Raw genomic sequence first — 72,089 nt, forward strand, 5'->3', positions numbered from 1 at the left:
TTTTACATATTGCACAGCATATTAGGGATGCAACACATAAACGAGAGAGTTAACGTTTTTAGATAGAAGATTGGCAAGATGAGCACATATGTCTATTTGTATCTGCTAAATGTAAATTGGGGGCTATGGGGGTCATTACGACCCTGGCGGCCGGTGGTAAGGTGGCGGTAACACCGCAAACAGGCTGGCGGTGTTCCGCCAGCAATTATGACCGTGGCGGAATAGCCACGGCCATACCGCCGGCCCCTCCAATTTACCGCCAGGTTTCCGCCTTGCGGTCATAATCCCCAGGGCAGCGGTGCAAGCACCGCTGCCCTGGGGATTATGAGTCCCCGACCGCCAGCCTGTCCGTGGCGGAAAACACCGCCATGGAAAGGCTGGCGGTAAGGGGACTTGGGGTGCCCCTGGGGGCCCCTGCACTGCCCATGAACTTGGCATGGGCAGTGCAGGGGCCCCCAGGCATAGCCCCGTCGCGCATTTCACTGCCCGAATTTCGGGCAGTGAAATGCGCAACGGGTGCTACTGCACCCGCTGCACATCAGCATTGCCGCCGGCTCTATTACGAGCCGGCAGCAATATTGATGTGACATTTCCGCTGGGCCAGCGGACGGTAACACTGTTAGATGAAAGTCTCTTGCTGCCATATTGCGACCTATGGGTTGGAATAGTGACAGTAAGTTTTACATAAATACATTTGACATATTATGAATAATGATGTCCTTGGTTGCCTACGTGGTATGCCACGGCCTTACACAGCTAGTTATTAATTTGCATGTCCAGTTGCTTATTAAAACTTTACATTGTTTGACAACTGGAATGGATATTTCACTTTGAAATAATCATCCTTCAGGTATTGTTTTCATCATGGCAAATTGTCCGGATGAACTTAGACTGACACATAGGAATAGAAAAGTGGCCCTTTTCTGTATGATACCTAATAAAGTTTGAAAGATTGACGTGGTCCAACAGACCTGTACAGTAAAGTTTATGTCAGAAAATGCATGTATGTGAAATGTCAATGTTGATGAATCAGTACTTACAGGCATTGAGTCTTACCCCATTTCTTGAGCATACGTTTGTAGATTTGTTTGTGGTAATTAAACTGTGATACATTTCCTTCATCACTATGTGACCTAGGTTTGTTCCTAGTGCATGAGTTGTGCATTGGCCTATGTAATCACTGTGTGACAATTACTTTGATTAAGTGGGTTGCAGCAAATGTAGGCAACTTGTGGCATGTATGTAATCTATTACATTGATGAAGAATGTCAATGTGCCTTGTAGGAATGTGTATTATTTGACTTTGAATGTTTTAATGGTGGGTGTATACCTGCCATTTGCTCTTTTAGTATGACTTATGTACCTATAGTTCATATTTGTTGCATTATTTGATCCAAAACGTTCAGTGCATGACAGTCATTGATATTTGATGGTCCTTTCACAATTGTGGTCCTAAGAAATTTAGTAGCCAACATATGTACTGCCATGTGTGAAACAGATACTTTGGACGTGAAGATTTTGCCTACAACATTTTGAAATCAAGAGAATTAACATAGCCATTACACACACACGCACACACATAACACACATTTTTGAGGTTGTTCTTTTAATGTTAGCTTCAAAACAATTGTGGGGCACAAGCTTTGCCATTTGCTATCATTGCAATTACATTACTTGTCACTTTGCCAGCTCATACAGTGTGACAGGTCACAACACCAAGCACTATGATTTTTTCCATCCTTCCATTTCTGAATCTGTGAGGTAATAACAGAATGGGACATCATTAACTACATTTGTGAATGACATGCTACCATTAAGTGCACGATCCAAACACAGAGATGGGTATCTAGTCATTCATTTCAAAATAGGCAAACTATTATTAATTATACTTTCCTTCCCAATGAGTAGGCCATTCCCATCATTGTCATTCTCAAACCGCTCATTAATGAGCCACTGGCAGAATATGTGAGTGTCATGGGCACTTTCAGGGTATTTAGCCAGAATGTTTATGAAAAGTCCCAGATGATCCACTATTGCCTGGACATTTATTGAATAATTAAGTTTCCGGATCCTGTAGAGATGTGCAGTGACTGCAGGGGGCACAAATTGCACATGTGTGCAATCTATGGCACTAAGCACACAGGGGAATCTTGCAATATTGTAGTACCCTTCCTTGGTATCCAATGGCTATTGATTAGCTTTGGAGAAGAGTAGGTACTGTGGGGTCAGTTTTATTATGGCATCCCACATAGATGGAAGAAATGCAGATAATACTCCCTGTGATATACCTGTCAATCTTGCCGCTGTAGTTTGGAATGATCCAGAGGCCAAGATGTGTAGCACAGACATCAATTTGACTTGTGCTGGAATGGTGTGGTCCTTGTAGTTGCTTTCCGGCGACATGGCCCTATATTCTCCAGCAATTTCATAATGGACTCCCTCTTCAACCCGTATAACTGTAAGATCTCTTCCTCCCTCAGATCAATGAGGGATACGTGTTGGCAGAAAACACATTCCGTTCTCCTTCACTGCCTACGTGGTGGTGGTTGTCTCCTAGATACTCCTAGTTGCAGTATGACAACCTCCATGGCGTAGTTGAGCTTGCCAAAATGTTCTGTGATGTTGAGCATTTTGCACTGTAGCCACTGTGTCATTTCTTCCACCTGGTTAGCAGACGTGCAGCGATCCAGCTCATTTCTAGCTATGTGTTGGGCTACTGCACGATGTGTGATGCAGTGCTAAAATCATAAATAATACTACGTTATGGCTGCACTGGATTTTGTGGGGAAATGCTTAAACTGTATATATTAATTCCTACATGACGCAGAGGATTTAGCCCTACGCAAACCTTAAAAAAGTATGTTTTTTTGCAGAAGTGTTGTTTTTTAAATATGACTTCCTGCTTGCACCAGTCTTGCATCACACAACATGACGCAAAATGGGCGCAAGCCCATCGTTAAATATGACCCTCTGTTTCTATTCTTTTGTAAACACAAGGGGGAACATTTATCAAAATGTGATGCAGCGGAGCTCAGCAAGCCACCTTGCTGCTCTGCGCTGTGTGACAGAGAATGGGCAACAATGTGCCATATATTAATATAATATGGCAGATTCCTGCCTTGTTCCAGCGCTGGTGCACAACGTGATTCCTAGCACTGATGCAGGCACTCTTGCACCATGGTGCAAGGGTGCCTGCACTGGTAGCAGGATTATTTTTGTGCAGGAAGGGGCACATGGCTGTACAAAAAATATCCCCTGAGGCATTTCCTCTTTCTATATGTGATGCAGAACTCAGCACACATAGAAAGAAGAAAAACCAAGGAGAAATAAACATATTTCTCCTCGTTATGCCTCAGTTGGAGAGGAGTAGCACTTTTGGTGCATTCCACTTATGGCAAGTCTGGGAATGCGTCAAAATCCATGGGTGTTGCATGGCAACACCCATGCACCACCCATGAATTGGCTCCCTGGGGGCAGAGAAACGCAATGCAGCAATTACTCTGGATTTATCAAGCCACTCAGGGCCATGCAAAGTGGCCTTGCGTGACTTGATAAATCACACTTAAGGGATGCATTGTGCTTGCACCCCGTTGCATAGTGCAAAAGCAACACAACCCTTTGACAAATCAGCCCTTATATACCTACCTTGTGAAATGGTGTGCAGGATAAGAAAGCGTTTTGGGGGATGTGGCTTGACACCAATGAAGTGAGACCAAAGCTTTGGCATTCCCAGCTAGCCGACTCCATCCCGTGACATCCTGCCATGACCCTGAGCCAAGGCAGCTGCTAGTAGGTGCTGAGGGCTTTAGTCCCACCCCTGCCCACTGGAATAACTATTTTGCATCCCTCACTGTTTATAATTGGGACTCTGGCAACCCGGGCCTAGAGAACTGCACAGTTGTGCTCCCAAGATGGCTGCAGCATGAAGGTAAATGAGCCCTGAGTTCAGGGTGTATGGTCCGAGGTGGTTGCCCTCTGTTGAGATCGGCTCTGCAGTGGGGCTGAGGCCCTGGTAGCAGCTAAATTTTGCACTTCAGAGCCCCGCAAAGCCAGTGGTGAATGGTAGCATGGAGAAATGCCATGGAAGCGGCAGCCCTTACCCGGGTTGTTCAGCCTTATGACCCTCTCAGGCACAGAAAGATGAGCCAAGTGGGGCTCTAGACTGGGATTATGGGGCGCCCTGACAGTGGGATATTTGCTGGACTCTGTGCAGGAAGAGGGCCTGGGGGCCCAGGGACATGGCCACAATTTGGTTCAGCTGATAATCGACTGTAGGTGGGGTATCGCCCCCACATCTGAGCTCTGTAGAGGAGGCCTTAGGCTGGAGATGCCTAATTTTACTGCCTTTGCTGGTTCCGGATATGTAGAGAACCAGAGGAGGCTATCGGGAAGATCGCCGGATTACTGTACAACCCCCAGAGGGCTCTGTTTCATGTTCCATGCTGGTGCGGAACTGCCCCCCTTCTGTTGTTTGGGATGTTTGCTGACTTTCTGATTTGACTGTTGAATTGCCCAACTCTGTGTGAGAGCCTGTGGAGGGCCCCCTCGTCCCTTTTGGCAGCAAACTCTATGGGTAAAGCTTCTGAGAAATTTGAGGGGGACGGTATCACACCTGCCCCATCTGAGAGCCAAAAGGGGGCCACATTTAGACGGTATCCTGCAGGGGATCACTGACTCCCAGGAAGCCCTAAAGCTGAAAATTGACACTTTGGTAGTGGATATGGAATTCTTCAAGATGACTGACTTATCTCTGGAAGTAGAGTGATTGCGGGGGTGTCTGGAGTCCAAGGATGGGGAGTTAAAACTCTAGAATACAGGGCTGAGGATGCCGAAAATAGGGACTGGAGAAACAATGTTATGGTGATTGGGCTGCTGAAACGAGGTGAAGGGCACAATATGATGAATTTCTTGGATACATGGTTGAAAGAGGAAGTGGCAGCAAAGGGCCTCTTCCCCATCTTTGCCCTGGAGAGAGAGCACCTTGTTTTGGTGCGGTCCCACCACTTGGTGTGGCCCCGAATCCTGTAGTGGCCAAATTACTTCATTACAAGGACCGTAATCATACTGTGTGCCAGGCCAGAGTGCGAAGGGACCTGATGGTTGATAATTATAGGATCATTTTGGTGTATTCTATTTGGTGCACAATGCTAAATTTAGAGTGACATGGCCGGTGCTCTGTGGTATTGTGCCAGATTCTAGAATGTGTCAGTTTCTGGAGTCCACATATTTGTTTTTAATTTGATTACACCCTCTTGTGGAAGACACCTCTGCCATGCAACATACATTGTGAAGGACACCTATGGTACATTATTTAAAGGTGAGACAGGCTCATCTTGATGCTACTTCATATGCCAGAGTCCTCATCTGGTGTCTTGTATAATATTACAATCATAAAAAAGATGCAGCACTGAAATTCCTGTGCAACTTGAGAATGAGTACACATGAAGAAAATCTTTCTGGTGTGATCATCAGAGTGGCTATCTTTCAAAGCAATAATCTTGAGGTGCTAGGGAAATGAGGGCCAGTGCTAGAGGTGGGGGATGCAGTGTGGTGCCAGGATGGACAATCTTCACATCATTTTATGTTATTCACTTTTTTCATGATGGTATTTTGCCAGTTCTGACCCCCTTGTGATGGATAGATATTTGTAAAACACCTAAATCTGCACATAGAAGGGGTCTGAAAGCCACCAAGACTGCTTGGCCATAAATATGAGAAAAGAAATAGGGTGGAATGCTGGACTACCCTGGTATCAGGCCCCAACCATGGCATCAGCCAGTATTTCGGCTCCCCACAGGGAGGAAGAATGGGATATTTATCCCTTCTTTACTGGCCCATTTGTCAACACTGTGCCCAAAGAAATCAGATTCCCTTGCATTTGCCATGATGAATGAATAAACCATTCAAGTTTTTAATCAGCCGGCAACCAGGCAACCTTACCAACCCTGGGCATTTCTGAAACCTAGAGACCCAGGGGAATTCAAGATGGTGAGGCTTTGTGAAGCCCAGCAGGTTTCCTGACCAAAAAAGCAAACCAAACATCAATGTATTGGTCATAAAGGCTATTTATTCCATATTACTTATGTCACACAAAGCTTGGGTGTTGAGCCAAGGTCATACCACCCTGTATTTTTACACTTCTAATGCCTCCCATGCAGCTGTAGACCTGAAGCACATCAAAGGAAGAAACCAAAACTGTAACCTTGTGAAGACCTCATTGGCACCACATAGACTTCACACAATCAAAGTTTTGATCAGTTCCTGTTGCAGGAACCTCGACCACATACGTGAGATACTGTTTTCGCAAGAAAAGTTTGGGAATTCTCTTTGGTATTCTATGGTTCCCCCTTAGATTCTGAAACTTTCCCTCGTGGAAATGGGAGGGAAATATGTGATTTTAACCAAATATTGAGATTTTCAGGGAATTCTGGGTAACTACCCTGTACCCCGGTGGGTGTCTACTATACAGAAATGCTGGGCTTGGTACATTTATGTGGGTGCCAGCTAAGCACAGGCCCAAATACTGCAGCTATCCAAATCGCAAAAATGAGTCAAATTGCATTCCGAAATGTTGATGTTTCCTTGTTGCGTTTTGGTTTTTTTTTTCTTGCAGAAGTGGGGTATTGTTTATAATGGGAGAAGTATTGGACTTCCTGGTGGTAGCAATCTAGTGGCTCCCACAGATTCCAGGACTTTCCCTCAAAGGAATGTGAGGACAAACTGTGATTTTAGCTAAAGTTTGAATGTTTGCAGGTCATACATGGCAAGAAAATGTAGTGGAATCTACAAAAGCCATACCACCCTGGACAACCTTTGGTGTCTACTTTTCAGAAATGTCTGGCTTTGATAGGTTTTCCTGGGTGCTGCCCAAGCCCGGGCCACAATACACAACTACCCACATCACCAGAATGTGTCAATTTGAAAGCCCAAAACTTGACGCTTTCTTGTATTGTTTGAAAGAAAATAATTTTGTTGGTGATAGGTCCAGCTACAGAACTGGGGTACTGTCTTTATCAGGAGAAGTGTGGGAACACACAAATTACAGAGCTTTCCCTCATAGAAATGAGAGGAAAATGTAATTCTAGCCAACATTTGGCATTTTCAGCGCATTCTGGGTAAGTTAACTGTCACACTACCGTGGGCTCACCCGGGTGTCTAGTTTTCAGAAATGTCTGGGTTTGCTAGATTGCCCTGGGCAGTGGTCGAGCCCCAATGGGTCAAATTGCAAAGTAAAATCTTCCTATTTCCTTGATGTGTTTTAAGGATTCCTCTATCCCGGGTAATATGCCACACAATTTGGAGCACATTTTTAATGGGACAAGTGTCCGAACACAGAATAGAAGAATATTTGTTTTTATCAATTGAATTTATCTCCATTTTGATTTCCAAATGTAAGCCAGAGTGCTAGAAAGAACACCTTTAGTAAAATGCTTCAGAATGACATAATAGTATTTGTAACTCCAAATTCAGTGTTGTAGAAAGAACCACTACTTCATTTTTCATGCATTAGATTTTACGATATGAATTGATGAATAGATGATACCCAATGAATAAACATTATAAGCTGTAGCTTATTAGTTGGTTCTGGGGGTGCACGTGTTTGGGGAACCAAAAAAGCAGAACAAAAGAGTATATCCCTGTCACCAGAAGAATCTGTAAGACTTAATGATATATTTTTGTAAATCAGCACAAAATTCCAGGTGACAATGTTGTTAATAATTTCTATTTTATTCTACTTCTTTCATTAGTTTTAGATTGTAAATGATTAGTGTCTTTAGCAGTGGCGTAACAAAACTTGAGGGGGCCCCCTTGCAAAGTACCTGGTGGGGGGGCCCTTCCACAGGACCCAGACAGGGGCCTGCCGCCCATGCACAGTGTACTGTGCTGAGGGGACCCAGTAGAGTTCAGGGGTCCCGCACCGCAGGGGCTGCAGGGATCTTTGTTACACCACTGGTCTTTAGGAAAACCAGGAATGATCTACACAAATGAACACTTACTGAATTTTGAATTTTGCCTACTTTTCAGAAAGATATAGCTTTCGAGGTTTACCCAGTAGGTAAAAAATAGAAAAAAATAATTATCACTTAAAAACTTACATTTTTTTTCCAACTCTGTATCTCTCTGAAAAGTGGGAAGAGAATGATCTTAGCACAGCAAACCTTTTGTTGATGCCAATCACATTCTTGGATAACACTTTTTTCAAATTTTTCTAAAAAAAAACCTTTTGGTATGTTTTTGCTATTTTCATGGTTCTCTCCAGGGGAATCCATAAACCCTACAGGGCAGATTTATCAAAGGATTGCGTTACCCTTGTGTCATGCAATGTAACGCAAAGGCAACACAATCCTTAAGCCAGATTTACCAAGCCACACAAGGCTACCTTACATGGCCCTGCGTTGCTTGGTAAATCTGGAGTAACAATGCCTTGTATTATTCTATGCTGGGAAGGCTTCAAATGGGTGGAGCATGGGTCAATCAAGGTTTTTGGTGCATTCCCAGATTCACTAAGACTGACAAATCTGGGAATGCATCAACATTGTACAACTTCCAGATAGAGGCACAACGAGGAGAAATATCTTAATTTCCACACCTTATGTCCTCTGTCTAAGTGTGCTGGATTCTGCAGCACACTTAGAAAGAGACAACTGCCTCTACAGATTGGTTTTGTGGAAGAAGGTGTCCCTTCCACACAAAAGCAATCCTGTCTGTGACACAGGCACCCTTGTGCGGGTGCCTGCATTGGCACTGGGCAACACACAGTGCACAAGTGCAAGGAGAGATCAGGAATGCACCATAGCATGATATATGTGGTGCATTCCTGCCATCTCCATTTGATGCAGTGCAGCACGATGTCTTGCTGCTTTGGGCTGCGTCAAATAATGATTAATCTGGACCCCAGTGCCTTTAGAATCACCAACAGCAATTAAGGGGTAAATGAACACATTCCCATGCGAGTACACACAATCACATTGTTTATGCATATAAACATGACGTTTCCACATTGCCTCATTATTCAGTGTACATATTAGTACAGCATCTTTTACTTGCCTTTATATGTAAGCTATCAATTAAAAGAAAAGCCAGCATGACATACAGGAGTGCAGTTAAAAAGAGGATAAATTTATTTTTATAAAAGAGCTGCGAATTGACACAATCTGGAATGCTGTGAAATTGCAGCTGTCAGATAAACAAAGGCCAACCCAAAAGGAAATTACAATAGGATTAGGATCTGCTGAAGCTGGAATGCGCCCTCTGCTCACATCAAAAGCCTGCAGCTATCAGGTCAGGCTCTAAACATAAAGGCAACACTAAAGTAAAAAAAAGTAAAAACAAAAATACCAGTACTGAAGGGGCACCAACTGTGTGACTATGAAAGAGCAAAATGGTGTAACTCAAAGTGAAGCTAAACAGTGGCTGCAGTAGGCTAACCTAGTGTCCATGCTGCATCATGTAGTGGGCATAACCTAAATGTGAACGACAACAACAGACCAACTGATAAAGACAGCTGGCTGAACTCCCATCTAAGTATGTTATAAATATAATTTTAGTAATATAAAAAGGTTTTGGTTAAAGACAGACGTTGTAATATTTGCCACACTCCAGCAATTTTACAAATGTTTTCCAGTAGTTCATCCCAGCCTTGCTTTTATGTTGTTAATCTTGGGGCCCAGATTCTCCTAAACATATTCCGTCTGCTTTTGCACAGGTGCAGAAATAACATTTAGGCAACTCTGGTTGAAGAATTTTTTTTTTATGATTTGTTGTACAATTGGCTACTTTGGCATGATTTGTGATCAAGGAGCTGCATAGGCAGATCTGTATTATATGGAAACTTGAAATCAATACTCTGAATCCCAGTTTCACTCACTGGTCACAATTGCTTGTGCAGGCAAATTAACAGTGTGCTGCAATGTAAAATTATAGGGATATTGATATCAGAAAAATACTACTGTGAGAGGTTATACAATTATATATGGGTATATTGAATTCTGGTTAAGTGATGAATTTTAAAATATCTGTTGGTAAAAGCTTTGTTGGTAGATTGCTTAAACTCTTTTCTGCATTATCCCACTCAGTATTCCTGTCCTACATTTACACATAACATGTTATATTAACAGATGGGAGTTTTATGCCAAACTATTCATTTTGTTCTTCCTTGTAGTTGATCAAAAACGAACAGGCACAAAAGACAGACATTTGCTGAAATTCTGATTCCTTTCAGCGGTTCTAAAGATTTTTATAACGTATCAGTCATTGCAATGTGAGGTCTCTGGTCCCAAGCAGCTGTTTCCTGCATATGGGAAGAAGACAAATTCCTGTTTACGCCACTGCACAAAAATCAAGAGACAAACAAATCTTCGAAACGTGCCTCTGTCAGCAGACAATAATTTCCAACCACCTTTCTCTCACTTCCTAGGAAAGATCCACACGACATTAAGCAGTAAACCATCCACTTATACCCTTAAAAAAAACAGAGAAACCTTCAACCAATGTACTTTACTTGTCCGTTTAGTTTTTGCGGTACATCTCAGTGTAAAATTCTTCCACCATCATTTGCCATCACGAGTGCTATAGGCTTTGCTGATGTTTGTTGCCACTGGCATACAAATGCAAATAAATGCATGCATTGAGCCACATAAGCATGCATGACTGTCAATATTGGAATAGATCTATTACTAAAGGAACATGCAGCGGCCGCCGCAAATCTCAAGGGGAAAGGCGGGGGGAAATCAAAAATATATTTTTTAAAACCTACCTCTTTCCATTGCCTCCGCCACCTGCTGCCTCCATCTTCTTTTTTCTGGTGTCCCAGCATTTACTGGGACATCAGCACAGGCTCCCCAGTAAACCTGGTTCTGCTTTTATGCTAAAGCTAGCATGAAAGCAGAATCAGGAGTGGTGTGAGTGGCTTGGACTGCCGCTCAGGCACTGCCCTGGGGTCTGTGCAGTTTCTCCAGCCTGGTTGTTCAACATAGCTGGGCTGCACAAACCTAAGTGCGCATGTGTGTTTGGCCGGCCTGAGACAGCTGGTCAAACACACATGCGCACTTAGATGCACTTTCTCCTCCTCCCCCTCCCTTCTACCCCTTCCCACTGCCCAGCTGCTGGCTGAACCAGCAGCTGAAAGATGAAACGATAAAGAAATCTTGTTTTATCTTTCAGCTCCTGCCTTAACCAGGGGGGTGATGCTCCTTTGTCGTTGTGAAGGAGCCACCCCTGAAAGGAACCCCACTCCATTATGGACAACATGCGTCATGACACATACCCATGTACCTGTCATGACACATGAGTGAGTCATGACACGCGTACATGCATTATGACACATGTGTATGCATGTGTCATGATGCACGTTGGCCATTTTAATTTACTGTTCTAATATGGTGACAACCATGCAAGAAAGGTAAATTAAAAAGTCAAAATAAAGAACAAGAAAGGGCAAGAAAGGAAGCAGTTGGCCCTGGAGCACTTGGCAGGTATGGGGCTGTTATACAAATACTAATTAGAAAAAAAATGAGAAGCAGGTTGGGGATCTGAATAGGGAGCACGACGCAGAGCGGGAATGAGAGCACGGGCAGGAGGAAGGTCTGAAAACAGAGTGTGGGTGGGAAGGACAAGAGGAAAATTAATAAAAGGGAGAGGGAGACAGGAAACATATGCTATCATATGGAGCTCTTAGATGAAAAGAAACAACTGTCTCCTCGAATATGCAATGGAAGGACACACCTCATCCAATTACAACATCGTGATTACGAAGTGCTCCTTGATGGGATAGCCACAAGAAGAGGAAGGAAAGTCATCAAATCAGGAGCAAGGAAGCAAGATACAAAGTAAAGCCATCTAATCCTGAGCAACAGGCTGATTCAAAGCCTACTCCAAGTCTCTCTAACAATAGGCCTTGCCAACAGACAGCTAACACAGTCTAACATAGCCAAGACCTAAAAAGATAAATACAGAAGCTCAAAGTCTTTTTAGGAGATCTCCACTAGTGGTGCTAATTGCTGGGATTGCCAAGGGGCTAGGTTACCTAGCCTTGATTCCACCTTATGTCTCTTTGTTTCACCATTCAACACTCCCGGTCTCTTTATGTCACTTAAACAGGCTCTTTTTCATCCCTTCATTCTCCTTTGTGTAGAAGGCAAAATCCTTCTTTTTTCCTTCTTTCTGCATTTTCAGACTTTCTGTCCCTCAGGGTCAAGGTCTGGAGAGGAAAATAAGTCTGAGTGCCAAACAAATGAATCCACCAGCCACCAGAACAAATTTAGCACTAGTAAGGGCCTGATTACAAGTTATGCGTAAAATCGCAGAGAATTATTGCATCCATAGAGTAATGATTCCTTGGTGTAAATGTCATTTTATTACCAATAGTTACCATAGCCTGCGATATCAGTATTTACTGTGTGAGTTAATTGCTGCATGTGCCAAATATCACATCACAGGTACAGGTATTTACCTTATTCAATATTTGGCACATGCGCAAAATATCTCATGCCTAAAGTCATGCGAATGTGCAAAATTCCAAGAAGTAGTGACTTAACGAGGCACGGCGCATTAGGACAATTCCTTCTGAGAAATAACAGGCAAAAACAAAAGAAATCGCCCATGAACAGATGTGTACAGCATCTGCAGGCTGCAGAAACATTTCCACCGATTGACGAGACAATAGTGGATGGTGGTGGCAATTTTGTCCAGCATGCATGATGAAACAAGAGGATTTGCAGTCCACATCCATCCTTCCAGATGAGTCATCAGTAGAGCAAAAAGAAGTGCAGTACTTAAGTGAATGGATGGCCACAGCCAATGTAAATATACATTTTAGAACAGGAGGTTGAAGCACTTGCTAATGGTGTAGTGAATCTCCACAATCATTCTTTCAGCACCTGATGCTAAAAACAACTCCCAAATTCCGTACCCTTCTATTGAAAAAAAATCAGGAACAATATAAATCATAGCCTCCTCCTCACTTCTTGAGTTCCGCAAGAAGCTGAACACTTGGCTCCTTGTATAAGCATCTTGGGGACCACAAAACTACACACATGTCCACACACCCGGATACCCTCTTAGGTGATTAGTGCACTATACAAATCAATATAACATAAATGCAGTCTCATCATTTCCACGTGAGGTGAAGGACATAAAGAAACGTCGGGTCCTGAAGAGACAGGTACGTGAAATAGTGTTGCAAAAGAAGAAACATGCCATGATAACTGGTGGGGCACCAACTCAAACCTTGGGAGGAGAGAGTACTGTATACAATGGGGATGTCTTGTCTTGAAGGTATCAGTGGTGGATTAGAGGTTGGAGACATAAAAGAAAATACAGGTATGTGAATGTATCATCTGATAAAAAAATAATGTATGGTTTCAGTAATGTATGAATGTACAAGCCAAACAACAACCATAATGCATCCAAGAGTACCCCCATATTCACTTAGGATACAGTAATCAGTAGGAAGAAGTGTGCATCAGTTCTGAGTTGCATTTACTATTGTAATTGTGTACTCAAGATGTACAATTAATAATTGTTGGATACTTTAGGTACAATTCTGCAGATCATATGGAAGATGTGTATCATGCTTGGACCACAATTTGAATGTGTATGACTTGTACCATGACACAGAACACTGCGTTCACGATGATTCTTTTGCGTTTAAAATATAATTTCATCAGCCACTCGAGTAAAACATTTAAAGAAATGTCATGCATAATGTACATCCAACAAGTGTTTTGTACACATACAGTTCACAAATGGTATCAAGAGTGTTTTAATTATTTACATATGGACCATCACTTCTCAATTCCTCCAGTGCAGTACAGTATTGAAGAACTACACCATGAGCCATGTTGATTGCACTATGCACTTTGCAGATTTGCCCTTACCCGTTTCCATCTACAGTGCAGTGATTATGGGGATGTTGTAAATTCACATAGCACAATATGTATGGTAACAAAGATGTTTCAAGATGATAACATTTTCACTTGCATGTACTTCAAAACATTTAGGGGCATATTGCTAAGCCCCTAGCGCCACCTTGCTCCACATTAGCGTAATTCTTTTGACGCTAATGTGGCCCAATGAGGCCAAAATCCTCGCACCATATTTACAAAGTGGCCCAATGCATGAATTGTGCCACTTTGTAACCCTTTGCGCTACATTATGCCTGCACCAGGCACAATGGATTCAAAGGGGCGTACTTCCGTTGGGGGGGTGGCGAAAAAATGATGCAAGGAAATCTAACAGATTTCCTTGTGTCATTTTTTACTGCAATTTTAATGCCTGTTCAGAGCATGCGTTAAAAAGGGGCTTCCATTATTTTGATTGGGCCCCTATGTACTCTCCAGGAGTAGCGCCATCATTTTGGTGCTACTCCTGCAGAGTACATCAATAGTGTCACATAGAATGATGCTATTGCCCCCTACCCTGCACCATGATGCGCCGTATTTTAAATATGGCGCACACATGGTGGCGGTATGGGGGCGCTAAGGGGCGCAGGGAAAGTGGCGCAGCACTCAGTGCAGCACCACTTTCCTTAAATCTGACCCAAATTCTGTATGCATTGGTGCATTGCTTTATTAATTCACAATCAGTTGTTAGATGTGTAAATGTGGTATGAGAAAAAGGTTATGTTCTTTTACGGAACACTGGTCTTCTTGGGGCGATGATGAAGACGACAATTGTGAGTCGACATCAACAGGTGCATCATCCTCAGTTTCAATTACATCTGGAATGACAAGTAAAATGATTTCACAAAGGAAGGCAACGGTCACTTCAGCCCCCCACTTCCAAAATCACAACAAGTAACAAACCACCCAGCGTAATTGGTAAGAAAACAAAGACAATGCCCCAAAAGATGATGCCATATCAAATATAAATGTGTCATCTGCTGAAAAATTCAAGTCAGTTGACATTAAATACCACACATTTGAACAAAACTACGACTGTACCCACCACCACTGCAACATCAGTGTAGATTGCAGCAGAATGTAGGCTTTTGGGTATGTGTGAGAACACCAACATGTCACAAAAGACAGTTTGCTCCACTACCTACTCAATGAATGTGGCCATATCACCACTAGCAATCACAACAGGAGTGATTCATTGACACTGATCAACAAAAAGAATACGCCACTGACATGCAAAGAAATTATCACAAATTCAGCCCACTAGTATTTGACTATGTGGACATAAAAATGACAGATCAGCAAAAATGAAGATAAAATAAACATAATATTATCAGAAGTTATGCTCAAAGGTTGCTTACAAAAATGGCTTTACATCAACTCTCTAATTGATGATAGTGAAGGTCAATACAAGTTCACTAGCAGCAACTTCCTCCAATGTCCGAGGCTCATGTTGGTGAGTGTAAGATGCTCTTTTGGGACTGAAATATATCTATTATTTTCAATAACCAACCTCCTTTCCCCAAGTATGTGCTATATGTGTTAACTATAAAGTATGTGTGGTGTAAGAGGGGAACCTGATCTGAAGGCACAAATCATGTAGCACAGGATGGAGGATGCTTTCTACCTTTGGAGATTCCCCTGGGGGCTGACCCAAAAATATAGGAGACATCACAGTGGTTCACTCCTGTCTAGATCCTGGGCTGAAATCCACATTCAGCATGACTGATCTACCCTACCACAGACCTACCCTAGCATTGGTTCGAGATAGTCTGGGGGCTAGACCTACAAAACCACAATTTCAGGGTAAATCTAATAAATATTCTACCAAGCAAGCTCCTGAGGGTACTAAGAAACGCTGGAATAAAAAACAGCAACCATCATAAAAAAGAAAGGGGAGATTCTCCGCACGCGGAGACTCCACAGGATAGATATAATCTCAGAAATAGAGATAATATAAAAATGCCTGACAGATATCAATATAGTGATACACGCCAATCGCGTTCCTTTCAGGACTCACCGGAAAAACGCAATGAGAAAGGTGGGCAGTCAGAGAGAAGAACTAAGTACGTGGAACTGAGACAGGAATCACAACGCTCTACAGAAGTTTCTGTTAAAAAAGAAGAGAAACTTCCCCAACAAAAACACTAATTCAAAAAGAAAAAAGGGGCAGCAGTTGCAGTTCGCCATGCCACTCAAGAAGAGGGCTCTATTGGGTCCCGGATTGACTATGGAAATGCGTTGTTCATTGGTTCCCCGAAATATGTAATTCAGAGACTGCAAAGAGTACAAAATGCAGCGGCTCGTCTGTTACTAGACATCCCTAAACATCACGCAATACGACCAGGAATTGTTTCTTTACACTGGCTCCCGGTAGCTGAAAGGATTCAGTTCAAGACCCTGTGCCACATTCACAGATCTATATTTGATAAGGGACCTGAAATGTTGAAAACTCTTTTTCAGGCTTATATTCCAGCAAGATCTCTTAGATCCTCATCAGCTAATCTGGCTAAAGTTCCAACTACGAGGAAAGCCAGATGGGGAGGAAGATCGGTAGCTTACCAAGGTGCTCTACTTTGGAATAATCTTCCTCTCAAGTTGAGAGTTAATTCTCAAGAGTTGTTGTTCAGAAAAGAACTGAAGACCTGGCTATTTAAAACTTAAATCTTTTGAATAATTCTTTGAGCAGTATGTCATCACTATGGCTGTATAAGCGCTACGATGCCGTTGGCAGTTTGGCGCTATATAAATCTCTATAACATAACATAACATAACATAACATATTGAAGAGCAAGAAATGGGCATTAGCGCTATTAGGCAGCACAGCAGAAGTCACAATAATTTGTTGGAATCTTCTAGAGCCTCTAGAGGTGAAAGCAACTCATGATTTCCTACAAGTAGAAACTGTGGAAATTGCGTATTTCCACGCCTGATAGGGTGTACAAAGTAACGTTATAGTTAGAATGAGACATTGAACGCACAATAGACGCAATCATTTGGGACCATGTCGTAAACATATATGATATTCTACTGCCCGAAAGGGATTGGCCACCTGACTTTGTCCGTACTTGCCGATATGAGAAAGATGTTATCAAACCTTCTTTCTCACCTCTTGTTCCCGATGAGCTCACAGAATCCTACGCCATGATTGGACATTGGTGCAGGCACCCGTGTTATATCGCAACCACATAGGGTGGGATAAAGATTCCCCCTATCATGTAATCCCTATTAAAAATCAACCACAACCCCAATATCCAATAAAACATGATGCAAAAGCACCCTTGATGGAAATCCTCACACAACTGGAGTACCAGAGCGTAATCGAACCCTGTGTCTCACCAATGAATAATCCTTTATTCCCAGTAGCTAAACCGGACCATTCGTATAGAATAATCTTAGACTACAGACATTTAAACAGTCATACACATACTTACACTATACAAAACTCACATAGCACAGCACTTATGAACACCATAGTGTACAAAAAATACAAAACAACCCTGGATATTTCCAATGGCTTCTTCTGCCAAAATATTGCACCTCAGAGTAGGGACTTAACAAGTTTCAGCACACTAGGCTCCCAGAAAAATTATTTCATTTACCCCTGGGGTACAAGAACAGTCCAGGACTGTTTGCGGCTCCTGTGACTTCAATATTGCACGCCATTGTTCCTGAAGCATTGTCCTATGTAGATGATATCTATCTCATGGATGATGAATTACTACAACATCTAAGACGGGTAGCCTGCATTGTTGTGGGATTTGCCAAATTCAATAAAAAAAAAAAAAAATAGCCTTCCTTAGTGTCCTGTTTCTGGGATACGAATTGTCAAGTGAAGGAAAGAGCCTAGCACCACAATTCTTGGAAAAATTCACACAGTTACAACCTCCAAATACAATTAAAAAACTCCAATCACTATTTGGTTGCCTACATTTTGACAGAACTTACATTCCTGATTATGCATCAAGCATAAAACCTTTACATGACTTAATACGTCCAGACTTTTCCAGTAAATTATTGACATCTAACACACACGCATTCTCAGAGCTTTGCAAACAGACATGCTTGCAGCACAACACCTACACAGAAGGGACTATAGAAAACATCTGGTCATCTGCTGGTGCCATTGGTTTCACCTATGTAACTTTCAATGAGGGTTACATACAAATCACATTTGTACTCAGCAGCAGAACAACGCTTTGCTCACACTGAGAAAATTCTCACTGCTGTTCAGATGGCTGTCATCAAAGAAGCCCAGGGGAAAAGCATTATTGTCGTATCTCCAATTCCAGCCCTTGAGGCTGTTACTAAAGCCAGCGTTCCAACCGCTAAAGCATTAGATCCACATTGGATTCAACGTGTATTCCAAGCTCTGGTAATGGCACTGGAACACACAGATCCTGCACAGCTAACACTGATCGTCTGTGATTAATATTACTGTGTCCAGTCCTTCAATGAATACCTGCATTACTGGCGCCAGAATGGGTTCAGAGATTCTAAAGGCAACACCATCAAACACAGACTTCTGTGGGGAAAAGGAGCAGATCTGAAGGAAAAGCTGCAAAACGTCCATGTTGTACATACCTTTGGACACCAGCGCGTTGGAATACACGTTGCTGGAAATGCTGGAAAAGTAGCTACGTCTGCTGTTGCTGCAGTAACTCGTTCGGGAACGAAACCGGACTATGACATATGGGCTGCCGTGAAAGCTACGGCTGAAGCACAACCTATCCCAAAGCATTTTCTGCTAAGTATTCCTACCGAATGGGAGGCTTCCTTGATGCGGAAGTAAAAATACCAGTTGTGGGGGTTCGAATAATTCCCAACAAAGACATGAGACCAGAGTTGATTAAAGCAGCACATGAGGGGGTTGCATCTGTCCATGCTGTGGCAGCTACAATATCATTATTGCAAGCACGTTATTGGTGGCCAGGTCTATACAAACAGACCAAGCAGTATGTCCTTTGTTGTGACATCTGCCAACAAATTAAGGGCTCCACTGTCAAACGCCCACCACAGACACCCCTCCTAATTTCCAACAAACCATTACAATGTGTGTACTTGGACAATTGTGGTCCCCTAACACTGGACAGTGCATACAAATACATTTTAGTCACTGTTGCCTCTTGCTCCAGATTTCTATGGGTGTGGCCACAACGCTCGGCTGACGCTCTGACTGTTATTAAAGATTTCCAAGTCTTTATCAACACATATGCAGTTGCCGCTTTCCACTCAGACCAGGGCCCTGCTTTAGCCTCAAGGGCATAAAGGGGCACCATGGCTTCGTTAGGGATTCAACTCCATTACTCGTTTCCATTTCATCCCGAGGGAAATAGTGTCGTGGAGTGATGAAACTGTGATTTAAAGCATTCCTTAACAGCCAGAGTCTTAGGTACGGGTCATAGTTGGCTTAATCACCTGTATACAGTCCAGAGAGCACTTAACAATCTGCTTACAACGTCCCTGGGGGTCATACTTCATACGAGTGCCTGTTTGGAACTCAAATGTGTGTTCCAGATCTTGATGGTCCTGGCGCGGAGGCAGCAGAAACACCTTTTGACATAAATGAACGTGCCACTGTCTTGCAGGAATTACAACAGTTCCGTGATTACAATGCTTCTGCCAGTGCTGCCTGAAGGAATTAAGGATGTACCAATAACATCCACCAGCTGGATTCCAAAAGTTGGGGATCTAGTACGTGAAAAAGTTGCAGTGAAAAAGGAGTTTGGTCCTTCGCCTCGTGCACCGGTCCCAGTGTTGGGTGAACTGTCATTCTACCACCTTTGGCTGGTGCTAAAGAAAATCGCTTTGTATCTATCGACAATGACAAGTTACACCATGTGGCCGATCCTGTACAGCAGACCAAGAGGAGCAGCCAGTAGTTCCTGAACCACTCTCACTATTGGTCAAGATGTCCTTCTACAAGTTTTGAGAAGCAGCGCTCACACCTATCCGAGCTTGGGGAGGGTGGAAAATGATCTTGCATTAGTTCCACTAACATATGTTACAACAAATAACACAGAAATTACTGATCAATTTGACACAACTTCAACACAGACGAATGGCATCATTTACTGTGATCCACTGCGGGAGACCCCTACCAGTTCTCCTCCTACAGATACGGCTCCAGTTTTTGCACAAAACTGGTTTTGGATACTTTGCCAACATCAACAACACTTTCTCGGATTCATTTGCCTCTTCGAACATCTGAGCTGCTAAAAACACGTAAGCTGGTAAACTGGCTTAAAACAAATGATTTTATCTTACATGGAACTATCTGTGGCTTTCCTTGACTGTATTAGCTTTCCTCCTTTGGATTGGCTTTGTCATAAAAAAAATTCTATTAATACATGGTCATTTTCTTCCGGGAAGATCAACAGTTCTACTGGTGTATGAGGTCCTAAAACACCATTTTTCTTCTCACAAGGTCCGCAGAGACTTGTCTTTCATGAACATTTCCGCTATACCAATTCCTGATGGGATTGTTTGGGATAAAGCCACATATGATATATACAGCCCCACAGAGGTCATTCATTCATTCATTACTTTACTTTATTCGGTACAAAAAGACCATAAAAGACATCAAATAAATAAAACATACAAATTTCACAATCATAAAAAATTCCTAAAAAAACATTATTAATACATTTTCCGAATACCATGAGCAGCATATATGAAATTTAACACAGCCTGAATTATGTCCATATTTCCCAGATTATGTAAGTGGGAATAAGCAAGCTGGCTAGTTCTAATACTGTTAGACAGAAATAACGGATGTAAAAAACATTTTCTTGGAACAGCATATAAAGTGCAAAAAAGCATAAAATGTAATATACTCTGAGGTGTCTTTCCATCACAGCGACAAGGAGGGAGGTTCTTGAACCAGGTTCCACATACTGGAAATGCTACCAGGTAGTGTAAGATATTTAGACGTAGCCTCGTGAGTAAAAACCTTTGTCGCTCGTGATTGATAATGGTCAGATACAGCTTTGGTTGAAGTTGTTGTGTCTCATGCCTCATCCATAATCTCATTACACCAGAGGCTGGCTCCATGGCCTGATTTTCCTGCCAGAATATGTCTTTAACCTTCTTAATGTCCTGTCTTGTTAGAGTATCTGGTTTAAGAAAAAATCTCCTAATCCTAATGATAGGAGAGAGAGATAAACATATCTAAGCCAGGGTATATCCAGAAATCGTGACAAGAGGAGACAATCCTGTATCACCTTTCTACATAAAGATGCTTCTGGCTTAGTCCAGACTTTTACCCACAATATTACAGGTTGAAGTTTTATATAGCTAGATATGTATCTCAAACCTACCTCTTTATGACAGAACATTACTGGTGTAGATTGGGGGACTGCTAATAACCTTCTTAAAAATTTATTTTCTATAGTCTGAAGTCCTGTACATTCTGCATGCCCCCAAACCCCGGCTCCAAATGTCGCAATAGAAAGACACTTAGAGGAGAAGACAGTCACCATTTCCTTAACAGGTTTATGTCGGAGTCTTTTCGCGAACCTAAACACTGCTTCAATGGCTTTTTGGAATTGTATTGAACGTATATTAACTAAAAATTTCCAATTAAAATCTACATCAATGGGGACCCCCAGATACGTAAAATGTGGGACCTTAAGTATCTCATGACCATCTAATACAAATTTTTTCATTTTTGCTAATTTGGGTCCGGTCTTCATCACAAATGACTTAGTTCTGTTAATTTTAAGACCGAGGTTCCCCATAAAAGTATTAAAAGCATTTAATAAAATCTGGAGGCCATTTGCTGTCTTTGAAATGAGTACAGCATCGTCCGCATACAAGAGTACAGGGATTGGAGAATTATTGATGACTGGGGAATCCTTCCCTGATTCACAAAGAAATTTCTCTAACCCGTTTATATACAAGAGAAAAAGAAAAGGGGCAAGGACACAACCCTGTCTAACCCCCTTTAGTGAAGGAAATTTCTCTGTCATACATCCCTCCCGGGAATAACGGACCTGTGCCTCTGTGCAGGCATGAAGTTTGCTAAGTAAGATGACTATATCTTTATCCACGCCCATATCCAGCATTACCATCCACAATTTCTCCCTGTTAACTGTATCAAAGGCACAGGACAGATCCATGAATGCTAGATGTATACAGCCCCTTTTGACTTTGGTATATTTCTGGACTATGAGGGTCAAGTTAATGTTCTACTGTGCCCACACCTGGCCGAAAGCCAAATTGTATTTCTGAGAGGGAGTGAGATTCAGTCGCCCATTCTTCTAGCTTATTTAGGATCACTCGACCTAAAATTTTGACTGAACTATCCAATAAGGAAAATGGGCGATAGCACAAGGGATCTGCCCTATCTCCCTTCTTAAAAATCGGGACGATGATCGCCTCTTTCCAAGAATCTACTAAAGGGCCTACCACAGCCGATCTCAGGACATTGGTAAGCAGTGGTCCCCAGAAATCTGGAAGTGCTTTATATAAATCGGCAGGAATTCTGTCTGGGCCAGGGGCTTTCTCAGAGGGGCAATCTTGAATGGCTTGTTTAACATCATCCACACTTATAATATTGCTAAAGGCCAGACTTAGCTGATCATTTCCTGCAAGCTTCAGACAGTTTAACATTTCTGATTGAACATTTGTCTCTGTGGTGAAAGTTATTTTGAAATAATCCACCCAAGTCTTGGCTGGAATGACAGTATCCATGGACGTCTCATGTTTATCATTCAACAATGAAGAGTTAACCACACACCAAAATGCAGTTGTGTCTTTAATTTTACTTGTATCCATCAATTCCTCCCACGCAGATTCACTTAGTTCAACTTTCTTTTTGGCAAGTGCTTCTTCATAATTTTTCCTAGCAATTTTAATTGCTTGTCGAGCTTGGGGAAAAAGCATTGATTGTTTTCTTTAACTTGCTTACATGCGTGGTTAAACCATCTTGAGCCATTGACTTTGTTAGTGCGAGAGGGCTGTAATTTCTCTGCCATATACTTTGTCAAAGAGGAAAATGCACGGACAATTTCATGGGGGGCCCTATCTTCATCCAGGGATGTCATAACATCTGACCAATTATTCAGGAATAGATCTTTAAAAAAGGTATTAATATTTATCTTTCCCCATTTGATTGTGAGTCCTTTTTGGGATGAGAGCTTCATAGCAGGCTGTCGCTTCCCTCTTCTTGAGTCGCTCGTCAGGTCCAAGTTAATCACAATAGATAATGGGTTATGGTCACTAATACAGGTCGGGGTCACCCTGAATTGCCCTGCTATAGAGGATAATTCTCTAGGATAAATAATATAATCTATAGTAGAATGAGTATCCCCCTTACAAATGTTGGTATCCCTCTAATAACTGGTATGGGGAAAAAAAGAGAATTTGCTGTTATTAGAGAGTTAAGAGCATTCCCATATGGGGAGTGTTTAAAATGTTGAATGGGATTATCATTTTCGTCCAAAAGTCCACAGCAATCCAAGAACTCTGGCTCACACAGGTGGGCATTAAAATCACCAGCCCAGATTATTCTTAGGTCCTTTTTGCTAATAGTTGTTACCTTATGTATTAACGTCTCCAAACTACTAACCACACTTATATCAGAATTGTCAAAGGTATTATTATAATAGTTGATCAGTAATTTATCAAATGGCTCTACTAATTTCAAAGATAAAGCCAGAAAAAAGGAGATGTGCCCACAACACGTGCTTTCATCCCTCCGGCCTCTACAGATAGAAAAGTAACCAGGCCGCCCTTAGCTCTACCTGCGGAGGCCTTAGTTGCAGGAACACTATGGGGGTCATTACAACCCTGGCGGACGGTGTTAAAGCGGCGGTAAGACCGCCAACAGTCTGGCGGTCTTTTTTTTAGTATTATGACCATGGCGGTTACCGCCATGGTCATCTGCCGCTTCCCCGTTCCGCCCGCCAGGGCGGAGACGACCGCTGGGCTGGAGTCCTGGGTCTCCAGCCCGGCGGCCGTGACAATACCCCTGCCGGTATTGTGACCCGGCTCACCGCCGTGGATTTCCAACGGTAGGAACTGCCATGAAATCCATGGCGGTAAGCACTATCAGTGCCAGGGAATTCCTTCCCTGGCACTGATAGGGTTCTCCCCCACCCCCCACCCCCACCCGACTCCCTCCCCTACACCCCACACCACCCCTGCCACCCCCCAAAGGTGGCAGGGCCCCCCTCCCCACCAGACCCCGACATTACCTTACACAAACACACCTACACGCATGCAGGCACCACCAACACACATACACGCACACACACCGACATACATGCCAACATGCACACACACACACACACAGTCAGACATGCACACCCACATTCAAACAGACACGCACACATCCATACAGACATACATACAGACAGACATGCACACATTTCCGAAACACGCAACACCCCCGCAAGCATACACGCACTCACACACACCCCCTACATACACAGACGCACACCCCCATGCACCCACACAACACTCCCCCAACCCCCCTCCCCTAACGGACGATCGACTTACCTGTTCCGTCGATCCTCCGGGAGGGGACGGGAGCCATGGGGGCAGCTCCGCCAACACCACACCGCCAACAGAACACCGCCGCGCAGAATCACAGGACGTGATTAGCTCGGGGGTGTTCTATTGGCGTGGCGGTAGAGGTGGAGCAACCTCCACTTCCCCGCCGCCCGCAAGTGTGGCTGTTGGCGGCTCTCCGTCGCTAAAACGACGGAGGGCAGCCAACGGTCATAATACGCCGAGCGGCAAACCGCCACTACTGGCGGTCTTCTGCACGGCGGTCCCTCGGCGGTCTTCTTAAAAGACCGCTGAGGTTGTAATGACCCCCTATATGTGGTATAACCATTAATATGCGGGGATTCTGTGAGCCAGGTCTCCTGGCAGCAGATAAAAAGATTTTCCGTCACTAATTTTATCCAGTCAGGGTTTCCAATTTTTTATTTTAAACCTGCAACATTCCAGGAAATAATCCCTAGGGCTGTCATACCCTGTGTGTCATATATATCGGGAGCTCCCTTGGATTGCGAGAGGGACTGTGGCAGTATATTTGTCTCCAAAGGGCCTTGCAATAAAGGCTCAGTTACTGATGTCAAGCTAACTGCTCTAGTGAGGTCAGAGGCTCATACCTATTAGACAATGTCAAGACAATATCAGGGGAGTTAGAGGGCCCAGGGTTGCTGAAGTTCTGATTCCCTGGACGAGTTGGATCAGGATAGCATGGATTTAATGTTGGGAAAATAAAATTAGTCAAACGTTGTACTCTTACAGGCCCTAAAAAATGGTCTCATAGTCGAAAGATGGTGATACAAAGCATTAACAGTCCAGGGACTCCTAAAGTGTATTATAATACAATCCCCAGGTGATGCATTAGGGGATGAGCCAACCCAAGGGACCCTTCTTACAGTTAAAATGTCCCTATGGAGATCTACCTGCCCTCCCGAATGCTCTCCTACCCAATGAGTCACTTTGTTTAACAGTGACACATGGGACTCGTGGTGTGTATTTTCTAATATAGGGACATTTTCCAGGATTAAAATATAGGGGGCACATGCCAGCGGAATCCTCGGGCAGGCTATTTGAGTGCTTGTAATCTCATGACCCACTAAGCCTTCCCGTTTGGTTGTACCCCAGTGAGACTGTAAGTTTATAGAATCCTGCAATGCCTCTGAATTCAGAGGTTTTTGGGTTGGGTTCTGGGCAGGAGTCAATCTATAGTTTTGGTGCTGGTGAATGGGCGTAGCTGGTAAGCATTCAGGGACGGAATGATTATTCTGAGGTTCTGCCCTCCATGGTATAGGGTTTATGTTTATTCTAAGCTCAACCTTCTGCTCGAGGATAGCTACTCTCTCCAGAACTGATGAACACAGCTTTTATATCTCTAAGTTGATCTTCAATCTGAGAGAAACAAGTTATAATTAGGTCCGGATTTTTACAATCTTTTGGCTGTTTCCCTATAATTTGTTTTTTTAGAGGGTTAGATAGACATTTCCTCTTGTTCTTCTTAGTTTCTGATAGGGGCTTTCCAAAGTCATACCTGTCTGCAGGAGATCCAACTTGATCTATGGGGGTTACTGCAGTATGGGGGGGAATTACTTGCCTTCTTTTTTTTGGGGTGGACTCTCTGGAGTTGTGGGAGAAATTAAATCAATTTCTTTTGTTACACAATAGTTTCCTGTCTTAGTCTTGCTTAGTGAAGATATTACAGGCAAAGTCCTTCCCTCCCCCCCACCCTTTCCTGCTTTCTCAAGAGACGACTCTAAAGTGGCTTCTACTCTCCCTATCTCCGTCTCAATGGTGCCCATTACTGAAGTTAGGTAGCTTGTTATCAGCCTAGGTGGGGGGGCCTCCTGAATGGGATCCCTTTCCCCATTGTCTCCTTTACGTTTTCCCATTAAGGCAGGCTAATCCTTTATCCAAGAAAGAGGCGCAGTATATTTCTTTAATAGGTGTGTTGGTCTCAGTACCCCAGGCTAGGGAGAAGTGAAGCCGAGTTATACTCAGGTCCTATCCTCGGCCACAATCTCCTGCCACACCAAACCCCCTCAAATTGTAACGCAATAGGCCTTGCTGTCGCCTTGCGCGTATTGCGCGTATATAAATCAGCAGGGTACAAAGGACGAACTAAATTAAAAATACATTTTAAATACCTAAGTCACAGATGGCGAAGACTCTGCCTTCCTTAAATCAGCAGCTCTCCATGAAACCAGGGCCTCCAGTAAATAAAGAAAAAATGAAAGGGAGGGGGCCCAGCCCAGTCTCTTCCTGGCGATGACGGGCGAAGGACGGGCCCGCCCTTGGCCCGGGCTTTGCCCGGGCGCCTCCCACGAGGCGGGAGCGCGTCCTTTGATTTAAAGGGCTCCTGCCCTCCTCCTTTGGAGCACCACCAACAACGCGTGCTTCCCGCGAGGCGGGAGCGCGTCCTTTGATTTAAAGGGCTCCTGCCCTCCTCCTTTGGAGCACCACCAACAACGCGCGCTTCCCCATTCATTCAAATGCCATATGTGTTTAAACTTTCAATGAACAATGTAATAATACCCAGAGTTGTTTCTGATGATTAGGATGTGAAAACAGTTGAATCTATGATGAATGAGTTGCAGTATTTCACTGTATTTGAAAGTGAAGATGTTTATCTATCTAAAGAGAATTATGGTGATATGTTTTGCTATAGTTTTTATGGGCACCATTTCATTCACAGAGCAAGTACCCCAAAGACTATTTTTAACTATACACAATGGGAACATTGTCCAACTCCACCACAAGGGAGTTCTAAAACATACTCTAAAAAATGTGCATATTTTTCTGGGCACAATGTTAAAAATGCTGAGTCATATTATTTCAAATTGCCATTGCTGGAAAATCTACACATATTATTGACAGATATGAAATTCATTCATTCGGATTCCTTTGTTTCCCGGTTGGCTATAGAAGGCTATGAATATTGGCTGAAGTCGATTGGCTTAAAAAGTGTGTGGGGAACAAGGAATTGGCAAATAAGGGGGGTAGGAAGCTTTATTCAGAGCATGCCTCGTACCTGTTCAAATGATATTTTTAAATGAAACTGTACAACAAACAAGTTGCTTAGGCTTAGCAAGATTAAGGAATTGAATGTGCCCAGTATTCCTGCCCCTACAAAATTTACAAAAGGCAAAAGTATATGAATGCAACTGAAGATCAGCTCGACGAATGGGTCCAGAATGGCACGTTTAATGCTTCACTGTCGTGTCCTGGCTGGTAGTTATTGTGGCCAATAGATACCAATGGGTGTCACAAACATTTTATAAACTCAACGGGAGTTTTAGAACAAATAGGCAGGACCCTCGCTATGTGTCATCCAAACATGCGCGTTTAGTAACAACATACAGTGTAGGGAAACTATGCCAGCAATGGTTGAAGAGTTCCTCACTAGATGCTGTTAGAGAACACCTCAGTCTCCTGTCTAATAACACTGACTTCCAAGATTTCCTGTTAGGCCCCAGAAAACAACGCAGAAAGCGCTTCTCATATGCAGTCTATAATGACATTTAAAAAGCTTTCTTAACTAGAAGCTGCTGCCTAGTTAAGGCAAGTAGACCAGGAAAACTTGCAGAAGGCATTATCTGTTGTAGATAATGGGAATAATACCCTGCCCAACTGGATATACACCTTAAACAACATTGTTTCTTCTGCAATAGACATAATACAAAATGATAAGTCTTCTTTACACCAGGGACAGAGTCAACTAAGGTCCGTTATGCAGTTCGGTTGGACACTTCAAACATTAAAGGCAGGTCACATTCCCTGGCAACACGTTAGCGCAAGGGATATATTCTCCACATTTAATTTAACACGACAACAACAACTAATGGCTAAGAAAGAAGCTACTTAAGTCATGTTAAATATTGAAAAGTTTGAAAAGTTGCCATTTACTGTGGCCGAAATACCATCTGCTGAGTGGTTAATACACGAGGTCATTAATCTGCCTATTTCAACACTCCAATTCACGTCCTGCTTAAAACACATTCCAGTAGGCAGATATGAATGGCTAAGAGATAGTTACATCCATGAGGTGTGGGAGCTGCCCTTCGCACACAAATGTCTCAGTGGCATGAAAGAGGTATTTCTGAGCAGTAGTGAATGCGAGACTTCTGTCAGCCATTTAATGGTTTGTAAATAGCTGACCTTGCACGGCTCCTTGTAACGCTTCAACAGGTAACTTGGCTTGTTATCTGAAGGGAGTTCCAGTCCCCTTGACCAGACCTGCGTTCCAGGTGCTTTCCAATGGCAGCTATTTGCTCCTCAATAGTGAAAACTGTTGTGGGATGGGAGCTGGAATAGTTTATGTTGTTTCAGTCTCTAAGATTGTTGCATGCTGCGGTACAAAGAGAAGTAGCTGAGATTTGGCCCCATATCGCTACTTCAAATGTGAATTTTGACAAGCTGAGCAGGCTTTATTGTTTCAAAAACATGTGGCGCTCACATCTGCACACGAGATCTATGCACTTCAGGTGGCAAGGTCATCAGCAGAGATACAGTCCCTTTAAAGTACTAACTTTCCGAGACACTTTGGTGAGCTTGTGGGACGAATATTTAAGGTAATGCATCCAGTACTACTGGAATCGCATATTTCTTTAAGGCTGTTGGTTATGGTTTCGTTCATACCTTCTCCTCTATATTCGATTTAGTACCATCAGCCATCCACTCAATATTCTCCAGTATTTTCGGGGGATTTCCAATAACTTTGGCTATGATAGGTGGCATCTTGCTATTGCTACTTTTTCTATGCAATGGCTGTCCCGCCACAACACGGAGGACTGAAAGCGCTCCCACCAGCGCAGCTGTGTCATGAACGCCTGATGCAGTACTTTGAAGCAACACTCCTGGAGCAATTGGAGTTTGACTGGTCCCTGTCATTCCGACCAGTTTTTCACTGTGTGCAGCCCATGTTTCAGTGCCTTTGGTGCTCGTTTGAACATGCACTGAAAGTTTGCCTTTCTACTCAGCACTTGCTTTCATTGGACATTGATCTGTTGATGTTCTTGCTGAGGGCTCATTATCAGACATGCGCGTTGAGGGTGCATTTGCTACAGGAAGCTGCTTATGAGTTGCCCTTCCTGGAGGATGCACCTCTAAACTCATTGTTGGGCACACCACGGAATGCTGCTGCCTTGGCTCGAGCTCAGGCTTTGGAACACAAATGCTCCTTGTTTTTTCTTGGAGATGAACTTCCTACTTTACCACCTGCCGAAGTGGAAGATTTCCTGTCTTCAATTATCCTAGGTTCAATTGGCATCTTTCAAAATGACTTTGACTTTTGAAATTCAACCTTTTTTACGCCACTGTTAACATTTTTAAATTGTCCCTTTACACATGCCCAAGTGTCTTTAACACTTGTCATTATTGACATTCTTATATATATGTCTTAGGTTGAATTTTAGTAGCTTTTATATAATTAGGCTTTGAACCACCTTTGAACCTGCAAGGGGAGGGTGTTGTGTAGCCATTTTGGTTATAGCTCCATACACGTTATTTTTAGCAAAACTAGGCCTGCCGCTGTGCACTTTAACCTAGATATATTTTATTCAGCTTTGTTTATTATTTTAACAATAGCCACATTTGTGATCTTGTTTTATTTTTCTCTATCTAGCTGTTCTTTGCCTAGGCCAGAACTGCGTTCTTAAACAAGACATTTCTTTCACTCTGTGCTTTCTCAAGGCTGCAGTAAGATAGGTTGCCGGTAAACGTGGTAACGCTTTGTCTCTAGTGTTCATAGAAACATACACATTCTTACGTAGGGACATTTTCTGCTTATGTAGACTCCAGGCCTCTTGCTCAGGTATGAGGGATGATGTCTTCCCAGGGGAACCTGAAGGGCAGAAATAGAGCTTAACATGCTGTGCTCTAACATAGCCTAGGAAGGAATTATTTTAACAATTCTAGTGACAATATGATAGCCTTATTTTTATGCTTCACTCTCCTTGTCACAATTTTAATCCTGTCATGCTTTATCGCACTGGTTAATGCAGTACATGCTTTATTATCCAAGATGCAGTTGCTTCATTAAAACTTTATTGAATCATATACTGCCTCTGATTGTCCTTGTATTTGTGAGACTAATGTAAATGAGAGAAACGGTTGCAATCTGAGTGACCATGATTTCCCTGAGGAGTCAATTGTGTCATGTGCTCAGCTGCCCAATCATCCCTGCTCTTGGGTAGAGATAAGGCACTGTTAGTTAGCCGGAGCAAAACCCGTATTAGGCCGACAGGTGTCTCCTGTAGTGGATTCAGACTCAGTCCCCCACAGTGCAAGTGATTCTGACTCCCAAATCCAGTAGTCTGATTATGATAATGAGAGGCTAAGCGATAAAATAGGCCCTGCAAAGGCAGTGTTTCACTATCTGGACATGTAAAACACATTGGTACATGTTATACCTTTAAGAAACACTGCACCCTGCCCATGGGGCTACCTAGGCCCCACCTTAGGGGTGACTTACATGTATAAAAAGTGAAGGTTTGGGCCTGGCAAGTGGGTGGACTTGCAAGGTCGAATTGGCAGTTTAAAACTGCACACACAGACACTGCAGTGGCAGGTCTGAGCCATGTTTACAGGGCTACTCGTGTAGGTGGCACAATCAGTGCTGCAGACCCTCTAGTAGCATTTGATTTACAGGCCCTGGGCACCTCTAGTACACTTTATTAGGGACTTACTAGTAAACCAAATGTGCTAATCATGGGAAAGCCAATCAGTAATACAATTTACACAGAGAGCACTTGCACCTTAGTATTGGTCCGCAATGGTAAAAGTACCCAGATTACCAAAACCAGCAAAAACAAAGTCCAGCACACAGTCAGAAATACAGGGAGCAGAGGCAAAAACCACGGTTGCCAGGTCTAACAGCCACCAGTGTAGAAAATGCTGTTGCTTTCTCTGGTAGAATGTGACAGTGCTTAAGAAGTCTAGCCTGCAATTTTTCAACCCACATCTCAATGACTATCAGTCGTTCTCCCTCCCACTGTGCTCCCTGCTTAAAGGTGGCTCACCATGTGATTTGTGCTTTGATTTCCCCCAGAGCTCACAGTTCTCCTAAAGGACTGCCAAGAGTTGTAGTACCGTGGACAACAAATGTCAGCTCTGCAGCTCCAGTTTAGAGTATGCCGAGCCGGAGGTAAGACATCCCATTGCTGCTTTTCTTGAGACTAGTACTAAGCCTATGATCAGAGAGATTTAATGTATGGTTTCTTTTCTTTTCCCCTGCCTTTCCTTGGTTGGCACCTGCCAAGGGGTAGTTTATGCTGTTCACCCCTGTTTTTCCACCACCCATTCCCCAGCACCCACTCCTAATGCCCGCCTCACCAGCACCCCTCCCAGGACCTACCTAATGGAGGCTGCAGCATGGGCCCGCAGGGGGTGCACTGCCAGCGAGCCTAAGCCATGCCACAGGCAAGCCTGTCTGTGCCTGTCCACGCCAGGACCACGCCCAGTGCCAGGAACCATGCCCCTCCAGACACCCACATGTACTCCACCACAGATCGCCGAGCCACGGACTCCGCAACAACTGCTGCATCACAACTTCTTGCCACACAGCAGTACCTTTCACATGCCACCAGTGTCAATTCACCTGCAACCTCGGACAGCCTGCCCTCACCGAAACCCATGCCACTTCCACCCCGCTGGCCAACGCTACTCTGAAACCACTCCGATGTCCCCTGATTACTGCCAAATAGCTCTGCAAACATGTCGCCGAATACTGGGACACCATCTCCACCCTCGCCCCTGATGTGACCTTCATCTCAGAGACATGCCTCAACCCCTCCTCGGTCCACTGCATCGCCACCGCGATGCCCAATGGCTACAAGATGAAACACCGGGACTGCATGAAAGAAAAATGGAGGAGGCATTGCCATCATCCACAAAGAATTAATCTGGTGTACTACCAACAAAGACAGAACTATGCTTATCATGGAACACCTGAGTTTCCAACTCCACACCAACAACAATACAACCATCAAACGCACCCTTGCATACAGATCCCCATGACCATGAACCAGCCTCTGTGAAAATATCACAGACTTCATCGCCCCACTTGCCATCAAATCCAAACAGTACATCTTCGTCTGGGACCTCAACTTCCACCTGGACAACCCCACAGGCACAAACTCTACCAACCTTTTGGAACAAATGGACAACATCGGCCTTACCCAGTTGGTCACAGATCACATATACAGAGTAGGACACGCACTGGACCCCATCTTGATGTCCAGCAACAAAGTCAAATACAGCCACCTCCACTAAACAAGCCAGTTGGTACACTCTGGAACTCAGCACGGTGAACCGTAGCTGCAAACAACTAGAAAGAAGATGGCGCACCAGCAGAGATAATACAGACCGTGCCACCTTCAAGTCAGCCCTCACCAAATACCACCACCAACTCAAAGAAGCGAAAAAGCACACCACATTACGGTTTGTGCCAACCACACCAAAGAACTCTTCATCATTGTCAGAGAGTTCTTCTGCCCTACAGCCACCAAGAACATGATCACTCCCACACAGGAACTCTGCAGTGCTCTAGCAAATCACTTCCACAGCAAGATATCCACCATCTACAGGAAATTCAGACCTCAACCCGCTGACCTCCTCAGCCTCCCCACCCCTACAGAAGCCTGTCCTGACCAACATCTGACTGAATGGGAACAGCTCACCACACCGGACACCACAGCCATAATGAACTCCATCCGCTCTGGAGCACCCATCGATCAATGCCCCCACCACCTCTTCAACCTAGGAAGCGGCATCAGCCACCAGCTCACCACATCCTCAACATATCCATCACCACAGCCACCTTTCCCGACTCATGGAAACATGCAAAAGTCAGACCTCTCCTCAAACAACCCCAGCAGACCCCAGCGATCTTCAGAACTACTGCTGCATCTCACTGCTCATGTTCCCCACCAAAGTTTTGGAGAAGGCCATGAACCGTAAGCTCACTGAACACCTGGACAGAAACAACCTATTAGACCCCTCCCAATCAGGTATCCAAGCCAACCACAGCACTGAGACCACCTTGATCACTGCCATAGACAATATCTGCACCCTACTCAACAGGAGAATCGTCTGCCCTGATCCTCCCCAATCTCTCTGCAGCATTCAATACCATTTTCCTCAGGACGCTCATTAAGAGACTACATGAGATTGGAATCAGTGAAGTTACACACAGATGGACTGCATCATTCCTCACAGAATGCATGCAGAGAGTCTATCTCCTCCCTTCACCTCGCAACCCAAGATCACCATCTGCAGCATCCCCCAAGGTTCATCCCTCAGCCCCCCCTCAATATCTACATGACGCCTCTAGCCGACATCATCAGAACCCACAATCTTAACATATCCCAAGCCAACAACACCCAGCGTAGTATTCTCTCACTCTCAGTTGACCCCACAACAACAAAGACCAACTTCCACAACTGCATGAAAAACATCGCAGCCAGAATGAAGAACAACTTTCTGAAGCTCAACACAAACAAGACCAATGTGTTGATCTTTGGCAACCATACCTCTCTTTGGAACGACACCTGGTGGCTGCCGAACTCAGATCCACTCGCACACACCAAGAGATCATGCTCGCAATCTCAGCATGATCCTGGACAGCAAACTCACTATGAAGTTACAGATCAACAGAGTCTCCTCTGCCTGCTTCCACACACTTCACATGCTCCGAAGAATCTTCAAATGGCTTCCCACTAGCATCAGAAAAACAGTCACGCAAGCCCTAATCACCAGTCATCTGGGCTACGGCAATGCACTGTATGCAGGAACCACCATCAAACTCAAGAGAAGGCTCCAGACAACACAAAATTCAGCAGCCAGACAGATCCTCAACCTACCCAAATGGATTCACATCACTGTGCACCTGAGGAACCTCCACTGGCTCCCCGTCGAGAAAAGATGCCAATTAAAACTACTGACAAATACCTACAAAGCCCTCCATGACCAAGGACATTACATTAACATTAATACATTAACCACCGCCTGAACTTCCACCAGCGATCCAGTAATCTTTGCTCTGCATTCCTCACCCTGGCATAGACACAGCACAACCCAGCGTAGCCACAGTGGAGGATTCTCCTTCTCCTATCTCGCTGCCAAGTCCTGGAATGCCCTCCACCTCTGAACATCAACCTCACTAGCGAACTTCAGGAAGAAACGCAAGACGTGGCTCTTCCACTAAACCCTAAAGCCCCTGCTTGGAAGGGGAAGAAAGAAGAGTTGGCCTGCCTGAAGAGACTAAAGCTCCAGCAAAACTGGAGACCTAAGAGACTGATCTGATTAACAAAAGTGTAGAGGATGTGCTAGAGACACCAAAGGACTGCTGGACCAACATTGCTCCATCAACTTTCCCCTCTGTTCACCTGCCATATCTTCTGCTAGGCAATGGGTTGACATGTGTTATGCACAGGACGGGTGGCCTTTCACGGTTGCCCTTTTGACTTTGAAGTGTGCCTATATCCGAATCCCTATATCCTTTGCACTAGTGTGAAAATAACACCAGAGTTTTACCCTTTCTACCAGAAACCCTTCTGTGCTTTGCATTGTATAGCTCTGCTTAGAATGTTCACAGATCATTTGAAACCATCCTTCCACAATTTATCATTTGCACCCCACCATTTAACGAAAAAAACACTGTTGATACGCACTTTAAAAAATCTGGCCAAGACCCTTCCCCTACACAATGGCATTTTCTTAAGGACAATATTCTCTGGAATTCATCATTGGAAACTGTAGATACGGGGGATGTGTTTTAAGATCTGGCTTGACATCTCAGCTGTTGGAAAGACCTATTTGTACCAATAATACCATTACTGATAATAAAATGGACTCAAACCCATCACACATTAGATATTACCAATAGGAGCATTAGCTGTGTTTTGGTTTACTCACTAAAATCACATATAGAGTGAAGTTTTTGGGCCTTAATACAAGCAGTTCTGCATTGCAATCTTGGTTCTTCTACTGACAATTAGGCCAGTGGACAGCCCATTAACTCAATCTAGGTAATATACAAGCTCTACAGTAACCTATTGCTGGTTTAGTGGTTTAGGGCAACTCCCTTCCGTGTTTAATGCTCCTTGACTGTCGGTGTTCACATTGTTAATATACAAGTTCTACGATAACCTCCTGCTGTTTTGGGGATACTCCCTTTCTTGCTCAATGCTCCTTCACTGTAGGTGTTCAAGTTGCTCATTATTATGATAAGCATTTCATCAACTCCCCTCTGTGCACCATACAGCATAGATAACCCACTACAAACCACCTTTTAGCTGTCACTCCACACCACATCCCTGGTAAGTAAAATGAACTTAGTAAGAGGCTTTTCTGCACTCCACACCCAATGGACAACCACTGTGGCTTTGTAGGTGTGGTGGGGCAAAGAAACAATGTGCCCAACACTGCAAGAGTATAACTCCTATAGGCTGGAGGGCAAAGTAAGAAGTGTACTGGGACCCCACGTCCACCAGCCTAAGACTGATGGCCCCGGTGGGGGTATGGGAGCAAATCAATGGAGTGCCTACATGCCCTATATGTATGAGGTCTGTTGGGATCTGAACCTAGTAGGCAAAGTCTTTCATCCCTGGCAGTGGTGGAGCAAAGCATTGGCATGCCCATGGTCCCAGTAATTAAAAATCCTACTGTGACACCAAGCACAAAAGGCAAAAACTGTTGGATCTGATGGTGGTGAAGGGAGGAAATCATAGGCATGGCCGGAGCCCAATAAGTGAGAAGCTTACCAGGACCGTACACTGCCTGGCAAAGACGGTCAGCCCTGATAGGAATGGGAGGCCAAAGTACTGGCACATCCCCCAACCTAATATTTGAAAAGTATGCTTGAACCCTACACCTGGCAGGCATGGACTGTCGGCCACAGTAGTGCTAGTGGAGGCGTGAAGATTGCATCTGCATTTCTCACACACCTGTAATGGCCCCAAAATCCAGCAGATAAACAGAATGGGCAAAATGGTTTAGGGGTGGAGATATATAGCATGCCACATCCCTGAAACAACACAATGCCTACTGGAACCTAAAACCCATTAGGGAAAGTGTTTGACAATGTTATAACATCCCCCCTCATTTATCATGTAGTCCTGCTGGACCTCAAACTCAGCAGGTAATGCAGAACATGAGCAGGAGGGGAATATGTCAGCGAATTGAGGCAGTGGTGAGAGCATAAAGCATGAGCAGGGAGTGTGTGTAAGGACTTTGAGGTAACTCACTGAACTGTAGCTATCATTGCATCAACATTTGTGACTCACCAGCCGCCTCCTAACCATTTTTACCAATGCTGGCTACAGTGATAAACAAGACTACAGATAGCATTAGAGGGGTAGGGGAAGTTGGCAGCAATGCATCTATATTTACTTGACCTGTCTGCTGGCTGGCTGCCCAGTCTCTGCTGCCACCTACTGATGTTTCTACGGTGGATTTTTACCTGTAATTACCAAATGAAACTGGAATCTGTTTGTATAGCATAACTATAAACTCTAACTGTACTCCCAGGCTTCATCAACTACCATCAGCCCACAGTGCAAGGCCTCAGTTGGTTCACTCATCTATATCCAACAACCATTACATTATAGGAGCCTAGATGCCATTTTATTCTAGCCTCTTCTTTGACTTGAAAAATGGCCCTGCTCCCCCGTGCCATCCAGCAAACCAACCTTCAGTAATTTTGGATCCAGGGAACAATTAATGGGCAGATTTTTCATGTTTTGAAGAGGGACAACATGTTATTGGCTGAGGCCCTCCAAGTTAACTTCCTTGAAACCTGGTAGAAAACCAGGATACATTAGGATAAATTAGAGACAGGTAACATCCTTTTGAAATGCATGTGGATAATACCTATTTTCCATTGAACACAGCATAGGATCCTTTAGGAAACCAAATGAGATGCAAGCCTTTGTGAGCCTTCCATTAGGCTATAATTGCCCACAGAATTTATTTATAGATTGGTTATAGTGTTTAACTAGGTGAGTACTCGAGTCAGATGTTGTATCTCAAGCTCAGAAGTTACCAGGACCTTCTGAATTTAACACCTCTATATTTGTAAATAAAGACCTAGGACCTTGTTTACAAGGATTAACGCATCACTGCATTGTGGCAGCGATGCGTCAAAAATACTAGCTCTGCGGCAAGACAGGTTATGACACCATGGAGTCACTGTATTTACAATACGAGGCACCATGGCATAAGGTACCAAGGATGTGTCAGAAATTCTGACGCATCTGAGGGAACTCTGCCACAACCCGTCAGTCCTAAAGTGGAGCATTGCTGAAGTTGGCCTCACAACTGACGCAACTTCAGCAATACATCTAAAATCAGCGGGGATGTGTCAGTCACATAAACATTATGCGACAGCTGCGCGTGCTACTTGTAAATAAGCCCCCTACTTTTAAAAACAGATTTAACTTTGACTATGCATTGATTTTTATTCTCTACCTCATACTGCATCTGAGCCCCATACCTAGAGGTTGATCTTGAAGTAAGCCTTTCCTGTGCACCAAATAAACCTTTTGAGAGTCTGTGGTAGTAAAGGAGAGTTTGATTATTGTATCTAGAGTGAACTAGAACTAGAGATAAACAATAAAATATATTGGAGATATCTCTAGTTTCTGCTCCTCATGACGCAAAGAAAAAATTACACATATGTAGTGCATGTGTGTCACACTGATATATTTATGTTGCATGTCATTTACTTATTGAACCGTGTAATTTGTATGTGTCTCAAGTTACCAGGGATTGTCTGTCCTACAAAAACAATTATCATATTCATGCTTCAGGGCTAGGTTTAAGACAGCATCTGTGTTATTCGCCTGTCAATTTCATGGGCATTGCAGAGCAATAGGTCTGGCCTTGGCAAGCTGGTGCAATGGCTGTTTATACATTTTAATTGCAAGCACATGCCACAAAAAACATGCTGATGGTGAAATAAAAATATTTAATAAATAATAACTATTCCATATAATTTTAGTAGAACAGTGAGGGTGCTTCCTAGCAATTAGGAATACTTATGACAGGTATTGAAACCCTTTTTAATTTGAATGCAGCTGCACATGCCTAATGCCTGGTAATTATTGTAATCAGAGAACATCATTTAAACACACAAGAATGACAAGAAAATAACCAAGCATTGACAAAGTCAATTGGTTTTGCTTTTGTGACCAATTGATTTTGTCAAAGGTTTTCAGCCACACACAGCATCATCCTTGATGCTGGGAAGCCAGGCTACAGTAAAACAAAAAACAAAATTAAACGCCTGCCCATGTCATTTTGTAGGTGTGTGCACCATGCATGTAAGCTCCTACAAAATGATACAGCCATTTTATTTTTATTCACTAAAAAAAAAAAAAAAGTGTAAAAGTGCTTTTAAATGTGTATTAAAGCATCTGGGGGAGTGGAAGCAACAGGGTGGAAGCAATGTTGGCAAAGCAACTGGGGGATCAGAAGCAACATGGGAATGGTGGGGCACATGGAAGCATCATGGGGAGTGTGGGGATGCAGAAGCAACATTGGGAGGGAGGTGGGGTACAGAAGCAACACATGGGAGGTCAAGGGAATAGGGAGCGACAAGAGGGAGGGTGGGTGTCAGAAGCCACATGAAGAATCACACAACTGAGTGAAACAGTGAGAGGGAGAAGCACATGGGACAGGCACCAGCACAACAGCACAAAGGAGAAGGCTAAAAAATACATGCACTCTCTGTTAGTGCTTTCACAAAAAGAAAAAAGTTTCTTAACATCGAGCACAGACAACTGGCAAACACACACATGGTAAAGTCAATGCTCCAGGGGAGACATTGACACACGGTCGAGAAGCTGGGACACAAATAAGAAGCAACCACTTTGAGATTGCCCAGAAAAGCCAACCAATGGAGAGCAATGGATGGCCTCCAAGCCCCTCTATGTTCATGGTAAGCCACACTATGCCTTGCAATAGACAGCGCATAGGCTCAACCAAAAAATTGACAAAGTATATATATACATATATATATAGAGAGAGAGGGGGAGAGAGAGAGAGACATAGATTGATAGATATTTAGATAGACATAGGGCTAGAAATATATAGATATATATAATGGAGTGGTGGTAGTGAGTTTGTAGGGTGACCAGAGATAGGGACTTTTCCGATTTTTGTCCCTTTATAACTTTGCAGACCTGCTGCCCCCATTTTATTTTCAGGACAACTGAAAGTTTTACAGTGTTTGGTCAAGGGGGTTCAAAGAAAAAAAGGGGGTTCCAAAATACTCTTCAAATCCAATGCATTTTTCATAGACTTTTCTACTTTGAATAGCACAAAACCGTCAGCTAGAGTTTTATGAAATTTGATAGTATCACATGGAAGGAAGATGGTTCTGGAGGGGCACGGTAAGTACAGGAAGTAAATGTTACGTTATAAGGTTTTTCAGCTTAGTGATATCTTGTAGCATACTATTACTAAAAGTAGCAAGGAAGCCCAGAAAATAAACTAGACTGCATATGTAAAGTTTCACAAGAACAACTAAAAGATCCATTTATGGCCACATGCTAATGGAAACCTATAAACATTTACATAACGAATAGAATATATCTTAATCTACATAATTTTAGTTTGTATGCTCTCTGGCTCACAAAATAAAAATGGCCCAACAAGCCAAACAAAAAACATATTTCTTATGCATCCCTGTGCAACAAAATGAAAAAATGACCTAGCAGTCAGCCACACAAACTACTATTTGTGAGCAAGAAAATTGGTAACAAGGATAAAATAATAACCTCAATTTTTATAACAATAACAATGGGTGCCTTTCATGCACTTTGGCTTTCAGATGTAGCACAATCCTACTAAAAGTAGCAAGGAAGGCCAACAATTAAACTAGACTGCATAAGTAAAGCTTGAGATCCACTACATGAACAAATGAAAGACACACACTAATGGAAACCTTAGAATACAATACCTCTTAATCTACATAAACTTCTTTGCATGCTCTCTGGCTCCCAAAATAAAACTGTGCCCAACAAGCCAAACAAAAACCATCTTCCTTATGTACTTCTGTGAAATAAAATAGAAAAGTGACCTAGTAGTGAGCTACAACAACTACTATTTGGAAGATATGATAAATGGTCATTAGGAAAACAAATAATCTACATTTTTATAACAAAAATGATTGCCTTTCATTCGCTTTGGGCTTCAGATGTAGCACAATCCTGATAAAAGTATAAAAGTAGCAAGGAATCCCATAAAATAAACTACACTGCATATGTAAAGTATCAGAATTACTACACGAACAACTAGAAGACACATTTATAGTCACGTGATAATGTAACTCAATAAACAAATACAGAACAAATATAATAGATAAAAAGAAAAAAATCACATTAAATCTGATTGCCACACTGTAGTTATAGTTATTATTCCCAAAGATAGGAACTCCTCGAATATTACCTCCCTAATAACTCTCCACTAGTTTGACGAATTACCACAAAACTTTCCAGACCTATAGCATTTTCTACATTTTGAGATTATGTAAATTTTTGTGGTGAATCGCTAAGGGGGTACAGAGATAAAAAGGGGTCCCAAAATGCTTTTTTCCACCCATGCATTTTCCATAGTCTATTGTATTTGATGTAGCACGAAAATGGCTAAATGGATTACATGAAATTAGGCAGGATTATACATTATGGTTCAGGAATAATGCTTTTCCAGTACTGCGTTTAAATAGAGTAAGTAGTTTTTTAAAGTTATAAGCCATTTAAACTTAGTGACATCAGTCATTGAGGTACTTTCGCAAAAGTGCACTATATATTGTGCATGGCCATAACCTTATTTGATCATATACATTTTTCCTACCTATTACCACTTGTGGTAACAGGTAGGGACCTACAGCTTACCTATATCCGAGGACCTAACACTGAACACAGCCAAAGTATAGTAAAAACAATATGACTATTTTTTCGTTTTCAAAAAACAGCGCTCACACAATTATATACTGACTTGTCATTGCCATGCACAATGACATACTGCAAAGGTATAATGGTATACCATGGCTCAAAATATAACTAAGGCCTAGCTGTATTATTGGTTGCTGTTCCATGGCATCACTCATGGTGTCACCTGGGCAATGCAATACTTAAGTCTGATTTACAAAGTAACTCAAGGCCACCAGGCGTGAGCCTGCATTGATTGATAAATCTAGAGAAATGCAGGGCAGCACAATTTGCTGTTTTGCTTTATTCTGCACACCATAATCTGCATGTTGCTAAATTTCACATACATCCGTGTGCCACACCACTGCAGTGACTCCACTATAAGCTATTCCACTCTATGCCACTCCACTCTACGTCTCTACATTGTACAAGACTCCACTATATGCTATTCCATTCTATGCCATTCTACTGTATGCCACTCTACTCTATTACACTGCATGCTCCTCCACTCTACAACACTCCACTTTGCCCTACTCCACTTTATGCCAATCCCCTGTACGCTACTCCACTCTACATCACTCTGGTATATGGCACTCCTCTCTATGCCACTTCATTTACCGCTATTCGATTGGACCCCACTCCAATGTATGCACACTCTACCCCATGCCACTGTATACCACTCCAGTCTACACCATCCCATTATAATCCACTCCACTGTACACTTCCCCACTATGCACTATTACACTCTACACCACTCCACTGGGCAACACCGTGCTCTATGCCACTCCACTCTATACTATTACACTTTACTCAAGTCCGCTCTACACCAGTCCACTCTATGCAATTATACTGTAAGCAAATCCACTCTGATTCTTCAGTATCCACCTCTCCACTGAATGCCACTCCACTATGTGATACTCCAGAAAATGCTATTACACTCTACATCATTCCACTGTATGCCACTCCTTTGTTTGCTATTCCACTGTAATCCACTCCACTACTCCACTGTACTCCACGCTATACCACTCCACTGTATGGCACTCCACTGAATGCCACTTCATTTTTTGATAATCAATTGGACCCCACTCCACTGTACGGCACTCCACTGTATATTATGACACTGTACCACATGCCACTCCAGTCTACACCACTCCAATATATGCCTTTCACCGTACACTATTCCACTCTCCACTATTACACTCTATGCCACTCCACTGTACAACACTTAGCTCTATACCACTCAACTTTACGCTATTATGCTGTACAAAACTCCACTCAACACTATGACACTGTATGCAACTCCACTTTAGGCCTTCTCAGTGTACTCCACTTCACTGTATTCTACTCCAATGTACACTGCTGCAGTATATTCTATTCCACTCTATGTCATTCCACTGTACGCCACTCCACTCCATGCTATTCCATTGTATGCCATGCCACTGTATGCCACGCCCCTCTACGCCACTCCCGTGTATGCCACTCCACCCTCTACCCCACTCCATTCTATTCTATTCCATTGGACACCACTCCACTGTATGCTATTACACTCTAACCCATTCCAGTGTATGCCACTCTAGTCTACACTACACACCACTCCACTCTACGGTATTCCACTGTATGTCACTTCACTATGTGCTACTCCATTCTGGGTCCCTCTAGTATACACCACTCCACACCGCTCCATTCTACATTGGCTGCCACTCCACTATATGCGATTTATCTCTACCCCTCTCCACTGTACACTACTCTGGTCTACACCACTCCACTGTATGCCTCTCCACTCTACACTGTTATACTCTATGCTATTTCACTCTATGCTATTGTACTCTACTCCACTCCACTTTGCTCTTTTTCACTGTATGCTATTCACTAAACACAACTTCAATCTTTGCCCCTCTGCTATATGGTATTCCACTGTAACCCACTCCACTATATGCTATTACACTCTACCCCACCCAACAATACAACTCTCCAGTGTAAACCGCTTCACTGTATGCCACTTTACTGTACACCAGTGCTTAATCTGTAAATAAAAACATGCCGGTGCCCAAAGCTTTCCTCCTAAACACGCGGCTGCTGCAATTAAATGTGGAAACAGGGAATAGTGAGGCAGAGTAATGCTGAAGCCATCTCTGGCCTCTTCAATCCATACAAAGCCCCTCCCTGTCCCTTCAGGTCACTCCAGCAGTTTTCTACTTTCTCCCATTGTGACGCTTTTTCATTTTTCTATTCCTCCGTCTTTCCCATATGTGTCTTTTGCTCGCACTAAATGCCTGAGGCAGAAGAATAAACCCCGGCCCGCAAAAATAAGTGATGGTGCTCCGCTCCGGAAACAACAAGCACAAATTAAGCACTGCTGTACACTATTACACTATATTCTATTTCACTTTACACCACTCCACTGCACGCTACTACACTATACACTATTACACTCTACACCACTCCACTGTATGCCACTCCAGTCTAATCTACTCAACTTTATGCTATTCCACTTAATACTACTCCACTCTACACTACTCCACTCTACGGCACTCCGGTATACTCTCCTCTACTCTATATAACTCCGCTTTACAAAACTCTATTAAACTCATGCCACTCTACTAGACTCTACTCCACCCTCTCCTTTTACACTCCACGGTCCAAATTTACACTCACCTCAATGCCCATACACTCTATTGTATAACACTTTACTCCACTCTTTGACAGTTTCCAGCACTGGTCGACACAGAATTCTACTCTACTGTATTTCATGACACTACAATTTATAACAGTTTCCTCTACTCTATAATATAACACTTAAATGTATGCCACCCTACTGTACGCTAATCCACTGTAGCCTACTCCACTCTATGCCACTCCACTGTACACCACCCCACTCTACACTATTCCACGATATACCACTCCACTCTTCTACACTCCACTGTACAGTATTCCACTGTACACCATTCCACTGTAAGCTACTCCACTTTATGGTAATCCATTCTATACTACTACAGTGTATGCCACTCCTACGCTGCTCCATTGTATGACACTCTCTTCCACTCGATATAACTCCACTCTCCAAACATCTACTACACTTCATGGCACTCCATGACATTCTACTCCACTTTATCCCAGTTCACTCCACTGTCCAACTCTAAACTCCACTCAGTGCCAATCCACTCCAAAGTACAACACTCTATTCTACTATACAACACTTTTCTATACGACACAGAAGTCCACTCTACTGTAGATACCCCACTCCAATTTATAACAATTTGCTACTCCATTACACTCCACTCCATGTGACTCTGGTCTACAACATACCAATATGCTCTATTGTACTTTACTCCACTCTATGGTACACCACTCAACTCTACTGTATGGGACTTTACCTCAATCTACACTACTATACAGTAATCTACTCTGAGTCAATATTTCACACACTACTGTATTCTAGGTGACTCCACTACACTGTATGCCACTCTCTGACATTTTACTCCTGTCTATACCCCTTCACTCCACTGTACAATACTCTACTCCACTCTACTATATGATAATCTAGTCCAGTATACAACACTGTACGCAACTGTTTATATGACAATGCGCCCCACTTTACTCCACTCTACTCTGACACAGTACTCCACTCTATTCCACTACTCTACTGTACACCACTCCACTCTTCACCACTCAGTGCCATTATACTCTATAACACTGTGTGCTATTGCCACTGTACCGCACTCTACAACACTGTTCTGTACGCCACTCCACGCTACAAAAATCAACTAGACTTTATGCCGCTATACTCTAGTCTACATCACTATCCAATACTGGACAACACCCCATTACAGTCTACTGTACAACACAGTACTCCCATTTATGACACTTTTCTCAACTCCATGCTACACTACTTCACTCTACTGCACTTTATACCACTATAGTCTACAACACGCCACTCCACTCTATGACACTTTACACCACTCTACACTACCCCCACTCCAGTGTATTCCACTCCAATATACTTCACTCTGCTACACTTCATCCCACTTTACACCACTAACTTACTCTGCTCTACACCGCTCCACTGTCCAACACTCTACTCCACTGTATACACCTCTGCTCTATAACATTGTACTATACTCTATGCCACTTAAGGACACTCTACTGAACTCTATGCCTATCCACTCTACGTCACTGTACTACACTCTATGATACTCAGAAACACACCACTCAACTTCTTTCTACAATACACCACTCCACTATATGACACAACCCCCTACTCTACAACACTTTCCTCCACTTTACTCTATGACACTCCACTTGATGATACTCCATTCTATGACACTCTACTTCACCCTACTCCACTCTAAAACACTCTACTTCACTCTATGACAGTCTACAACACTCTGTTCTACTGTTCGACACACCATTCCACTGTACAACTTGCTGCTCCAGTCTAGGATACTTGTCTCCACTATATGTGGCACCATGCCACTATACTATATAACACTTTACTACACTGTACGATATGCTACTACACTCTACTTCACGTGATTCAAATCTACAATACTCCAGTCTATGACAGAAGACTTCACATCACTCTTCTCCACTTCACTGTATGACACTCCACCTAACAACTTTCCACGTGCAACACTAAACTCTAAGATTTGAAACACATTTTTATTATGAATAAATAAAAAACTCAATGAAAAAAACAGAGGGTAAAGCTTAGTGATAATTAGGAAAACTGATTTTTCCCATACAAACCAAGTTTAACCCACACACACTAGAAACATTCTAATGTTATAGTTATAGAGTTATACAGTGTTGGAAATGGCCCTTTTTGCAGGGTTATCCCCAAACCTTTTGCCTTCTTCCTCCTATTTTTTCTGATTTGTTTTTGCTGGTTTATTGTCTCTGTGCACTTTACCTCCGCTGATCAGTACTAAAGTGCAAGTGCTCCCTGTGTAAATTGTATTGGTGATTGGTTTCTCGATGATTGGCATATTCGATCTACTAATAAGTCCCTAGTAAAGTGCACTATGTGTGCCCAGGGCCTGTCACTCAAATACTATCAGTTGACCTGCAGCACTGATTGTGCCACCCACATAAGTAGCCCTGTAAACATGTTTCAGACCTGCCACTGCATTGTCTGTGTGTGCAGTCTTGCACTGCCAATTTGACCTAGCAAGTGTACCCACTTGCCAGGCCCAAACCTTCCCTTTTACTACATGTAGTGCACCCCTAAGGTAGGTCCTAGGTGGCCCCATGGGCAGGGCGCAGTGTATGTTAAGCATAGGACATGTACTGATGTGGTTTACATGTTCTGACAGTGAAATACTGCCAAATTTGTTTTTCACTGTTACAAGGCCTATCTTTCTCATAGGTCAACATGGGGACTGCCTTTACATTTCTTCTAAGTGCAGTTTCCTATTGGGAGTAGACTGAGATATAGACTTCGGGGTCTCTGAACTCACAATGTAAAAATACACCTTTTTGTAAAGTTATTTTTTAAATTGTCAGTTTGGAAATGCCACTTTAAGAAAGGGGACATGTTCTTGTTTAACCATTCTGTGCTTCTGCCTGCTTGGGTATTCCACGTCTGGGTCAGACTGACAGTTGGGCTGATGTGAATTCCCTCTAGACAGTGACACAAAGGGACCAGGGGGTGTAGCCCCCATATCCTGATGAGTCTCCTGGGCTAGAGTGGGGAGGAAGGAGCTCACACCTACACCTGAAAGGGCTGTGCCTGTCCTCACACAATGTAGTCTCCGACCCCCTGGAGTGTGTCTGGGGCCAGGCCTGGGCAAGGCAGGATCTTGTAAACAGAGAATTTCCTTTGAAGTTTGCCTACTTCAAAGGCAGAAAGGTGTGTAAGTAGTGGACCCAAAACCCCAGACTTTTAGAACACTTCTGGATCAAGAAAAACCTCTGCCAAGGAGAAGAGCTGAAGAGCTGGAAGAGGCGTACTGCCCCTTTGCTGTGGGTGCTTTGCTGAGTTGGCCTGCAGTTGCTGCTCCTGCATTAAAGAGGACAAAGACTGAACTTTGTTGTGTATCCTGCTTGTGAGGTTTCTTCAAGGGCTTTGAGTAGAGCTTGCCTCTTGTTGGAAGTCTCAGGGATATGAAATACTTCAGCTTCATCTACCTACAGCACTGGGAACTGTGTGTTTTGTGCTGCAACTGAAGAAAAAACATTGTGGCGCCGTCAATGATGCCTCTGCCTGCACCGTGACCCGACGACGCCACACTGAGCTATGCCCCAGGTCGCACTGTAACCCTGGTCTCACTGACACCACCACCTGATGCACTGTGGCCTGTGGACACCTCTCATGAGGTACACAAAGCACCGTCCCATCCCTCACCGGAGCCCGGTCCACTGACGCCAGCCCCATTGACTCCAGAGTCGTCAACAGACTCCCCTGTCTGCACCGCGACCTGTGGGCGCCGCACGGAGCCTGCCTCATGCCAGTCTGCAATGCGTGTGACTTCAAGGGCCTGACGACCCCCGCACAGACCTCCAGAACCGACACCTGCGATGCTGCACTCCAGATCTCATCGTGAGGATCACAATGCTCCACATTTCCAATGTACAGTTTGCATGTCTTCCTGACACCCTAGCTGGCCAGCAATGCCGCGGCCAGCCTGAACTGAACTCAACTTCAAGGAACAGTATTTTTAAGTTAATTCTTGCAAAATTCATATCTTTATTACTGTATGTTGGATTTTTCTCTTTATGGTCTTTTTTTTACACAGATAAATATTGGCTATTTTTTTTAAACTGATGTGGTGTCCTTTTATAGAGTTTTCAATGTATTACTGTGTTATGTGCAAATACTTTACATATTGCTTCTGAGATAAGCCTGACTGCTCGTACAAAGCTTCCAAGAGGGTGAGCAGGGGTTATCTGAGCTGGGTATCTCCCTTATCATGACTAGAGTGAGTGTCCCTACTTGGAGAGGGTCAAACCGACTGCCAACTAGAGACCAACTTAAAATACACAGACCATTTCTAACATTCAGTTAAAGTCATTTACAATTTATCTAGCACCTTAAAAATACCATAAGTAACGGACCTTGTTACACACTCTATTTAGCTTACTAAACAGACAACACTAACTATAACTCTACATCCTACCATGCACTGTGTTCTCACAAATAATGACACTCCATTGTATAAAACTACCCTGTAACAGACTTTCCACTTCTCTACAGAACAACACTACACTTGACAACACTGAACTATACAGCACTCTACTCCACTGAACTCCACTCTATGCAACTACACTCTATTACACTCTGCTACACTCTATGTCTCTCTAGGACACTCAATGACGTTCCACTCCACCACACTTCATTTCATGGCACTCCAGTTTACGACACTCCACTGAAGAATACTCAGCTCTACTATTTGACACACCACTAAACTGTACAACATGCTGCTCCACTCTACAATATAACACTGCATGATGCAACACACCACTCCACCATATAACACTTTACTCCACTGTAAGCTACGTGACTCCACTCTACTGGACTCCACCGTATACTACTCTACAATACTCCACTGTACGACATTCTTCTTCACTGTACTGTACTACACTACACTTTATGATACTCCAGTCAAGGACACTCCACACTGTGATTTGAAACACATTTTTATTAAAAAATAAAAAGCATAAACATACAATGATAGAAACAAAGGTTAAAGATAATTTCTAGTTAGAAATACATTATGTATTCCTTCTAAAGAAACCAAACTTAAAATACACAGACATTTAAAATTGTAAAGTTATAATATAACTTCAACTTATTAATTACGCACCACCTTCAAATTACTATGTCGCACACCTTCAAAAACATGATTGTCACCTCACTTGCCACACTACATTAATTATAACTCATCCCTTTTTCATGTACTGGTAATACCCTTGCATGCTACATCACTAATAGCATGTGAAATCATAGTATTCATAACAATGTTATTTGTCATGACACAGTGGTGGTAAGTGGTGAATTATAGATAGTGTTGTCCTGTTAGTGGGCTGAAAACAGTGTGCAACAAGGACCTTACTTATAATAATTTAAAGGTGATCGATAAATTGTAAATGAAACATAACTATAACTTTAGAATTGATGAAAGTGTGTGTAGTTGTTACTTGATTTGAATAGGTCAAATACTAATATATATATATATATATATATGTAGATATATATATATATATATTAGGCTATCAAACCATCTAAAGCTTTTTCTAGGCTAGGCCTAAAAAAAGAAGTACTTTTAAGGTAAGCATAGGTTGGTAGTTTAGCGTGCCGAGTGTTGATGAGCATACAACTCTCTTACTCGGTTGTTTGCATGCACATAATCTGTCTGTTTATAAAAACTGGAGCGTATGTATATTTACGATTCCTAGAACCCAATGCTTGATTTGTAATCATACGAAGACATGATTATACATCACAGTGCCTCATTATTAAGAATTTTGCGCTCTCATTTTATCGGCATTGGTAGAAAGCTGAAATCAGATCATTTGTTTACAGGAGCGGCTTGAAATGTGTGGATATAAATTCTCGGAAAAAAAACAAATTTCTTTCCTGAATATTACCTTAAAGCCGTCTAAAACAGCAGCATGCAACAGCATTAAAAATATAGAGGTTGCTGAAACGTGCGACAAGAATGAGTATTTGTTTTGAATGGAAACATGTATTTTACGTGTGTGTTTGTAAAAATTTATCTCTGTTTAAGGAGTTTCCACTTTCTTATTGCTAGGCGCGGGTCGCTTACATTTTTGGTCCAAGTAAGAATGAGGAACACATTACCAATTGTGACTGGTGTAAAACAAAGCACATGCAATTTCTCCTAAATTCTGAATGGATTAGAAAAAATCTAAATGGGAATCATTAAGTCTAAAATGGTTTATTCATAGGCATGTTCTAGATTACTTAAGTACAGTGGCTTCCGGCAGCTTTAGGAGGGAGGGGGCGGCGGGAAGCGCACACACACACACACACACTCATTCTTTCACACACAGACACGCACAAACATCCATAAACAACACTCATACCATTCAAACATGCACGCACCAAACATTAATTTTAAAACATCACACACACTCATTCTTTCACGCACGCACGCACATTGTCATTTTACAGCTCGGCAAGGTTGACACTGCATCAAACCTATGCTTAAAGACTTTGTTGTATAAATTGTAAAGGACTTTGGGGGTCATTACGACCCTGGCGGTCATGGACCGCCAGGGCCGGGGACCGCGGATGCACCGCCAACAGGCTGGCGGTGCATCCAGGCCTATTCTGACCGCGGCGGTAAAGCCGCGGTCAGAAAAGGGAAACCGGCGGTTTCCCGCCGGTTTCCCGCCGGTTTTCCCCTGGCCTGAGGAATCCTCCATGGCGGCGCTGCAGGCAGCGCCGCCATGGGGATTCTGACCCCCTTACCGCCAGCCTGGTTCTGGCGGTTTTGACCGCCAGAACCTGGTTGGCAGTAACGGGTGTCGTGGGGCCCCTGGGGGCCCCTGCAGTGCCCATGCCATGGCATGGGCACTGCAGGGGCCCCCTAACAGGGCCCCACCAATCACGACGGGTGCAACTGCACCCGTCGCACCCTTTCCACTCTGCCGGCTCCATTCGGAGCCGGCATCCTCGTGGAAGGGGGTTTCCCGCTGGGCTGGCGGCGGCCTTCTGGCGGTCGCCCGCCAGCCCAGCGGGAAACTCAGAATTACCGCGGCGGTCTTTTGACCGCGCAGCGGTATTCTGACGGCGGTACTTTGGCGGGCGGCCTCCGCCGCCCGCCAAAGTCAGAATGAGGCCCTTTGTCACTATCTAGCGCGGCTGTTCTGATCCAATGCTTAAAAACTTTGCTAGATAAACAGACATTTGAGGTGAGCAAATCTATAGTGTCACTGGTGTTGCAGAGTGCTTGTGCCTGGACAAGGCTAAACCTCTCTGATGAGAGCAAAGCAGTGTCAGGAGTTGCTTTTACTCATTCCAGGTTGGCTTGGATGGTATTTTAACAGTCCAAAGCTGTAATACTGTGCCTGGAGTGGTAAATGTCTTTTGTAATTTTACATCTCGGCAAGGTTGACACTGTATCAAACCTATGCTGAAAGACTGTCACTATCTAGGTCGGAGTGGATAACACTGTGCTGATCCAATGCTTAAAAACTTTGCTTGATAAACAGACATTTGAGGGGAGCAAATCTATAGTGTCGCTGGTGTTGCAGAGTGCTCCTTACTAGAGCTGCTCTCCACCTAAACTTGGGAACTACCCAGAGTTTTCTATTCTTTTTGCATAATTTATGTGTCACTCTAACCCTGAAAGGGATTTGTTTTGAGATATATATATATATATATATATATATATATATATATATATATATATATATAAAGGGTCACTCTCCTCACTTTTTTAAAAATATTTGCCACAGTGATGGGGTCAATGGAGTCTTAAGAGGCTCGGGGGGCACACATTCTCTTCACATTTTTTTAAATATTGACCTCAGGGTATGTGGTACCGGGGGCTTCACTGAGGGGTGCCCTGGGGCCTTAAGAGGTGCGGGGAGAGGGGCTGAACAACCTCCCTCCTCTTTCTTACAAAAATTGGCCCTGAGGATGGGGTCCCTTGAGCCTCATTGAGGCTCGGGAGGTGGTCATTCACCATGCATATATATATCTTGAGATCACACAGAGTAACACCCCTTTCTCTTTTGATTTGTGGGTGGCATCTCAGGATTATGAGGGTTGTAGGATCAGTTGTGGGATACAGGCAACCTTAAATTGCTTGTATTTTATAATTTCCTTATTATTACCCCTTCTTATGATATTTTTGGGTGGTTCCTAGTAATATGTGCTTACTTGGGCTGGATATCAAACTGTGGGACTTACCGTTATGAACATACACTTGTGAGATTACACAGAATAAACTCTTTTTATGTGTCCTTATCCTAGAATTATGCATAAAATAATACTGTTTTTCTTCATTGGCCTGATGAGGGTGACACTCTGTAATCATTTGTATTTGTGTCAAGAAAGACAATGGAATCATGGGTGATGTACTTTTGTTTCATTCCAATATTCTCAGAGAGCACCAATAGTTATCAAATTTGTAAACAATGTTGTTTATTTTATCCCTCCATTGAATGCATTAATTTACAATAGAGTGAAATATAGACTGGGACAAACCCAACACATGCAATGATGCCAGCAAGGCAAATTTGCAGATGTGTAAAAAAAAATGATAGTAATAAAAAACATATATATATACATATATATATACTGGAAGATGCAGGATCACAAGAAAACAACAGCCAGCCAGGGCAAAAATCTGGATCCCAAAGGATACAATGAGTCACAAGAAAATGTAATATCCAAGAAAGAAGTGACTCAAACAGATGATCTCACTAAAGAACAAAAATATATTTCTACTACAACGTTTCAGCTTCCGCCTTCCTCAGGTAGTACAAGATGGTTTGCTCAGTGGCTGCACAGCTGACACTGGTGGATTTTCAAAAAGCATCATGAGTGAAGATTCCCATGGAATGTGGAATCAATGCAGTCCTGAGAACTCTTCAGATATGCAGAAATCAAGTGGTGTTGTCAGTGATGTTCAGTCCATCTGGATGCAGTGATTTTAAACGGTACATCCAGAAACTTTCTCTGATGTCCAGTAGTTCTTCCTTCAAAACATGTTCCACAGGGAAAATCTTCAAATCAGATAGTAAATGGTCCACAAGGTTGAAATGATTTGCTTCAGGCTGGTCAAGTTTCTTGTTAATTCTGCTGATTTGTGGTTCCTGAATCATGTACGGAGGTCATTCACAGTTTGACCTACATATTGTTTTTTACAGCTTTGACGTTGGCACTGAATCACATAAATAATGCATGTTGAGTGACATGTAAGATGCTGTCTTATTCCATAGGTCCTTTTTTGTAACAGAGCTAGTTACTGATGATGCTTGTATAAGGTATTCACATGTGATGCACCTTTTGGAATCACAGCAATGAACTCCTGCATTTGTTACAGCTTGCTCAAGTTCAGCTCTCACAATAAGTGATCGTAAATTGGGAGCTATGTGGTAAGCAATGACTGGAGGTTTTTGGAAAAAGCTTTTGCAATTTTTCACAAGTAGATAGTAAGGGAAAAGTTGTTAGTATTATATTTCTGTAGTTGGGAGCTGATGGATGATAGTCAACCACAAATGGGATTCTGTCACTTTTGTTTCTTCTGTTGTTATTCCAAATAAGTGCTTCCCTGGGTAACTGCAAAGACTTGTAAATTTGTTGCAGAATGATATGCAGAGGATAGCCTCGCTTTTTAAATAATCTAACAAGCTCCTGTAGATGGCCTTTACAAGTGTCTTCATTGCTGCAGATGCGTCTTATTCTGAGTGCTTGGTTGTAGATGATGCTGAGTTTAGTGTGGCGTGGGTGACATGAAGTCCAGTTTAGATACAAATGAGCATCTGTAGGCTTGTGGTACAGATCAGTTATAATTTTGTGTTCATGAATGGTGAGTAACACATCCAGAAAAGGGAGATGACTCTTCTGTTTAGTATTGCTGCCAGTGAATTTGATGGTAGGATGGATACTGTTGATAAAAGCTGTAAATTGCTCAAGTGTTCTGCTTCCTGCATTCCATATTATAAATATGTCATCAATGTATCGTAGCCATACCAGTGGTTTGATGTTAGAACTCGCAACTATATAGTCCTCCAGTTTTCCCATGAAGATATTTGGAAGGAGCCATCCGAGTGCCCATTGATGTCCCTTGTATCTGCAAATAGTGTTTACCATTGAAGGTAAAATTGTTGGATTTAAGGATAACTCTTGCAAAGTTGGTAAGCACATTTGTTGATGGTTTTTTCACAGTTCTTTTATTAAGAGCTTCAGATAATGCCATAAGCCCATCATCATGTGGTATATAGGTGTATAATGATGTAACATCAAATGTAGCCAGAAGAGTGTCATCATCAAATGTGTAGGTTTGGTTTAATTTTTCAATAATCTGAAGAAAATGGCTGGTGTCCTTAACAAATGATGGAAGTTGTTGGACAATGGGCTGGAGGTGCAGGTCAACAAATAAAGATAGTCTCTCAGTGGCCGTATCATTGCCAGAGATGATGGGGGGGCCAGGATTGTTCATTTTGTGAATTTTGGGAAGCAGATAAAATCTCCCAGGTCTTGGTTTGGGGTGGACAAGTATATCTGCTGTTTCATCAATGAGGTTTAAGCTCCTGTACTTTGCAACCATGTTCTTGATTTCTTTGTTCAAGTCTTTTGTGGGATCAGTTTCTAAAGGTTTGTAAGTGTTGGTATCCATCAGTTGTCTCATTCCCTCCTCAATATAATCACATACTTTCATGGCAACCACTGCACCACCTTTGTCTGCCGGTTTTATAATTACATCTGTTATCTGTTGAAGGTGGTAGAGGGCTTGTCTTTCCTCTCTGGTAATGTTATCAAAAATCTTTTTAGGTGTTGATTCTTTGATGAGTTTGTTAATGGATAAAATGTATGTATCAAGAACGGGATTTCTACCACATTGAGGGGTCCATGACTTGGGATGGCGGAACTTCTTAAATGGATCTGGAAGGTAGCTTGGCAGATCAACATTAGAATTATTGTTAAAGTATTCTGCAAGTCTGCATCTTCTCTTGAAGGATTTTAGGTCTCTCTTCGTGTTGGCTGTATTATGGTCCTTAGGTACAGGACAGAAATAGAGGCCTTTGCTCAAGAGGTTTAATTCGCCTGGTGATAGCAGCCCTCCAGTTAAGTCAACAACTAATCAAAGGTTACAGGGACGATATTGTTAGGCTCTGAATTTATTCACACAAACCTTAGAAAGTCAGCAGTTATAGTTAAAGCTATTTCAAGTAACTATAACTCACACCCCCACCATGCAGTTTTTACTTTAATATTTTGACTTCTAATGTTTCATTGAATGTTTTATTGAAGTTATAAAAGTTGTCATGAGTGCTGCAATATCTGGGGTAATTAACAGTGTATGGTGAGTTCGCAAGTTATAGTTCCATTAGGCCATGAGTTATAGTTACTTGAAATAACTCTAAATCTAACTTCTAAATTGCTATGGTTTTATGTGGCCAATTCCCTGTAACCACTCTGAGAGTTTTTCTAGACTTTAGTGAATAATATACTTAGAATGATATATTTTAGGACAAATTGGAAAGAAAAATGTATTTGTCAAGTAAAAAGAGTGCAATTACATTTCAGTATACATCTTAATATTTCCATTTGAAAAGTAATTAAAACAAGAATGTGACTGCTGACACACCGAGACTGGAACCCTCATCCTTCATGGGGAGAGCCTGAGACCTTAACCTCCAGGTAAACAATAAGATGTTGCTACTTGGATGGCAAAAAGGCAAATGTTTAGTCACTGGTAATGTTTAACAGTCAAAACACTGGTAAATAAACAGACACACTGCATGTGATACCAGGACTTCAACGTTCAACCTACTGAGTGACAGTCTAAAAGTCTTACCAGTAGACCACAAGAAACATTTGAACCAAACATCTTGTGTGCCGCTTTGAAGTCATTCTGTGGAGAGACTATTGTTATTTCAATGGCATCTCCATGGAATAACTTCAAAGTGGAATACAAGCAAGATGCTTGCTGCAAAATGAGGACCACAGGGGCAGCATGAAGGCCTGCAGTCCTAGCTGGCTCCCCGCATGAGCAAGCATTGCTCAAACAAGCTGTACGCTGTTTGAAATAGCAGCTCCCTGTTTGCAGAAGCAATGTTTTCATCTCTTTCACTGCATGCATATTTGCATGCAGGGAAACAGGTGAAAACTCAACTTTCTGCAAGCAGGAGCTGTTTCACAGCTTCCGCTTGCAGAAAGCGGAGTTATGTTTGCTTTTGGTTGGTTTTGCTTGGTTGGAGCTGTCAGCTCCCCCCAAGCTAAAGCAAACAGCTAGGTCCCGGGGGTGGGCACCCCGGAAGATAGCAGAAGCCGGCAGTGGGATGTGACAGTCACCAGGGCCATGTCTGGCTCCACAAGGGGGGTCGCACGGACCCCCTACAATGTTGTATTTGCCCCAGGGAGACGGTGGTTCCCAAGGCCATTCATTCTTTTTTTCAGCCTCAGGGATGTGGCGGTCGCTGGGCCTGCGGGGGGGCCTGCACAGACCCCCTTAATTTACAAGATAAGCCCCAGGGTGTTGGTGGTCCCCAAGGCCAGGGATCAGCAACGGACCCCCTTCATTATGTCAATTTTGTCCCAGGTGATGGTCCCCAGGGCCGCAGGGGAGGACTGTGCGGCCCTTGCATGCAGACTACATTTAATCCCAGGGAGGTGGAGGTCCCCAGGACCACCATATCAAAATATTGTTTTGCCCCAGAGAAGCAGTGGTTCCCGGGTCACTGGGGGGTGAACAGCCCCCCTGTATATTTCTAAGTGATTGCTCGGAGAGGTGGCGATCACTGGGGCTAATGGAAGCTCCAGGAAGGGGCCCAATGCGCACCCCTCCTTTTTAAAGCCCCCAGTGCTCCCGGGACAGGGCCCACCCAGGGGCAAAATAAAAAAAGACCACAATTTTTTTTTAAATGTCTGGAAAATCTGCAGATTTGGAATTATGGTTTTTCCTGATGATTTTGTTTAACAAAATGCTTTTTAGCCTTGGTGGGGTCGATGAGGGACCCCTAGACCAAGGCTAAGGGTGACCCTACCCAGGCCCCTTTTTTTAGCCTTTTTGTGGAATGCGGCTGAAGCTAAACATGCAGCTCCCTGTGTGCAAGAGCGTTCTTTTAGTCTATTTTCCGGCCCACATGTCTGTGGGCAGAGAAAGAGATGAAACCTCTGCTTCCAGGATGTGGGAGCACTTTGACAGCTCCCGCCGGCTGGAACTGGAGTGTTTGGTTTTGCTTGGTGGGAGCTGTCAAAGCTCTCACCAAGCAATGGCAAACAGCCATGTCCCAGAGGTGGGCACCAAGGGACATAGCAGGAGCTGGCCCTGGGGGGTGGTGGTCCCTAGGGCAATTATTGGTTCCATGAGGGGGGCTGCTTGCCCCCTCCTTGATTTTTCAGGGCTGGCCTCAGGGAAGTGGTGGTCCCCATGTCCATATGTCCATATGTGTCCCTGGGGGAGCTGCGTGACCCCTATCCCATTCTTTTAAAAGTATTTGGCCGCAGGGAGGCGGTGGTCTCCAGGGCCCAGGGGGGTCCACAGGTCCCTCCCATTATCTGTTATTTAGCCCCAGGGAGGTGGTGGTCCCCGGGGCTCGGTGGGGTCAGGGCGGCCCCACCGTTCCTGTTCCATTAGTCCCGGGGATGTGGTGGCTCCCGGGGCTTCTAGAGCCTCAGGAGGCAGGCCCTGTGTGCCCTCCTCCTTTTTTCATAAATAAAGCCTCGGGGAGGTGGTGGTCCCCAGGGCTCCAAAAGCCTCAAGAGGGGATCTCTATGCCCCCTTCCTTTTTTTTAACAATAGCCCCAGGACCTGGCTCACCTGGGGCTTTATTCAAAACAAGTGCGGGAGCCTGTGCTTTTTTTAGTTTCTCATTTTCACCAGAGTTGCGAATCTGCTGCGATTTTCAGTGAAAATGAAAAAAAAATGCTTTTCTGCCCTCTGGGACCCTAGCACCAAAGCCAAATGGTCAGTGTATTTCTACCCTGCCCCCTTTTCTTTTTTTTAAATGTTTTCTAAGGGACTCGCTGAAGATGAGTCCAAAGATGGCTGCCAACACTTCCTAGTAAAAGTATTGACAGCCAATCAGATTGCAGCAGGAGGACTGTCGGATCCTCAGAGGATCCGCGGCCCTAGATATACAAATTTTGTTTTTCTTTTAATATTTCAAAAACTACTGAACAGATTTACACCAAAAAACAAAAAGGGCCCTTTCTGGCCCAAGAGCTACCTTTCTGCCAAATTTGGTGTAATTCCGTCCAGCGTTTCGGCTGTAGTAGAGTTAAAAAACTCTATGGGAATTAACATGGGAAAAACATGCTTTGAGACTTCACCTTTTAATCGATCCCCGCTAAACGGCTCATCCCCAAACTTTGCAGGCAGAAGTTAAAGTAAGCATCTAATTTTTGGGGAACATTTCATGAAGATTCATCAACTGACGGCAAAGATATAGGCAACTCCAAAAATGTTTTTTCTATAGAAACCAGCTCCTAACTATAACTACGTCCTGGCAACTGCCACTAGGTTATACTTACACACACACACACATATAGGGAGAGCGAGACAAATATATATACATATAATTAAAAATATATTTAAAATTATTAATTCAAATAAATACATTTAAAGAATGAACTGCTTTAAATACACTAATTTAAGCTCAATATTTCTAAAAAGAAATCAATATTTTAACTCGTGTTTGGTTGACATTGTTATAAACAATATTTATGATCACAATATTTTGTCAGTAATCCCTACATATATATAGACTTTGATAGGTATGATACCACCTAATTGAAAGAAGTTATGTCCACATTGTTATGCAGGCTAGCAGGGAGTATTTCTATAAAGATGCAAAATGGAATGGAGATGAGGAGGCATTCCTGCTGGGTACCTCGTTTTATGTCAAATTGGTTACCTAATAATAATTTATGGTGATTTTGGTCTTTAAGTGATACAAAATCCCTGCATAGTTTTGAATAATTTTACCGGGAAAATAGCAGAATAATTCTCTGTCAATAGTCCCAATTTACCACAACATATACTGTGACCAAAAATGCCATGAGTGGGAGTGAAAGGGTGATTTGTGTAATGGCCAGTGCTTCTGACTTTGGATTTGGGGAACCAGGTTCGAGTCTCTGGCACAGTTCAACATGCTGTAATTCTAAGCAAACCATTTAATATCCCTGTGCATTAAAAAATGAGTGTGTCATTTTGTAATATAAGTGGTGCTCATGCAGAGTGCCCCAATACCTATGGTTGAGTTTGTGCTAAATAAAAACTGCACACAATCACCTTCTCTCATACATGACTTTTAATATCTAACACACTATCAAAAGGAGCCAACTGAGGTCACTGTTAAGGATAGATACCTATACACCACTCAAAGATTCTCCTGATGTTAACAGATTCTAATTAAAACAGGAGTACATATGTTAGATGGCCTTTAGATCGTTAGCTTCTGTTTGTCCCTTGCTTTGTCTTATTCCTCTCATCACAGATGACAGAATTTATCAATTATAATGTTCATTTTTCCCATTCTTTTGTTATATGGGACACCGACAAGGCTCTAATATGGGAGCAATAACAATGTATACAATATTTCAATTTTCAAAGGAAACAGAAAAAAAAACATTTTAAAGTAATCAATAATGTGAAAACTGATCTGTTGTATGTTGCTGGAAGGGCAATACAAAAGGACTAACCTCCATTTTCCAATCACCAAAAAATATTTTCTTGTGGTAAAGTCACTAAGGAGCTTGTGACACAACTTCAATAACTAAGAATTCAGTGTGAGATGTAGCAAAGCACTAGCCAAGCAAATGAGAGGCATGGAAAACAGAAATGACATCATACTGATAGGATCCAGTGCAACAGGTGTGAAAGAAGATGTCCTTGTAGGACTTGAATTTGTTAAACGTTTCTCAGCATTATATTCCGGTCCTGGAAAACAAGACAAGAGCTTGTGGAATGAATTTGGATCAAATCTAAAATTGCTCTCAATTTCAGTGGCTGAAGGAGAAATGTTATAGGATAATGCCACCACAGAAAATTTTAGTAAACTTAACAAATGAAAACCCATGATCACCTCCCATCTGGTTTTTGGAAGGAAGTTGACTCATTTATAGACCCACTCGCCACTATATCAAGACATTTTGGTTCATCATAGACGCCAGTGGCAATGCAGGAAGCAAATATTACCATGTTTTACAAGCCATCAAAAGATCCATAACTCTGCTATTAATCTATTCATAGAGACCAATCTCACTATTGAATGTTGGTAGTAAACTCGTATCCATATTAATAGGGAGTCGTCTGAGGAGGATACTGTACAATTTGACCCATTTTGACCACCAAGGTTTCTTAGTCAACCTTAAATTAGGCCAATGTATCACAGCTTGTTAAAGTGCCTTGGCAAATCATATGGCATATCCTCCTCAACAAAAAGGTTACAGTTCAATAAGTCGAGTAGAATAACTAAGAATGAGAAAAGCTATCTGCCACTATATTATTAATAGATGGCATTAAATTGCATGTTGAGAAAGAAATAGGGTCAATACACCTGACAAATATTACAGCTCTGACACTGATGTAGCACTTACAATGCAGAGTATTGTGATCCCAATGGGAAATAGGTATCATTAAAAATGTCTCTTTTCTAAGGCATCTTAGAAAGAAATGGTTACTCAAAAACTGAACAATTCTAATCACAATCAGACAGAGTGGGGAAAAAAAGTACCCTCATTACTGACATCAACCTCCACTTGTAACAAGACAGCACCAATAACTATGACCTTGATTACAAGTTGTGGGTAAACAGGATAGGTTTTTACCACACATGCCAAAAACTATTATCCTGGGGTGAGGTATTAATCACAGGAAGTAAAGTACCTTCTATTCTGAGTTTTCAATTTGCGATTGAGGCATAACATGGAGAATCAATATTTAGCAGACTGAACTATGCATGTTATATAGTTTCTCCTGTCCTTTTTCCCTAATAAGTTTGGCAGGTATGACCTCCCATAATCTATCACAGGAAATTTTTGAAAGTGTGATACCTATCACACAATTTGTAATTTAAATCCCTGTGCAAATTCCTGCTTAGGGATTGGAATTTAGCCCTGAATTTGTATTCAGGTCATAAGGCTATAACGCATTATTAGTCTTAATAACACATTTCTTAGTAGGATCGCCATGAAAAACAACTAATGCAGAAACCAAGTCCTGAAATACTGAAAGGTCTTTGTTTTCAAGAAATTCCAAAATGCCTTCATGAAGATTTTGGGGCAGATGTACCTCGGTTCTGGTTTGCAATTATGAAGTACCAAATTTTTGTGATTTGCTGTTTGGTAATTGCAAACACCCATGTGCGAAAGTGTGCTTTACACTTTTTGTGATTCCCAGTATGTTCCAAATAAACCTATCTAATTAATATTAATGAGGTAGGTCTTGCTTTGCAAAAATCACAGGGATAGTGGCCTTCTAGGGTCAGCAGACCACCATGTCTCTGATTGCTTTTAAATAAAGTGGGACCACTGCTTTCCCTTACAAAATATTTTTACAACCATCACCAAAGGTGAAGGGGTCCCTTGGGGACCCTTCCCATTTGCAAAAGCGTTACCATCAACTTGAAGTTACAATTACATGTGTTTGCACTGGTGCATGGGAATTATGCACTAACATTTGCACTGAAGACTACTGCATAATGATGAACTTACGACTAACTGGTGCACATGTGACCTGACAGTGACTGATCAGTGCAAACATTTCTGTTTTTGCACTATTATTCCGGGGGACAAGTACTACCTTAGGGAACAACCATAATCCTTATTAGAGTAAACCATGTAAGTCACTGATTAAAGCTGAGCTCACCCCCCCTGGTAGCTATGGAAATGTGTAAAGTATTTATGCAGTACTGAAACATTAATAAAGTAATAATGCAAAACAATACAAATCCCAAAATGAATTAAGAAAATAGAGTACAATTTAATAAACATAGTGACACCAAAATGTGAAAAATCCAATAGGGGAAACTGGAGAAAAGTTTTTTTTAAATTGTTTACGTTGAATTAGTGACAAGAAGTGCAAAGTACCAATGATAGTCAATGATGGTGGTAGCCTTGGACCTAGGCGCAATGGAGTGTGGGTCAGATTTGCCAATGAGGGACGTCCTGGTAGATTTTACCTTCTGACTTTACTCCTTTAAGTCCCACTCCATCACATTAGCACACTTCTAGAACTGATAACAGGAGATGCACTTAGAGATTCACAGGGGGGCAGGTAGATCCCAGACCATGTCCACTAGTACTGATCAATTGGGGAGTTAAAGGAAAGAAAGGCCTCTTGATGCTTATTGGATTGCTGTAGCTTGAACAGAAGGTCAGTCTTATGAAACTTGGAGTCCACTTCCTTGTCCTGGGGACAATGAGAGCACGTCCAGTCCTTTAGGGCACTGCACAGGTCTCAGACAGCAGATTCAGTCCTCCTCTGACCTTCCACAGGCCCGATGGTTCTGAAGTTGGTGCCTGGAGATGCCACATTTATGCCTGGCATGAGCTAGTGGGTGGGAATGACCGATGGGGATGCCCTAATAAATAGGGTGAAGGTTCTGCAGGCTAATCCTCCCCACTTTGGTTTTCTTCAAGATGACCAAAGTCTTTGGCTACACTAAACTTGGACTCTGAGAGGTAGTGTGTGGGGGAGTGTACTATGATAATCCTAGTGTCCTCCCACATCTTACACTAAAATCCTTTTTAGACATCCCAGTAAACTCAGAGACAGAAGTCTGGTAGGACAAAGCTGAGCTTTCAGCAGCCAGTGTATACATATATTGTTTTGGCATTCCCCCCCCCCCTTTTTAAAGTTAGTTATGGATATGCTTGCAAGAAGCAACCCCCTCATTACCAGTTACAAGTAGTAAAGTTTTCTTCTGTCTACATCCAAAAAGTTAAACCATGACAGTGATGTTTTGCTTAGTACACAGCGCCCTGACGTTGCTAGCACTGCTGTTGAGATTGTGCTTCATGCGGAGAGTTAATAAAGAATGTACTTGAAATCTATATGGAAATATTTCATTTATACCGGTTACTGTGACTTCCCTCTAATCATACAGAAGCTTGAAATCAGAGTTAGTAAAGCCTAATTTTTTGTGCAAACTGCGACACATCTGAGATATAGTTTAGTCTTCAAATATTCTTATGACATTAACAAGTGTGCATACAATAGTTTAACCTCCAGTTCCAACAGACGAATGTGCTTAACAACTCTAAAACAGAAGCTGTTATCTTTATTTTACAAATTTTGCCCAATGCCCCTTTTTTGCTCGAGCTTGCCGTTCAGAGAAAAAGGATCATAGAAAATGCTTTCTTTTTTGCAAGAAAGCTAAGGATTAACAACAATGTATGTTCATTAGATTCCACAACAGCATTACTCATTTTGCATCATGTGTTTCACACAGATTCACACAAGTACCTTGGTTGTATGATTTTTCAAAGTGAGGTATTGTGTTTATTTTCTTGGTGAGACACGTTCATGAACTCCATCTCAGAATCAAAGCTTGCAAGTCCGCCTATTGCCATTAAATGTACTTCCTACCAGGATGTAACTTTGTGTTAGACACATAAAGGCTGGCCTCTGATTCTGAGAAAATGTAGATAGTTGGCTTGAACAACCCATCTACTTACCATTTCTCTCACCACTTCTGCACACACCAGATCCTGAGAACTTGATTTTGTCAGCCATAGCAGGGATTTTAGGCAGTTGTAGTTAACTGTGGTCAACCTTTAACAACATTATTAATTGTTGGATTTACAGGTTTGTAGCTGAGGGGGTCATTACATATTCCTTATAAGTTAAATATCTTCAGGGAATCAGTTCAATATGGACAATACATGAACTCACATTGCTCTGCTCTTTAAAAACCTATTACATGTAGGTATATGTTAATTTTTTGCAGGAATGCATGTATCAAGTGGTGCTCTGAGCCCTTCGGACATTTTCGCCTTGTAATAATTTATGAGTGCAATCTATGCCAGACCAAAGATGCACAGTTTTGTAGATGTTACTAGCAGCATTTGTTTCAGCCAGCTGGCTATCCCATCTCTTTTTGTGTCCCTTCAAGAGGCTGTTTATTACTGTGAAGGCCACTGAGTATGAACACATGAGATAACATGTCATGTGAGATAACACATTAAGGGCCAGATGTACGAAAGTCAGCTTTTGCGACTCGCAAAGTGCTTTTTTTAGTGACTCGCAAAACCTGATGTACAACTGTGTCTTAGACACTGTTTGCGATGTGCAAATGGGTCACAAGGGACCTGCCTCAATAATACTCATGAGGCAGGTTGCAATTTGTGTCCCATTTAGGAATGGCCAGCACTCACAGGGATGGTGGCCTGCTGGGGTCAGCAGACCCCCATGTCTGTGACTACCTTTTAAATAAAGCAGGTTTTTCAAAAGAGCAGCCTGTTTTCCTTAAAGGAAAACAGGATGCTTTACAAAATAAAAAAAAAAGTTTTTTTGGCACCACTGCCTGCTTTGAAAAAATGTTGGCGCCCCCATTCACAAAGAGAAAGGGGTCCAATTTGAAATTGGGTGTAACTGCAATTCTTTTGCGACCCCATATCCGGTTGCAAAATATTCATACATCCCCCTGCGACTCGCTATTAGGAAGGGACGCCCTTGGTACGCCCCTTCCTAATAGCGAGTCGCAAACCTTATTTTGCGGGTTGGTAATAGGTTACCGACTCACAACATAGGTCGGTACATGGTACAATGCTATTTAACGCTTTGGGCAGCTGGCCCTAACTGACATGTTGAATAGCTGGCCTGAAAATGTTTGATCAGCACGCCCCAGAACGTGACAACAAGAAACATGACTAGTAGTCTATGGATTTATGTGCCTCAGACAGAAGGATGGCTTGCTTTTCAGTGAAAGCAGTAATCAGAGTAGTCTAATAATGTTTGTAGGCATTGGCGGCAGTGACAATGGTTGGCAAGCACTGGCAAAGTATGAATGATAATGGAAATTATGATGATTACAAAGTTTGACCACCAAGAGTTTGTGTTTTGTCTGAAGCTTCCCTATTTAATCAGAACATATAATCTATGTTTTAGCGTCTCACCCTCAAGGAAGAGCCATTTGTGCAATTTTCAAAAGCTTTATCTCTAAGTTGTCATGAATCTCCAAAGACCAAAGACTCCACTCCAGAAGAGAGCCATACATAAAGATTTTCACCACTCGCCCTTTGGAAAGAACTCATCATGGGAGTCAGTGAAGTGGCACTTCTATATGTATTCTTCGCTTTCTCCAGTAGAGGAGAGCTATAGACACAAGGACTTATGACTCTCACTCATCCATACCTTTATTTTGTCTCTCAAAAGTCATTTAAACAATGGTGTGCCCGCTTTGAATGCATGCGCTGAGCAGGTGCTAACAGTGCCGAAAGGATGATGTAAGGCAATCTGTTAGAATTTCTTGCGCAATTTTTTTGACCTCCCTAACGGGGGAATGCCCCCTTTGCATGCATTATGCCTGTCACAGTTATAATGTAGCGCAAAGCGTTTCAAAGTGGCACAATGCATGCATTGCGCTACTTTGTAAATATGGTGCAGGGAGTTTGGCCATCTAACAAAACATTAGCGTTAAAAAACGTATGCCAATGTGTTGGTAGGTGGCGTGGGGGCTCCTAAATATGCCCCCAAATTTCACAAAAGGATAAATCTGAAATATAAGATTCTTTATATCATACACTTAGAAATTAGACAATTTTGCGTAGCTGAACCAGGCTTAGAGCTGAAAATAACAAACATTTGCTAGAGGAACTCCCCATAGTTTGGTGGGGGAGGGCAAGCGGTAGTGCTACGGACTGGGTTAATGGTTCCTAGGGTATAGGGACAGGCAACTAAAAACTGAGAAACACTAAGGCCCATATTTATACTTTTTGACGCTAAACTGCGCTAACGCAGTTTAGCGTCAAAAAATTGTACGCCGTCTAACGCCATTCTGAAGCGCCATGCGGGCGCCGTATTTATGGAATGGCGTTAGCCGGCGCTAGCAGACCGGCGCTGCCTGGAGTGCGTGGAAAAAAACCACGTAGACCAGGCAGCGCCGGCGTAGGGGGAAAATGGCGTTAGGGCGTCTTAAAATGGGGCAAGTCAGGTTGAGGCAAAAAAATCGCCTCAACCCGATTTGCGCCATTATTTTCGACGCCCAGACGCCATTTAAATGACTCCTGTCTTAGTAAAGACAGGAGTCATGCCCCCTTGCCCAATGGCCATGCCCAGGGGACTTCTGTCCCCTGGGCATGGTCATTGGGCATAGTGGCATGTAGGGGGGCACAAATAAGGCCCCCCTATGCCACCCAATGTTTTTTTTTAAAAATAAAAAATTATACTTACCTGAACTTACCTGAATGTCCCTTGGGTGGGTCCCTCCATCCTTGGGTGTCCTCCTGGGGTGGGCAGGGATGGCAGGGGGGGTCCCTGGGGGCAAGGGAGGGCACCTGTGGGCTCATTTTGAGCCCACAGGCCCCTTAACGCCTACCCTGACCCAGGCGTTAAATAGTGGCGCAAATGCGGGGTTTTTTGACCCGCCACCTCCCGGGCGTGATTTTTGCCCGGGAGTATAAATACGACGCATTTGCGTCGCCGTCATTTTTTTAGACGGGAACGCCTTCCTTGCATCTCATTAACGCAAGGAAGGCGTTCACGCAAAAAAATGACGCTATTTGCCCATACTTTGGCGCTAGACGCGTCTAACGCCAAAGTATAAATATGGCGTTCGTTTTGCGCCGAATTTGCGTCGAAAAAAACGACGCTAATTCGGCGCAAACGGAGTATAAATACGGGCCTAAATGATTTTCCTAACCAAGCCTGTCACTGCTACAACAGTACTGCACTATTCCTACATGTCAATATGGCTACCATACATTTAATGTTAAATTACCCCAAAATATCGAAGGATAGGTATATTTGTAATGTGAAAAGTCTACAGTTCTGTTCCTTCTACCATAATTACAATGGGCAGAGGCAGCAAAATGTTTACTGGAATAACACCAGAACTTCCCAAAAAATGGTTGTGGTTTTATTGTGACAGAACCAGTAGCGTACCATACTAAATACTCCCATTATCAACATTTCTTCCACAGTTAATATTCTAGTTATGGCCCGCATATTGCACGTTTATTCGTAGTGCTAGTTCTTTTCATCAGGACCACTATGCTATAACTGGGACAGCAACAGTACATCTCCACAGGACTACAATGCTAATAATGGACTGTACTGTACGGTCTCAGCAGAGCTGACACAACAGTAATAGACAGGACAAGTATTTCTCAGCAGTGAAGCTGTATTAGTAATGTGCTCAGCAACACTTCTCATTATGGTGAACAGACGAGTAATGGGCTGTATAAGCATTTCTCAGTAGGGTCACAGAACGTATATCAGCCAGTACAGGAACTTATCAGCATGACTTCTATCTTTCAGAGAGTCAGTATCACTAGTTTTTAACCGAGCCATTGCACTTGTCAATGAGAAAGGACCAACAGTTCTATGCAGGACCTTTAGTGGGCCTCACATGAAACAGCCACTCTAGAGTATTTCTCGCCCATCTCAAAATATTTTGTAACTAACTAATATAAGAAAACTTCAGGATTCCGAGCTAATCCATGCCCTATAAACATTCAACAGTTCTTCCCTCGGTTTTAGAATCATGCCTAATGAACTTAAATGTTCATTCATTAAGCTATTTCTAATGAAACCAGGTCTGAATTTTACCAACTCTCTAAATTAATAATCAATATCAAATGACTGGCTCATGACCAAATGTAGAGATAAAGTGACCTATGCACAGATATTGGTATTTATTGAAAACATGACACCCTTTCTGATGTGCAAGCTGGCTTCTCCCCCTGAAAATGGACTGACTGTGGATGAGCTCTCAACCAAGACTGATTACAAAGGGACAACTGCATTTATTTTGTTAGAACTCTCTGCTGCATTTGACATAGACTGTCACCCAACGCTACAGAATGGACTCCGATATGATAATTTAATTGCAAAGCTTTTGATTTACTGGCGTCCTTCTTGGTAAACTGTCAATACTTCATCTGCCTATTACTGCACATTTCCATGTCATACCACCTAACATTGGTGTTCTAAAGTGCTCAACTATGTCCCTTCTAATGAGCACCATCTTCCGTAAAACTTTACCCATAGTGACACAATCCTTCACTTGTACTTGTTTTAAATCTGCTGATGTCACAGATAGTCTTAAAATTCCAGATCTTCAATGACAGCAAAACCACAGTACTGACAACTTGCTCAAAAGCTGTCTAGGCAAAACAGACATTCTGAGATGTGGAAAGTGGCCACCGTTCACAATATTCTAATTATCTCATTCTTAAAAATGGAACTGTCACTGGAACCCCAATAGAATATGTAGTGAAATATTATTTGAGAATACTAAAATGGATTTGGCTACATCTAGGTTTCACCACAGAGTTTAAACTATAGCCACATTTATAGGATCTGCAATATACTATTGAAACGTGCTTTACCCTGGAGCAACATAATTTCTACTACACTAGTATGGAATGGGCCCACAACTTAGACTTATCCTGCTTCTTGAGCCTTGGGATCACATTACTTTAGCCTTTAAATTTCGCATTGACCTCCAGCTTCACAAGGGATCGCTTTCAAAATGGACCAAAGTTGCTCCAGTAAAACTAAACACTCACCCAGCTCATCACAACCTCTGATCCAAAACGTCACCACAACTTGAAGTGTGATGCATCCACAAATCACTTCTTGGAAATAGTACCCTTTCAGTTCAAGCTAGCAAAATTTGGAGGGCTATACTGCTCCCCTTAAGGAAAATGCAAAACTACCTTGCCTTCCATTGAGCCATAAAATATTGGATCTTCAAGCTCTAGTTCCCTGCATGATCATGCCTCTCTACACAACAATAGCAGCCGATCCATGAAAAAAGCCATTAACAACCCATATCATCACAGCCTGACCTGATGCTCCACACTAAGACCACTGACTGAAACAACTAGGACAACAACTCCATGAAATTATTAGTCAATTAGGCATGTAGAATAAATGCTGAAAATCATGCTCTATTTCATACCAATATTTCTGTAACATTGGCAAGCATACCAGCAGTAACAAATTAATGCAACATGACCAGACCACATGTCATAGTTTCAAGCATCATAGCCTACTCGTTCCATGACGCTAGTAGGGCATATTAAGATCGCAATGTTCCAATCAAATATATATGTTTGGGTGGATTTGTCTATAGACATTTGAGTGCTGGGATGCAGTTGCAAAAAGTGCACATGCTAGACAACAAAACATAAAATGACATAACGTGATATAGCATTCCTTCTCTCCTGGAAACAAATCGTTTTGCTTTGAAAATTGCTCAAAATGTTCTGTGCAACACTGCTGTATAGTCAGTCAGTCAGTCAAATAACTTTATTCGGCAATTGCCATAAAAGTACAAACCAAGACACATTTACCGATCTATAAATAGTAAAAAATAAAACTTAAAACCATGGCTGAAAACACCACATGAGCATCCATTCTGAAACCCCTTGACATACATAGATAAATATACAAGACATGATTAAAAATCACAAAGTCAGAAAAGTACAAGTATTAGCTTTAAAATGATATACTATACGTACATAAAATTTTAAAAAGGAGTAGGCCTTTTCCTAATACTTAAAGAAGCTGTGACGAAGTCTAATACATGATGACAAATTTGAATATCAGGCAATCTCTGAAGATATAGTAGGGCTTCCTTAAAATGAATGGGCCTAAGAAGGCGTAACGTGGGTAAAATAAAGGCCCCTCTAGGAGCAGCGTATAAAGGGCAAAAAAGAAAAAAGTGCAAAGTGCTCTGGGTTGATTTGGAGTCACAGGGACAAAGTGGTAAGTCCTTTTTCCAGAAACATGGTTCGGGGAAAGCTACCTTAAAATGAATTAGATTAAGTCTAAAAAGTGTTAAAAAGGAAATTGTTCTAAAACTTGAAAACCAAGTCAAATAGGGTTCAAGGCATGGAACAGTCACAATCCGAGAGTAGGAATCAAAAGATTTCAATTTCAGGGAACTATAAAATCTCTGCTCTGATATGTGCTTGGAGTAAGTAGACTTCAAGACAGACCTAGAGTTTGTGGTTAACAAATGAGGATCATCAAACATGTATCTAAGCCCTCGGTTCTCAAAAGAGTTTTGCAGAAACATAAGCCAGGGAATCCTATTTGAATTTTCTAATTGTAGCCAATCAGAGATACAGTCTTGGACCAAACTTGCAGTAGGGTTTGACCAACATCTGATCCAGAGCAGTAAGGGGGCCATAAAGACCCTGTCCTCCAAAAAGCACTGACCAAGTTCTTCATGGCAGATTATATTTGCGGTGCATTTTGGAACCAACAATAATCTGCGCAGGAATTTATTTTCAACACTCTGAAGAGACAGTATTTTATTATAGCCCCAGACGCCTGCCCCATAAAGGACTGATGCAGTGCATTTGGAATTGTAAAGAGTTTTCAACTGTGCAGGGGGTCTGTGACCTAATTTATTTGAAAAGCGAAAAATTGCTTTGTTGTTCCTTATAAACTGTTGGAGCTTAAAATTAATGTGTGTCTTCCAGGACAAGGAAGAACTCATGTACATGCCTAGGTAACAAAATTCTTTGACCTTAATAAGGGTGTGCCCTCCCATAGTAAATTGTTTAGACTTTGTATTGCGTGGGCCACAAGTCATAACGAAAGTCTTGGGGTAATTTACTTTCAGATCAAGGTTCAACATAAAATCATAAAATACATCCAGTAGTCCCTGTAAACCGTTTGCAGTACGAGCAACTAAAACTGCATCATCAGCATATAATAAAACTGGAAGTTGTCTCTGGCCCATCTTCGGTATATCCTTTGCATGTTTTAACAGTGAATCATAGAGCCCATTAATGTAAATCAGAAAAAGAAAAGGGGCTAAGATACACCCCTAGTTGACGGGATGGGGGAGGTTCTCTGCCCATGTGAGCCGGCCTGAACAGAAATCGTTAGGTCTGAGTGTAGTCGTTTAATAAGCTCCAATAGAGGCGGATCGCAGCCTAAGGCTTCCAAAATTTGCCATAACTTTGACCTATTAACCATATCGAAGGCACTGGTTAGATCAATGAAAGCCATGTGAATCGACTCTTTTTTGACTGTCACGTATTTGCTGAGTATCAGCTGCAAGTTTAAGACTTGCTCAACTGTACCTACACCAGGTCTGAAACCAAATTGAATAGGAGATAAAATCTGGGCCTCGGACTCCCAATCTTCTAAACGGGACAGGATCACGCTACCTAAAATCTTTGCCGTCGAATCGATAAGAGAAATTGGTCTGTAACAAGAAGGATCTTGTCTATTTCCTTTTTTGAAGATAGGAACAATAATAGCCGATTTCCATGAGAGGGGCACGTTACTATTTACCACACTATTCAACACATTGGTAACTAACGGACCCCAAAGATCAATTTCTGATTTAAAAAGATCAGCGGGAACCCCATCGGGGCCAGGAGCTTTTCCCTGCCTTGATCTGTCAATGGCATTTTTGACCTCATAGAGGTCAAAAATAATGTTTGGGGCCTTAGTTTTGGAGTCTAAAATAAAAGGAGCAGAAGGATTTACATGCAAATTCTCATAAGTTTCGGAACAGAAAACTTTCCTAAAATGAGTTAACCAGACGTCCTCAGCAATAAGACATTCATTGGCCAAAGAGTGGTTACCAGAAAAGTAAGAGTGATTTATCACTTTCCAGAATTTAGAAGTATCCTTCTGCTCAGATGCAGCCAAAAGATCGCCCCTGGCCCTAGACCTAATTTCTGATTTCCGTTTGTCGATGGCAGCCTTATAATCGGCTCTTGCTATTTTAACTAGTTTACGGGAGAGAGGAACTGCTTTAAGTGCATCTTTGAGTTTTTTATGGGCGGATGAGCACGCAGAATCGAACCATCTGTGGGCCACCGGCCCCTTCGCGGGCCTGTCCGCAGCCAGGGCGCGTGAGATGTCAATGCTTAAAGATTCAAATTCACGCACTATGCGGTCAGAATCTAACTGCTGGGACAGAC

Source organism: Pleurodeles waltl, chromosome 5, assembly GCF_031143425.1.
Source record: "Pleurodeles waltl isolate 20211129_DDA chromosome 5, aPleWal1.hap1.20221129, whole genome shotgun sequence".
Lineage (NCBI taxonomy): Eukaryota > Metazoa > Chordata > Amphibia > Caudata > Salamandridae > Pleurodeles > Pleurodeles waltl.